The 72,089-nt window shown below is 37.2% G+C and overlaps 1 protein-coding gene and 2 pseudogenes across 1 annotated transcript; 1 reads left to right on the top strand and 2 right to left on the bottom strand.

Annotated features, from left to right (window-relative positions):
* LOC100752377 overlaps positions 1–10,036 on the bottom strand; it is a 16,430-nt pseudogene extending 6,394 nt beyond the window's left edge.
* Positions 10,037–38,305: 28,269 nt separating this feature from the next.
* LOC113834855 lies at positions 38,306–48,202 on the top strand (annotated as a pseudogene).
* Positions 48,203–49,990: 1,788 nt separating this feature from the next.
* LOC100752980 (vomeronasal type-2 receptor 116-like) lies at positions 49,991–68,641 on the bottom strand. The gene is made up of 6 exons (XM_027407937.1): positions 68,436–68,641; positions 56,153–56,432; positions 54,955–55,761; positions 53,479–53,706; positions 52,951–53,074; positions 49,991–50,910 (listed from the first exon to the last, which is right to left on the bottom strand). Exons 1-6 carry the CDS (start codon positions 68,639–68,641, stop codon positions 49,991–49,993), a joined length of 2,565 nt encoding a protein of 854 aa, XP_027263738.1.
* Between the last annotated feature and the right edge of the window lie 3,448 nt (positions 68,642–72,089).

Here is a 72,089-nt window from a genome sequence, read left to right as displayed (position 1 = left end):
CAAAAATATACACAATAGATTATCCCAATATACCAAAAGCAAAAAGTAAAAATGGGAGGGGAATCCACACAAAATACCAACAACAACGACAAATAAAAAAAAAAACAAGAATCAGCAACCAATGGTCATTAATATCCCTCAATATCAATGGTCTAAACTACCATATAAAAAGAAACAGGCTAGCAGAATGGATAAGAACACAGAAACCATCTTTCTGCTGCATCCATGAAACATACCTCAACTCAGAGGCAGAAATTTCCTCACAGTAAAAGGTTGGGAAAAGATTTTCCAATCAAATGGGCCTAAGAAAGAAGCTGGTACAGTTATCCTAATATGTAAAAAAAAAACTAGGCTTCAAACTAAGATGAATGAAAAGAGATGAAGAATGGCATTTTATATTTATCACAGGAAAAATCGATCATGATTAATTCTCTATTCTGAATCTAGGCCCCAAATACAAAGTCACCCAAATTTGTCAAAGAAACACTACTAAAACTAGAGTCACACATTAAAATTCCACATACAGTGGGAGATGTCAACACCACAATATCACCATTGGATAGAACTACCAGACAGAAACTTAAGAAGGAAAGAAAGAAAGAAAGAAAGAAAGAAAGGAGGAAAGAAAGGAAGAAAGAACAGAATTTATGGCCCAGTTGGGTTTAACAGTATGACCCAGTTTGTTTAATCTATAGAACTTTCTACCCAAATACAAAAATAATATACTTTCCTCAGAGCACCATACATAACCTTCTCTAAAATCTGTCACATACTTGGCAACAAAGAAAACCTCAGAAGATACAAAAAAATGAAATAACCCCTGTATCCTATCAGAACAATGGTTTAAAGTTAGAATGCAACAACACAAATTCCAGAAAACCTACAAACACATGGAAATTGAAAATTGCTGAATTGATTCACTACTGGGTCAAGGAAGAAATAAAGAAATTACAGAAACCTAGAATTCAATGTAAATGAAGATACATCATACCCAAAATTATGGGAAACTTGGAAAGCCCTGCTAAGAGGAACGTTCATACTATTTAGTACCCAAGTGAAGAAACTGGAGAATAGTTCCATTAGAGAATCAACAGCATACCTTAAATCTTTAGAACAAAAAGAAGCAAACTCACACAGGAGGAGCAGATGACAGGAAACAATAAAATTGAGGGCTGAAATCAATAAAGTAGGAACAAAGAGAACAACATAAAACATCAATGATTCAAAGAATTGGTTCTTCAGAAAAATCAACCAAATAGAGAAACCTTTATCCAAACTAAGCAAAAGGCAGAGAGAGAACATGAAGTTAACAAAATATGAAATGAAAAGTGGGACATAACATTGGATACTGAGGAAATTTAGAGAATTATCAGGTCATACTTTGAAAACCCATATTCCACACAATTGGAAAATTTAAATGAAATTGACAATTTTCTGTATAAGTATCAATTACCAAAACTAAATCAAGAACGGATAAGCAATATAAATAGATCTACATCCCATAATACAATAGAAGCAATCATCAAAAGTCTCCCAACAAAAAGGTCCTTATTTCAGCACAGAATTCTACCATAAATTCAAGTAACAGCTAATACCAATTCTCCTCAGTGTTCCACAAAATATAACCAGAAGGGTCATTGCCAAACTCTTTTTGATGTGGCTACAATTATGTTGGTACCTAAACCACACAAAGATCCAACTAAGAAAGAGAACTACAGAAAATATCCCTCATCAACATTGATACAAAAATACTCAACAAAATATTGTCAAATTGAATCCAAGAAAACATCAGAAAAGTCATCTACCATGATCAAGTAGGCTTTATCCCAGTGATACAGGTATTGTTCAACATATGAAAATCTGTCAGTGTAATCCACCATTTAAACTAACTGCAAAAGGAAAAACCACATGATTATCTCACTAGATGCTGAAAAAGCCTTTGAAAAAATCCACAACCCCTTCATAATGAATGTTTTAGAGTGATCAGGGATAAGAGAAACATATCTAAACATAACAAAGGCAATGTACAGTAACCTACCAGCCAACATCAAACAAAATGGAAAGAAACTCAAAGTGATTCCTCTAAAAATCAGTAACAATACAAGGTTGCCCATTCTCTATCTCTTCAATATTGTACTTGAAGTTCTAGCTAGAACAATAAGACAACAAAAGAAGATCAAGGGGATACAAACTGGAAAGTAATAACTCAAACTTTGACTATTTGCAGATGATATAATAGTTTACATAACTGACCCATAATATTCTACCAGACAACTCATACAGCTAATAATCATCTTCAGCAAAGTGGCATGATACAAGATTAACACAAAAAATCAGTAGCTCTACTATATATAGATGGTAAATGGGATGAGAAAGAAATCAGTGTTTTCTGTAGTAGAGTTTTTAATCAGTAAGAGTCTCAGATATTTTTCAACCTGTATATAAATTCTGTGTAGGCTAGAAATGATCCTGGTGTTCTTGCATAGAAACCACATTATCTATTATGAAAAGTATATTTTGTCACTACATTGCATTCATTTGGAATACTTATTACCTGCCAAGAGTCAAATTCCAGTCTTTCCCCAGAATACTTTGGCCATGTATCCACTTCTTGTAGCAGCATCTCATGGAGTGCATAGGCCACAGCATGCACAGTATTGTATAGGACATAACCTGTACCACCCACAGACATTTCAAACTTGTGCTTGAGTAACCATATATATAGTTGTTCTTTTGAGTAATTCTTAATTTTCATTAAATCAAATGAATTTGGGGAACAATTAAAATAAATCCACCATAATGTACCAAAAGCAAATGGATTAGTATACTTGGAAGGATCTATTGTCTTGATAAATGTTGTAAAACCAGATAATTCAGAAAAATGAGGTAAAAAAGTAAAGGTGCCATAGAAGGAATTAAGAAGGAATATCTCATTATGTGTGATCAAGTCCCACTCTGAGGTAGTGACCCAGATCCTCTGAACATTAACTAATCTGTAGAGTCTAAAGTTGAGCTGCAGATGAGATTCTTTGTCTCCATAAATGATAACAACTTTTGCTGATGATGTTATGACCTCATTATAAAATATATTTACATTTTTCTGGAATAGTATTTTATCTTCTACAATAATGTGTACAAAGGCCAAGCATACACTGTTTTTATGTGTCTCTCTCCTCAATTCAAAGAGAAACTGCAGTCCTAGGTCATCATCTGAGATGATTGCTCCAACCCTGTTCCATCTGAAATATACCACCAAAGACACCATTGCCAAGGCCAGAGCTGTGTCCTTAGGAGCCATCTGGTAGAGATGTGGAAACTGTTCACTACTGCTCAGAATAGGATGAAATGGCCCATAGTAAAGCTGAATGCCATAAACATAAAAAATAACTTGAAGAAGGCAGAATACATAATGATCCCTCTAAAATAATTGTGCTCATCAAATGCTTGGAATATTATGGCGTGTAGATTTTCATCTCATTAAATCAAACGTGATTTCTTTTAAATACCTTAAAAAGCATAAATGAACTAAGACTGCTTCTAAAACACTTCTAATTTTTCAGTTTATTTTGGGTGTATGTATGCTAAAGTACTACTGTATGTCACAATACATTCTGAGTATAAATACTTTGAATTCTCTGCATTTATATACACTTGTTCTGTCAGCCTTGGTATCTGAATATCAGAATGAAGGAAGCCAATGTTTCTTTAAAACTTATTCACTCATCCTTACCTCTGGTCTATTAGTGATGTATAGGAGTGGTCCAAGCAGTGCAGATGATAACCATATTGGACCTGTAAGTACAATTAAATATCCTCTCTGATTTATTCAGTAGTAGTTAGGAAGAAATTCACCAATTCTTGTGGATAAACTATTCATTCTCCAATCATCCAGTAAATTACATTCAACTTTAACTAGCAGAGAAATGTTTGGTAGAATATCAGGGTCCTTGTTGATATTTTCAAGAGCAAAATAAAGAGACAAAACCAAGTGGATATTCTTTGTAGTCATCCTGAAAAGAGAGCAAAGAGATCATTAGGGAGTGAGCTCCAAACATAATATTAATTCATTGTGATAATGGCAATTTATTTTATTCCTACTTTTTCCATTGCTATGGTGATAAAAGACCTATTATAGTGCAGATTGAGAATATGAGATTTCTGGAATTATGTAAGGATTCACAAGAGGTTTTTTGGTAGAACTCATGTGGGATTCTTTGATTTTGAACTTTCATAGTTTTATTCCTATGCCTGTGAGTATGCTGAGAAGAAGGTCCTAGAGGACATTGATTTATATTCATTACTTTATTCTAGAATTCTAATAAAAGCTTATTAAATATGTAAACATGTAAAATAGAAGGATACAATCTTCTACCCAGATTGTGATACATTTTAACAAAGAAGTTGCTGTTGACAAAGCCATGACTTAGTTATGAATAAAAAGAATGGGTAAACACACATATTCATTTGTTTCACCATCTCTGAGAATCTTTAAATTCATAAATAGATATAGCTTAATTACTTTTACTTTTTCTCTGTAGTTCATGTTCCTTTGTCCTTTTCCATTTCATTTGATGCTGATTAATTTTCAGTGATATGTTATTGATTATTACAATGACTGTATATTATAAGGAATAAACCATCTTCAAATGTGTCCTCAGGTTAATGATGACCCATTTTATTTTTATTTATTCATCTGAACATGCTAATCCTGTCTCTAGATTCTGGTTGCCATGTGTTGATTATCAAAATGTTTTCCTTCTCTAATATCTTTACTTTTTATATCTGAAATTTGAAAATCATCTAAAATTGTGTTAATTACTTGTCTTATTTTTCTGTTTTCCTTTTGAGTATTTCAGCATTTTATCCTCTCATGTGTTTTCTATTGTTTTATGTTGGGGTCCCATATCTGAGTGCTCTAGCCTATTTTCTTTTTCTACAGCTAGTATCCAATTGAATCAACAGTATATTTTTCCTATAACTTTTGGTTATTTTCCTTGAATAAATTTACTGTGAAGTTCATTATTTTGTTTATTTCTTGAACATTTCTATCTGATTTAGAAATAACCACAGATGCATTGTTTATTTACTTACCTTCCATTTCATGTGAATTTTTTCATGTATGATATTTCTAGTTTTATATTTGAAATCTCTAGTTAAAACAATGAAATTACTTTTTCAAGACATTAACATATAAAATTATTAAATCCTGGTATTACAAATAAATTTTTAGAATATATAATTTTTCTTCTTGTGTATTCAAGTCTTCAGTTTCCAAGAACTCCGATTATTCTTTCATTATGGATTCAAAGGTTTCTATATCACACTTTAGATTTTTTAGTAGTTTACATGCTTATTTAAAAATATTTTCCCATGTAAAATCATCAATATTTCTACATTTTCTAATCTTAATGATGACCCATTACTCTTCATTGCTGAGTTTTCATTTTAATCTGTCAACAAGCTGGAGTATGACTGGAAATTGTCTTCCCTTCATTTCAGCATACTGTCTTCTGCTGTGAAGCATGAATGTGATAATGTGTTGCCAATCTTGAACACTCTGTTTATTTTCAAGATCAAATTTTTGTTGTTGCCATTATTTAATATCCTAAAGAAAAATCCTGGCCGGATAATGGTGGCTCATGCCTTTAATCCCAGCACTCTGGAGGCAGAGGCAGGTGGATCTCTGTGAGTTTGAGGCCAGCCTGATCTACAGAGAAAGTTCCAGGATAGTCTCCAAAACAATACAGAGAGCTCCTGTCTCAAAATCAAAGACAACAAAAAAGAAAAATACTATAGTGTCAGGATTTCTATTCATTGTCACTAACAGGATAAGCCTCCTTTGTTATTTTGTTCCAATCTTTTGTTTGTGCAGGTTTCTCTTGCTTTATTCTGTGTCATAAAGTTACTCTTCTAAGAAAACACTTTATGTATAACAGAAATAATCTAGACACAAATCTCATTCATCACAAAAATGGCTAAGTATGCATAAATAGTGGTCATTAATACATTCTTGAAAAGGGAGACTCAATTTTCTTTAATGATATGACACCAGATTGATCATTCATTTCTCAGTGAAATAACACAAGTGCAAAAATTAATCAGAAGTACAAATAATACTTGATATGCTAATAAAAATATTGGTGAAAAACAGGAACAAATTTCATCAAAATCCATTATAATAAACTATTAACCAACTAATAAAAATGGTACCTAGTACAATAGCTTCATAACATTCAAGTTTTATGTGAACTCACAATTTTGGAAATTTAATTTGATGTGACTGCATTTTCATTGATATCCCTGGAAGCAATGCAAAACAATCCAATTAAAAAGTGAGGTACAAAACTAAATAGACAATTCTCAATAGAAGAATCTAAAATGGCTGTAAGTGTTCCACATCCTTAGCCATCAGGGAAATGGAAATCAAAACAACTCAGAGATACCATCTTATACTTGTCAGAATGGCTAAAATAAAAATGCCAATGACAGTTTATGCTGGAGAGGATATGGAGAAAGGGCAATACTTCTCCACTGCTGGTGGTTGTGTGAACTTTACAGCCACTTTGGAAATCAGCATGGCGACTCCTCAAAAAAAAAGGGAATGAGTCTACCACAAGATCCAGCAATTACACTCTATTGGGCATATACCCAATAGAAGCACATTCATACAATAAGGACATCTGTACAACGATGCTCATAACAGCACTATTAGCCAGGAACTGGAAGCAGCCTAGATACCCCTCAACTGAAGAATTGATAAAGAAAATGTGGTACATTTACACAATGGAGTACTATTCAGCAGAAAAAAAAACAATGCAATTTTGAATTTGTAGGAAAATGGTTGGAACTAAAAGAAACCATTGTGAGTGAGATAACCCAATCACAAAAAGAAAAACAGGATATGTTCTGACTCATATGTGGATTTTACACATAGAGTAAAGGATTTCCAGGCTACAATCCACACTGCCAGAAAAGCTAGTAAACAACCAAGATCCTAAGAAAGACATACATGGTCCCCTGGAGAAGAGGAAAGCGTCAAGATACCCTGAGCAAACTGAGAGCACTGGAAGAGGGGGAGGGAGAAGAATGAGAATCAAAGAAGAAGAGGGATGCAGAGGACATGAGGGAGCAGAAAGTTTGAATCAGGTGAAGAATAGACGATAACAAGAATGGAGATACCATAATAGAGGGAGACATTTTAGGTTTACAGAGAAATCAGGCAATAGGGAAATGTTTGGAGATCTACAAAAATGATACCAGCTAACAACCTAAACAACAGAGGAGAGGCTACCTTAAATGCCCTCCCCTGATAATAAGATTGATGACTGAATTATATGCCACCCAATAACCCTCATCCAGCAGCTGGTGGAAGTAGAAGCTGACAGCCACAACTTATCACTGAATTGAAATGGAATCCAGATTCAGAAAAGGACGAGTGAAGTGCAAAGGGGTCCAGACCAGGCTGGTGAAACCCACAGAAACAACTGACCTGAACATCGGGGAACTCTTGCTCCCCTTACTGTTAGCTGGGATACTAGCATGGGACTGATCCAGACCCCAGGAACATGGATTTCATTGAGGAAACCTCGGAAATCTGCGGGACCTCCTGTAGTAGTCCAGTACTTATCCCTAGCATAGGTGTTGACTTTGGGCGCCCATTCCACATAGAGGAATACTCCCTGATCCGAGCCACACGGGGGTGAGCCTAGGCTGTATCTCAAACATATGATAGAGTCTGGTGACATCCTATGAAAGGCTTCAACATCCAGGGGGAGCAGAAAGGATATATGATCGGTAGGGTTTTAGTTGGAGGGGTGGTGGTAGGGGAGGACTTAAGGGATAAGGGAACTGGGATTGTCATGTAAAACAATCTTGTTTCTAATTCAAAATAAAAAAATTAAGAAAAAAGAAAACAAATATTGACTAAGATTGTCACATATTGACATATGATACAGTCAAATATATTTATTACCAATAGTAATCATTGTAATATTAATTCTGGGACTTATTATGAATCAAATTCAAATGGCATGTACCCAAATTGTAGGCAGTCTTTCAAAATTATTGATGTAAAATAAAACATAGAGAATATTAGAGAATAATTCATGTAGTGAAAGTTCTGAAATTGAGGAACAAACACACTAATTTCAACGATTTAACTAATCACAAATATTAAAAGTTCAAAGTTGTTTATCAGCCACTTTTATTGCTGGTTCTCATTATTTCCTTAATTTTCTTGAAAATTTCTCTCTTCTACTGTATGATACCAAGCATCCATTTCTGCTTGAATTTCATTCTTCTATATGTTATTAAAATGAATTCAGCTTTCATCTCAATGACAAAGAACTGTTGTGTTTCTCACAGAGAGTGGAATGCCCATCTTGTATAATACTCATTACCATATATTTAGACTGTTATTTGTGATAATTTGCTTAGTATGCTATAGCAGCCATTGCTATAATTATCCAAATCAAATATAATTAATAAAGTTAGATTATGGTCAAATATACAAATCTACAGTGTGCTGTACATAGTCCTACAATATAAATACACTCTCGATAATTGGGGAAAAGGTAAAGAGAAACAAATGTGAAATCGGTGCCAGAAATCATAGTTATGGACCATAGAATCAAGACATGAAAATATTAAATCAATAGCAAGTAAAGTGGTTATATTTATGACTTCAATAGACTTCTTTATAATTGTGGCATGTGCTTCCCACAACCACTTTCATTCTAGTACTTGACAAGGGAAATATAGTCAATATTTATAGTAACATACTATAGTTGGGTTTTTATTTGGTTTCCAGGTCAAAAAATGACATGAAGATATTGACTATTAAAGCTCACCCTTGGCTTAGACTTGTTTCAACATAGCTACTATCACTTAAAAATTTAAGTGATAATTAATTAAGTATTAAATTACTTCATGCCATGTGGTTGTAGTAGCACATTTCTGTGATACCCATTTTGCTTGCCTTTCATCTCCTGGCATCTCTGTCTTCTTCCCAGCATCCTATCTGTCACTACAGTCCTGCCTAATTATTTGTCATTCAACATTTTATTTCAACCACAGTGTCACATCTTTACATTATACCCTCTTTGACAAGTACACAAAATATCTTCTGCAATTGGACAGCTGGATGTTATAATTGAATAACACATAATGTTACAGAAAAAACCCTACTGTCATTGCCATTAATAAAGAATCTGACTGCACACATGCTCAATAGAAACAAAATTAAATAAAAAGCATTAAATTGGCACAATAAAGGATCTTTATGTTTCTATGCTTGAATTCAGCTGCAAGAGTCATGCAGCACAGCAGGTTTGAAATGATGACATTAACAATACTTGAATAAAATTGCAGTATTCTATTAAGAAATGTACCCTAGTGCAGAGAATAAATATCAAAGACCTCTCTTCATGGTAATTGGGAATTCCATCATGAGGGGAGAAACACTAGCACAATTCTGATAGAGGAATTTACTCAGTCTCAAAGAAATGGACTCACTTTGTGTTATGGTTCTCAGGAATATCATTTGGCAACATGCAATGGGAATTGCAACTTTTAAAGAAATCCCTTTAGAAAAAGTATAGACAGAGTGTATCCCTCAGCTTCCAGCCTGAAATATCTAACTCTAAAACTGAGTCAGATAAACATTAAATCACCTGAAAGAGATAAATAATCAGCATAAAACAGAAAAATTTTGGTTATGTCCTGGACAGTAAGGTAGGGAAACAGAGACAGAAGAGGAGAATGACATTTTGCTTATACATGTGACTTTTTTATTTGCATTGTTGATGATAAATTGAAAACAAATAAATGAAGGATACTTACTTCTTATATAGACTACTGGGTAAAATTTCATTCTTCATGTGACCATGATTTGTATAAATAGAAAACAAATAATCATTATATTTGTCTTGACCCCAGGTATCTATATATTTCGTCTCAGAAAGCACCTGGTACCTGTCAAACTCCAAAATAGAAAGGAAAGCCTCAGGACCAAGAAGAAAAATTTCAAGTAGACCATCTTGATAATGTCACCAAGATGGAAACCAAGGTAAATGTGCACAAAGCAATGTTTCATAGAAAACCACATTTCAAATGTTCCTGTACATGTATCTTTTATTGCTCTAGATTTTAGAAGGGCATTTATGTTTCCCAATATATTTCCCATTATATTTCGTCTCAGCTTATTGTTCTCTGGAGAACTGTGAAGCATTCTCAGGCTTCAGGGAGTGCATCAGAGTTATTATGCTCAGGTGCAAGAAAAAATCATTGATTTGTTTATGTAATTATCTTCATTTCCACATTCCTGTGATTTCATCCACATCAGTGGAGGTGAATGCCCCAGGCTTGATTACTCCCGAGATACCTATGTAACCACCCAACACAAAAAGTCTCTTTTCTTGTCAACATGTGAAATACTTGAGGCATATTGCATTAGCTCCTCCAAACCAAGTTTTAAATATTATTATCAGATGCAACCCATTGTAGACAGAGTTTACTATAGACATACAAGTAGATTTCTAGTCATGTTTATGGTATGGAATGCATTATCACCTATTATCACCTATTTTGTTTCCTAACTTGCACATGACATGCAATTTGACAAACACACATTGATGCACGTATGCACCTGCATGCATGCATACACACACACACACACACACACACACACACACACACACACACACACACACATACACACACACACACAGAGAGGGGGGGGAGTGACCACAGGCAGCACACAGTCTCCAAGAGTTGCAGTGATTAGAGAACACGTCATCACCATGAAATTGTAAATGTCATTTTGTATCTTAATATCAATACAGAAAGTGATATGATTTTTATATTCTATTTATGGCCTTGGCTTTAGTTCCAACTAATTGATATCTTACCTTAATTATTCTTTGAATAATCTGCTACCCCTAATTGACTCCTTATTTTTTAATAACTTCCATGTGACCAAAATTGTACAGAGCTGGGTTTCTTTTCTTTTCTTTATTTATTTCATTGGTTTATTCATTGGCATATACTTTGTTTAATATTTTCCTTTTATTGAAAATAAATCATTTTCTCACAAAATATATCCTGATTATGATTTCCCCACCATCTACTCCTCTAATCTCCTTCCACAAAACCCTGTAACCAGATATGCTCTGTTTCTGTTTCTCATTAGAAAAGAGTCTTTATAGCATTATAATATAAGAAAATGTAACTTAATGAGATCAAAGTAAAACCAACACATAGAAACAAAATATAGAAAAGGAAGAAAAATAGCACATGGGAAGGTACATGAATTAGACATTCACTCATTCAAGGTCACAGAATCTGATAAAACTACTAAATTGTAATCCATAATATATACAAAGGAAAAGTAGCATAAATATAGAGGAAATCAAATAAATAGTTAATAAAAAGAAAGAGAAAATGAATATTATTGCCATGGACTACCCCAGTCAGGTATGTGAGTCCCTGGGATGAGAGTCCTCATAGAATAGGTAGTTAAGGATTCAGTGTTGACAAACAGAAACAAACACAGAATCCGTTTGAATCTCAGTGTATTTTACATTTCTCAAGGTTTTTATAGAGATATTTTAAGGGTTGTTTTTGTTTAACAAACCCAAACTTATGACACTATTGCTACTTGGCACAGTGACACAGAAATCCAAAACATAGAGTCATCCAGGGTTAAACAAAACATAAAATTGTCCATGATTAGTCAAAACATAAGACCATCCTTGACTAACATAGGATCATCGGAGGCTAACCACATATTTCTTAAATCAAATTAATATAATTTTATGGTCAGTTATTGTTTAATATCTATTACCTAGTTCTTGTGATTTTTTGAAGTATTGAGCTATTATAACTCTTTCTTATTAAAAGCTTTCATTACCAGACATTTAAGCCCACTTTCAATGACACATGTACAGCCATATGAACTTTTATTGTTGGGAAAGTTTTTACTATTTGTACTTATGTGAATAATGTGAATGATTTGGAAAGTGCTGGTTTTTCCTGAGATGAGGTCATGGCTAGTAACCCGATCTCAGTAGGTGTTTTCTTATCTATTTCTTTTGTTTAAAATATCATCATAGGATTTTAGAAACATTTTGTTAATGTGAAAAAAAATGAATAGAAGAACAAACAGAATTCGCCATGAGAATCACAGTCCAATATTTTTCTCTGGCTGAGAGTTTCACATCTGTTTCCAGGAGACCTCCTTCTTTTGAAGTTATTACATCTGTCTGTGGAACTGTCACACAGAATCTACTGGAGTTGGTGTGGCATCTCTACCTTTCTTTTTCTTTACTTTTAAATTGAAGCTTGTAGATATCTCTTTTGGCTGTTGAGATGGAGGAAAAGACTAGTCGAAAGAATAGGAAAACAAGGAGAAGAAGAAGAAATATTCCTGAAGCCACAGTGACAATACTAATCCAATGTAGCCAATTAACATGGTTTAAAGACCTCAAACCAGAGCTTATAGACTGAGCCAAATTTTCTAATCCAGTAGATTTCATATATGCATTACTCATAGCAGAGATTTGGGTTTGTAATTGAGCCATATCATGAGCAATATTATTATTTTTCCAAATTTCCAACAAATCACTTTAATTACATTCCAATTATGAATCTCATTATAAGGTAATGGTGTATTGAACATATGTATTGAAAGTTGGTGTGCAATTGGTAGAAAGCTGAAATTTAATATTTTTCACCTCTTGTCCTAGTTTTAAAACAACATCTTCTAGAGCATCAAGTTTTGCTTCTAATTTTTGGTATATAATTTTTTGCCTTGCAAGTATTAAACAGACATTTTTATTTAAATCATTAACAAGGTGTGCAGTTTTCATGTCTCATACTAGGGTTACTATTGAGACTGTAATCGGGGTAAGGATTGCTATTAAAGCACCAGTGCCTAAAGCTACTGGAAAACACTTTGGTCTAATTAATTCATTAACTCCTTTTAGGATTTGTAAGGCTACATTATCAATCCAAGCATCATTTTTTTAAATCTACAGGAAGCACAAAGTAGGGATGTCTTCTTAATAGCAAAATAACTGAATAATCTTTCATTGACATCAGCTCACCACAGTTGGTTAAAGTACATTTGGAACAACTAACTTGATAAAATCATTGTATTTTAATAATTGTTAAATCTGATGCCTGTCTAGCAGTGAGTATGCCACAAGGATAATTTAGACAAGCTCCAATTGCCACCGGATTGCTCCTAGATTCCCTAGGTCTCTTTAAATAAAACATGCTAGTTGCTGCAAAAAGTCTAAGTAATTCTGAAAAACATTTGAAACATTGTATAATGGAGAGTGACTAACATAAATAGGTTCTACTCATCCTGTAGTGTACCATCTGTAAGCAGGCTCATTTGTAAATGTAAGCTCATGTCCATAAGGCTCCATTAAGTGTCCCCTGTAATTATAAAATAGTCCCTCCATAGAATAGTTATATTTTTTCTTGAGTTTTTCCTGAGTTTTTCTTGAGTTTACAGTCCATGGATCATGTACTGAAGCCCATCTGCAAATCCACATTTAAGCCATTTTGGACTTTCATTTTCAAGCAAGGATGCCCATAATCGATCTTTATCCCAATATTCTTGAATACATTATTTCAAGGACATAGTTTCTTTTGATCTAACAATAGTTTCATTAATTCCTATGCCTCAATATCTTTATTGCAACCTCCCACATTAGCCTTCTTTAACCGGGAAGCAGTTTGTTTGGAACCGTTCTGTCTGGAGAATCAGAAAGAAAAGTTCTATAATTAATGGGAAGGCACCCCGGGGAGGATGTTCTCCTTAATGTAACACAAATTGGGTCTGAGTCTGACATTCCCTCATATTTAGTAACAGAGGAAGTCAGATGAGAGGTAGAATCAGGATGTCCTCCTAACAAAGCAGTGTTATTATTCATGACCTTGATATATACCTTATCTCCCCAACCCACAGGATGAAGGAGTGGAGGGTGGGGATATAAACCCAAAATAAGATTGCAGAGACATACTGTACCTGCATAGCAACCACAGCAAGCGTGGCAAGAAATATATTCTCTGCCTATTTTGTTTTCCTGGTACCAGAGACCACTTACTGTGCTCTCTGGGTGAGTTTCTTCAGCGTCCCCAAGTGGGTGATCTGTCCTTGTGATGGATGACAAATCAGGGGGAGGCAAGGAGGCCTGTGGAGGACAGAGAGCAAGCTTCTTCATTCCCCGTATTACTTCTTTCTCCTTTTTTCGTTTTCTTCTTTTCCGGGTTCTCGATTGAGGGTTTTATGGTAGAAGGGTCGAATAAGTCTGTCTGGAATCCAGATTGGGGTTTCTGCATTCTGTGGAAAAACACAAGCATACCCTCTTCATGAGGTGATTAACACTCTGGCCCTTCCCTGGTGCCAATTAAGAGATCCTTCCACATCACTCGTGGAGTAACAGTCTGCTGTAAAGGGGCCCGATGTTTTTGCATAGCAGTTAAACCTTTATCATCTGTATTAAGGGGATTAATGGTAAATAAAGAATGGCTTAATACTTGATGAGATGAATAGTAAAGACCACTAGATATTAATTTTTGAAGTTGTACCTTAAGGTTTTGATGAGTCCTTTCTATGATAGCCTGATCTTGGGGTTGTATGGAATTCCTGTTGTATGTTCTATACCCCATTGAATGAAAACCTTTGCAAAGTTTGAGAAGTACAAGCAGGAGCATTACAGTTTTAATTCTTTTTGGCACATCTAACAAGTAGTAGTATATAATAAGAAGTTGTAGGACATCTTTCACAGCTCCATCAGTTCTTTCACTGGACATAACCACATGAGAGTAGGTTTCTACATTAACATGTACATAAGCCAATTTTTCAAATTGTGGAAAATGAGGTGCATACATTTGCCACAAAACTTGAGGCTTAAGGCCCCTTAGATTAACTCCCATTTTCTTTTTTATATTTAATTTTTACAAAAATATAATTTCATATGACAACCCCTTCTCCCTCTCCCTTTCTCCTCCAAAACACCTCACCAGCAGTCTCCACCCTCCCTTCTCCACTACCCATAGATGATAGGGCCCTCCACAGGGTCTTCCCAAATTCCACAACATCATCCTGTGCTGGACCTAGGCCATCCCCCATGTGTCCAGGCCTAGAGAGCATCCCTTCACCTAGGATGGGCTCTCAAAGTCCCTTTGTGCACCAGGGAAAAATACTGATCCCTTACTTGACGCCCAGGAGGGTGCCGAGGCCTCCTTGTAGACATCCAATTTCAGGGGTCTGGATCAGTCACATGATGGCCTCTCAGACAGCAGACTAGGGGCAAAGTGCTCCCCCTTGTTCAGGTCAGCTCTTTTTGTGGGATTCACCAGCCTGGTCCTGACCCCATTGATCTTCATTTCTCCCTTTCTGCAACTGGGTTCCAGAGTTCAGTTCATTTTATAGCTGTGGGTGTCGGCCTCTGCTTCCATCAGCCACTGGATGAGGGCTCTAAGATGGCATATAAAGTTGTCATCAGTCTTGTTATAGGGGAAGAGCATTTAGGGTAGCCTTTCTGTCATTGCCTAGATTGTCAGTTGTGTCATCCTTGTATATCTCTGGAAATCTCTCTAGTGCCTTATCTCTCTTTGGACCTATAATAGCTCCCTCTGTTATGATATCTCTCATGCTGCTCTCTCTCCTCTATTCTTCCCCCAACTCAACCTTTCTCCTCCTCCATCCCTCTTCTCCCCTCCTATTCTCCTCACATTCTGCCAGGTCCCTCTCCCCTACACTCATGCTCCAAATTAGCTTAGGATATCCTGGCCTTTCCCATTCTCTGGGGTCCATGCATTTTTCTCTTAGAGTCCTTCTTGTTTTCTAGTTCCTTTGGTGAAGAGGATTGTAGGCTAGCAATTCTTTGTTCTATGTCTAAAATTAATATACGATTGAGTACTGGGTTGTGACTGGGTTACCTTACTCAGGATGGTTTCTTCCAGTTCCATCCATTTTCCTGCAAATTTTAAGATCCCATTGCTTTTTTTCCTGCTGAGTAGTACTCCATTGTGTAAATATACCACATTTTCTCTATGCATTCTTCAGTTGAGGAGCATCTAGGTTGCTTCCAGGTTATGGCTATTACAAACAACACTGCTATGAGCATGGTTGAACATATGTCCTTGTTGTATAAACATTCATTCTTTGGGTATATTCCCAGAGAGGAATTGTTGGATCTTGAGGTAGACTGATTCCCATTTTCCTGAGCAAACGCCATACTGATTTCCAGAGTGGTCTTACAAGTTTGCACTCCCACCAGCAATGCAGGAGTGTTCATTATTTTCCACATCCTCTACACAATAGATTGTCACTGGTGTATTTTATTTTAACCATTCTAACCAGTGTAAAATGGTATCTCAGAGTTGTTTTGAATAGCATTTCTCTGATGGCCAAGGATTTTGAGCACTTTATTAGGTATCTTTCAGCCATTTCAGATTCCTCTGTTGAGAATTCTCTGTTGAGTTCTGCACCCAAATTTTTATTTTCATTGTTTGGTTAGCATCTTTCTCAAAATGAAGGTGTTCATAGGTGAATGGGTTAATATCAGGATTTTCAATTTGTTTCCATGGGTCTATCTCTCTATTTTTGGGCCAATACCAAGATGTTTTCAAGACTATGGCTCTATAATAGAGCTTGAAGTCAAGGAGGGTGATACCTCCAGAGGTTCCCTTATTGTATAGGCTTGTTTTGGCTATCCTGGGTTTTTTATTTTTCCATATAAAGTTGAGTATTGTTCTTTCAAGGTCTGTGAAGAACTGTGTTGGGACTTTGATGGGGATTGTGTTGAATCTATAGACTGGTTTTGGGAAGATTGCTATTTTCACAATGAAGATTCTACCTATCCAAGGCATGGTAGATTTTTTTGATTTCTGATATCTTCTTTAATTTCTTTCTTTAACGTCTCAAAGTTTTTTCTGTACAGGTCTTTCACATTTTTGGTTAGCATTACCCTGAGGTATTTTATGTTGTTTGTGGATATTGTGAAGGGTATGTTTCTCTGATTTCTTTCTCATTCTGTTTATCATCTGTATATAGTAGGGCTACTGATTTTTGAGGTAATTTTGTATCCTGCTACTTTGCTGAAGGTGTTTATCAGCTGTAGGACTTCCCTGGTAGAGTTTTTCGGGTCACTTATGTAGACATATCATCTGCAAATAGTGAAAGTCTGACTTCTTCCTTTCCAATTTGTATCCCTTTGATCTCCTTTTGTTGTCTTATTGCTCTAGCTAGGACTTCAAGTACAATTTTGAAGAGATATGGAAAGAGTAGCCAGCCTTGTCTTGTTCCTGATTTTAGAAGATTCACTTTGAGTTCCTCTCCATTTAATTTGATGTTGGCTGTTGGTTTGCTATATATTGCTTTTTATCATATTTAGATATGTTCCTGTTATTCATGTTCTCTCCATGATCTTCATCATGAAGTGATTCTGGATTTTGTCAAGGCTTTTTCAGCATCTAATTATATCATCATGTGGTTTTTCTTTTTCAGTTTGTTTATCTGGTGGATTACATTGATGGGTTTTCATATGTTGTACCATCCTTGCATAACTGGGATGAAGTCTACATGATCATGGTGGATGTTTTTTCTGATGTGTTCTTGGATTCGATTATCCATTATTTTGTTGACTATTTTTCCATCAAAGTTCTTGAGGGATATTGGTCTCTAGTTCTCTGTTTTAATTGTATCTTTGTGTGACTTGGGTATGAAAGTAATTGTAGGCTCATAAAAAGAGTTTGACAATGTCCCCCCTGCTTCTATTGTGTAACATTTTGAGGACTACTGGTATTAGCTGTTCTTTGAATTTCTGGTAGAATTCTGCAGTGAAGCCATCTGGCCCTGGGCATTTTTTGGTTGGAAGGCTTTGGATGACTGCTTCTACTTCATTTGGTGTTATAGTTTGATTTAAACTGCTTATCTGTTCTTGGTTTAATTTTGGTAAATGATACCTATCCAGAAAATGGTCCATTTCCTTTAGATTTCTTCAGATTTTTGAATTTTGTGGAGTACAGGTTTTCAAAGTATGACCTGATGATTCTCTGGGTTTTCTCAGTGTCCATTGTTATACCCCCCCTTTCATTTCTGATTTTCTTAATTAGCATGCTCTCTCTCTCTCTGCCTTTTGGTTAGTTTGGATAGAGGTTTGTCTATCTTGTTGATCTTCTCAAAGAACTAACTCTTTGTTTCATTGATTCTTTGAAATGTTTTCCTAGTTTCTACTTTATTAATTTCAGCCCTCAGTTTATCTCCTGGTGTCTACTCCTCCGTGGTGAGTTTGCTTCTTTTTGTTCTAAAGCTTTCAGTTGTTCTGTTATTTCTCTAGTGTGACTATTCTCCAGTTTCTTCATATGGGCAATTAGTGCTATGACCTTTCATCTTAGCACTGCTTTCAGAGTGTCCCATAAGTTTGGGTATGTTGTATCTACATTCTCATTAAATTCTAGGACGCCTTTAATTTCACATTTTATTTCTTCCTCAACCCAGGAATGGTGCAATTGGGTGTTATTCAATTTCCATGAGATTGTAGGTTTTCTTTGATGTGTATTGCTGTTGAATTCTAATCTTAAACTTTGGTGGTCTGATAAGATTCAGGGGATTATTTCAATATTTTTATCTGTACAATATTTTTTAATTGTATTTGCTATGTTGCGAAGAATTGGTCAATTTTAGAGAAGTTTCCATGTGGGGCTGAGAAGGTTTATTCTTTTTTGTTTGGATAGAATCTTCTATAGATATCTGTTGGATTTATTTTGGTGGTGTCAGAGTGTGTGGATTTCGCCCCCCCCCATTTCTGTCTCGCCCCCTGTTTCTTTTCCTGTATAGTAAAGTTGAATTATCTATTATCTATTATTACCTATGTTTTTGTGAGTATAATTATCTTTGTTGGCTTGGAGTTTTCCTTTCAGAAGTTTCGGTAGGGCTGGATTGTGGATATGTATTGTTTAAGTTTGGTTTTTTCATGGAATATTTTGTTTTCTCCATCTATGCTTGAAAGTGCTTGAAAGCTTTGCTGGGTACAGTAGTCTGGGTTGGCCTCCATGTTCCATTAGTGTTTGTAGGACATCTATCCATGATCTTGTGGCTTTCAAAGTTTTCCATAGAGAAGTCAGGTGTGATTCTGATAGTTCTGCCTTTATATATTACTTGACCTTTTTCCTTTGCTGCTCTTAATATTTTCTCTTTGTTCTGTAAGTTTAGTGTTTTGATCACTATGTGGCAAGGGGAGTGTTTTGTGGTCCAGTCTATTTGGTGTTCTGTAAGCTCCTTGTACTTTCATAGGCATATCATTCTTTAGGTTGGGGAAGTTTTCCTCTATGATTCTGTTGAATAGGTTTTCTGTACCTTTAACCTGTATTTCCTCACCTTCTCCTATACCTATTATTCTTTGATTCGGCCTGTTCACGGTGTCCCATATTTCTTGGATATTTTGTCTTAGAGATTTATTGGCCTTGAGATTTTCTTTGGCCGATGACTGTATATCCTCTAGCAAGTCTTCAACAACTGAGATTCTCTCCTCCATCTCTTGTATTCTATTGGTTATACTCACATCCTCAGATCCTGATTGTTTATCCAGCCTTTGTATTTCCAGCATCCCCTAATTCTGTGTTTTCCTTATTGTTTCTATTTCAACTTTCATTCCTTGAACTGTTTCCAGTGCTTCCTTCACGTGTTTGGTTGTTTTTTTCTTTAGATTCTTTAAGAGAATTATTTATTTCTTGATTTTTTGTTTGTTTTTTCTTCCATTTCTTTTCTTTTTCTTTCTTTTTTTTTTGGTTTTTTGAGACAGGGTTTCTCTTTGTAGCTTTGGAGCCTTTCCTGGTACTCGCTCTGGAGACCAGGCTGGCCTTGAACTCACAGAGATCCACATGCCTCTGCCTCCCTCATGCTGGGATTAAAGGCATGCGCCACCAATGCCTGGCCCTTTTTCTTTTACTTCTTTAAGATATTTTCTTGTTTACTCTTTATGGGTCTCAAGCATCTTCATGAAGTAGGTTTTTATGTCTGTCTCTTTTTCTTCCTCTGTGTGGTTCTTTTCAGTTCTTGCTGGTGTGGAGGCCCTAGATTCTAGTGGTGCCATATTGGTCTTTCTGTTGAATGTGTTTTTCTTCTGACTTCTTCCCATTTCTTCATCCAGTGGGTGCAGGTGGGGCCCACCCCCTTGTGTCTTGGCCCAGAGACTATCCCTCTATGTGGATTGGCCTGCAAAGGTCCACACCTATGTTAGGGATAAGTACTGACCAGCTACAGGAGGTCCTGAAGATATAGAAACCCCACCTGCACCGAGGTTTTTCCTCACTGAAACCAATATTCCTGGGGTCTGGATCAGTAGTCCCATGCTGGTATCCCAGCTATCAATCTGGAGACCAAGAGCTCCCCGATGTTCAGATCAACTGTTTCTGTGGGTTTCACCAGCCTGGTTTGAACCCCTTTGTCCACCATTCATTTTTTTCTCTGCAACTGGATTCCACTTCAGTTCAGTGATTAGTTGTGGGTGTCTGCTTCTACTTGCACCAGCTGCTGGATGAGGCTATAGGATGGCATATAAGACAGTTATCAATATCATTATCAGGGGAGGGCATTTGAGGTAGCCTCTCCTCTGTTGCTTAGAGAGTTAGTGGGTGTCATCGTTGTAGATCTCCAGACCTTTCCCTAGTGTCTGATTTCTCTGTAAACCTAAAATGTCTCCCTCTATAATGGTATCTCCTTTCCTGTTTTCTTCTATCTTCCTCGGACTCAACCTTCCTGCTCCCTCATGTCCTCCTCACCCCTCTTCTGCTCCTCTTCTTATTCTCTTGGCTCCCTCTCCCCTCACCACATACTCCCAAATAGGTCAGTAGATCTTGTTCCTGTCCCCTTCTCCAGGGGACCATGTATGTCTCTCTTAGGGTCCTCCTTGTTTCCTAGATTCTCTAGCAGTGTGGATTTTAGGCTGATAACTCCTTGTTCTATGTCTAAAATCTGTATTTGAGTGAGTACATACAATGCTTGTCTTTTTTTTTTTGACTTGGTACCTCACACACTCTGATGGTTTCTTCTAGTTCCATACATTTGCCTGGGAGTTTCAAGATTCCATTGCTTTTTTCCACTGAGTAGTACTGTGTAAATGTACCACATTTTCTGCATCCATTCTTAGTTGAGGAGCATCTAGGTTGATTCCAGTCTATGGCTATTATAAATAATGCTGCTATGTACATGGTTGAACAGATGTTCTTGTTGTATGAATGTGCTTCTTTTGGGTATATGCTAAGTGTGGAATTGCTGGATCTTGTGGTAGACTGATTCCCATTTTCCTGAAGAACTGGCATACTGATTTCCAAAGTGGTTATACTAGTTTGCACTCCCACCAGAAATGGATGAATATTCCCCTTTGTCTAATCCTCTCCACCATAAACTGTCAGTTGGTGTCTTGCTATAGGTTCCTGGACATTTCCCTTGAACCAGATTTCTCTTTAAACCTGTAATGTCTCCCTCAATTATGGTATCTCTTACACTGCTGTCCTCTATTCTTACCCCAACTCAACCTTCCTGCTCCCACATATCCTCCTCTCCCATTCTTTTCTCCCCTTCTCTTTCTTCTAGTTCCCTCTCCTGTGTCCATTAGCTCCCCATTTCCCCAAGTGATCTTGTCCCCTTCCCCTTCTCCAGGGACAATGTATTTCTCCATTAGGGTCCTCCTTGTTTCCTAGGTTCTCTGGAGGTGTGGATTGCAGGCTGTTAATCCTTTGTTCTATGTCTAAAGACCATATATGAATGAGTACAAACCTCATTTGTCTTTTTTACTGGGTTACCTCACTCAGCATGGTTTCTTCTAGTTCCATCCATTTGACTGTGGATTTCAAGATTCCATTGCTTTTTTTTCTGCTGAGTAGTACTCCATTGTGTAAATGTACCACATTTTCTCTATCCATTCTTCAGTTGAGGGGCTTCTAGGTTGTTTCCAGGTTCTGGCTATTACACATAATGCTGCTATGAATAGAGATGAACAAATGTCCTTGTTGTATGACATTTGTTGTCATACAAATGTCATTGCTGTATGTGCACCTTTTGGGTGTACAATTAAGAGTGGAATTGCTGGATCTTGAGGTAGACTGATTCCCATTTTCCTGAGGAATCTCCATACTGATTTCCAAAAAGACTGTGCAAGTTGGCACTCCCACCCTCTATTAAGTACTATTCCCCTTTCTACAATCTTCTCCATCATAAACTCTCCTTGTAATTTTTGATTTTAGCCATTCTGACAGGATTAAGATGGTGTCTCAGAGTTCTTTTGATTTGTATTTCCCTGATGGCTAAGGATGTTGAGCACTTTCTTAACTGTCTAACAGCCATTTTGGAATCTCTATTGAGAATTCTCTAGTTCTGCACTCCACTTTTTACTTGGATTATTTGATGTTTTGTAAACTTGCTTCTTGTGTTTTGTAAATTTTGGATATCAATTGTGTGGTTGGTGAAGAACTTTTCCCATTCTGTTAGCTGCCATTTTGACTACTTGACGGTGTCCTTTGCCATACAGAAGCTTATTAGTTTCAGGAGGTCCCATTTATTAATGTTCAATCTCAGTGTCTGTGCTACTGCTTTTATATTCATGAAGTGGTCTCCTGTACCAATTCATTCAAGGGTACTTCCAACTTTCTCTTGTAAGAGGTTCAATGTGGCTGATTTATGGTGAGGTCTTTGGTCCATTTGTACTTATGTTTTTGCATGGTGATAGATAAGGATCTCTCTGCAATCTTCTACATGTCAGCATTCAGGTATGCCAGCACCATTTGTTAAAGATGCTTTTTTCCATTGTATAATTTTAGCTTATTTGTAAAATATCAGATATTTTCACATGTGTGTGAGATAATATCAGGGTTTTTCATTCAATCCCACTGGTCTGCCTATCTATTTTTGTGCCAATAACAAGCTGTTTTAAGGGCTATAGCTCTATAATAGAGCTTGAAGTCAGAGGTGGTGATGCCTGCAGAAGTTCCTTTATTGTACAGGTTGTTTTGGCTATGCTGGATCTTTTGTTTCTCCATATAAATCTGAGTATTGTTCTTTCCAAACCTGTGAAAAATAGTGCCAGCATTTTGATGAAGATTGAAGTGAAGGTATAGATTGCTTTTGGCAAGATTGCCATTTTTACTATTTTGGTCCTACCTATCTACAGGTATGGTAGATCTTTCCATTTTGTGGCATCTTCTTTAATTTCCTTTTTAAAGACTCAAAGTTCTTGCTATTCAGGTCTTTCACATGTTTGGTTAGCATTACCTCAAGATATTTTATGTTGTTTGTGTGCTATTGTGAAGGGTGACGTTTCTCTGATTTCTTTCACAGCCCATTTATCATCTGTATACAGTAGGGCTACTGATTTTTTAATGCATCTTGTATCCTGCCACTTTGCTGAAGGTGTTTATCAGATGTGGAGTTATCAAGTAGAGTTTTTCAGGTCACTTATGTTAACTATCATATCATCAGAAAATAGGGAAAGTTTGTTTTCTCACTTTTCAATTTGTATCCCCTTTATCTCCTTTTGCTGTATCCTTGCTCTAGCTAGAACTTCAAGTACACAATTGAAGAGATATAGAGAGAATGTGCAGCCTCCTCATGTTATTGATTTTAGAGGAATCACATTGAGTTTCCCTCCCTTTAGTTTGATGTTGGTTGTTGGTTTTACTTTATATTGCTTTTTTATGTTGAGGTATGTTCCTGTTATCCCTGATCTTTTCAGGACCTTTAACATGAAGGGATTTGGTCAAAGGCTTTTCAGTATCTAGTGAGATGATCACATGGTATTTTTTGCAGTTTGTTTATATGGTATATTACATTGATGGATTTTCATATGTTGAACCATCCCTGCATCCCTGGAATAAAGCCTACTTGATCATGGTGGATGATTTTTTTTTTTGGATGTGTTCTTGGAATCGATTTCCCAGTGTTGTATTGATTAATTTTGCATCAATGATCATGAGGGATATTGATGCATAGTTCTCTTTCTTAGTTGTGTGTTGGTGTGGCTTGGGTACCAAGATAATTGTAGCTTCATAAAAAGTGTATGGCAATGACCCTTCTGCTTCTTTGTGTGGTACACTTTGAGGAATACTGTTATTAGCTGTTCTTTGAATTTCTGGTAGAATTCTGCACTGAAGCCATCTTGCCCTGGGCTTTATTTGGTTGGGAGACTTTTGATGACTGCTTCTATTTCATTAGTGCTTATAGTTCTGTTTAAATGGCTTATCTGTTCTTGATTTAATTTTTGTAAGTGATATCTATCTAGAAAATTGTCCACTTCCTTTCAATTTTCGCGCTTATTGGAGTATAGGTTTTCACAGTATGACCTTAAGGTTCTCTGGATTTCCTCAGTGTCCATTGTTATGCCCTCCTTTTCATTTCTGATTTAGTGAATTTGCATGTTCTCTCTCTGCCTTTTGGTTAGCTTGGATAGAGGTTTGTCTATCTTATTGATTTTCTTGATGAACCAACTCTTTGTTACATTGATTCTTTGTATTGTTTTCCTTGTTTCGACTGTATTGATTTCAGCCCTCAGTTTGATTACTCCCTGGCATCTACTCCTCCATGGTGATTGTGCTTCTATTTGTTCTAGAGTGTTCAGTTTTGCTGTTAATTATCTAGTGTGACTAATCTCCAGTTTCTTCATGTGAACATTTAGTGCTATGAATTTTCCTCTTATTATTGTTTCAAAGTGTCCCATAAGTTTGGGTATGTTGCGTCTTCCTTTTCATTGAAGTCTAGGAAGTATTTAATTTCTTTATTTCTTCCTTGACCCAGGAATGGTACATATGCCTGTTGTTCAATTTCCATGAGTTTGTAGGTCTTCTGTAATTTGTGTTGTTGTGGAATTCTAACTTTAAAACATGGTGGTTTGATAAGATACAGGGTGTTATTCCAACTTTTTTGTACCTGTTGAGGTTTGTTATGCTGCCTAGTATGAGGTTGATTTTAGAGAAGTTCCCATGTGGAGCTGAGAAAAGGCTATGTTCCTTTGTGTTTGGTTGTAATGATCTATAGATATCTCTCAATCCCAATTGGGTCATAAATTCTGTTTGTTCCTTTGTCTCTTTGTCAAGTTTCTGTCTGGTGGCCCTGTGCAGAGTGGAGAGTGAAGTTTTGAAGTCTTCCACTATAGCTATTTTAGGTCTTATGTGTGGTTTGAATTCAGCATTGTTTATTTTCTTTATTAGTTCAAATTAGAAACAAGCTTGCTTCACATATCAATCCCTTATCCTTCCCCTTCCTCTCTTCTACCACCCCAGACCAGCCTACCACCCCATCTACTCTTTGCTCCCCATGAAGAGTAAGGCCCTTCATGGGGATCCCCAAAGTCTGTCATATCATCCTGGGCAGGGTCTAGGCCCTCCCATATGTGTCCAGGCTGAGAGAGCATCTCTCCATGAAGAATGGGATGGCAAAGTCCTTTCTTATGCCAGGGATAAATACTGATCTACTACCAGAGGCCCCATAGAGTGCTGAGGCCTCCTCATTGACATGCACATCCAGGCATCTGATTCAGTCCTGTGCTGGCCTCCGAGACATCAATCTGGGGTCCATGAGCTCCCCCTTGTTCATGTCTGATTCTTTGGTTTTTCCAGCCTGGTCTGGACCTCTTTTCTCTTCACTCCTCCCTCTATGCAGCTGAGTTCCTGAGTTCAGTTCAGTGTTTAGCTGTGGGTGTCTGTCTCTGCTTTCTATCACCAACTGAATGAAGGCTCTAGGATAGCATATAAGGTAGTCATCAATCTTATTGTAGGGGAAGGACACTTAGGGTAGCAGCTCTACTATTGCTTAGATTGCCAGTTGATGTGATTCATGTAGATTATCTGGAAATCTCCCTAGTACCAGATCTCTCCTTGAACCTATAATGTCTCCTTCTGCTAGTATCTCTCACCCTGCTCTCCTTTATTATTCCTTTTTATGTTACTTGGCATTTTTCCTTTGCTTCTCTGAATATTCTTTCTTTTTTCTGTATATTTAATGTTTTAATTATTATGTGGTGAGGGGACTTTTTTTGTGATCTACTCTATCTGGTATTCTGTAAGCTTCTTGTACTTCCATTGTCATGACTTTTTTCTTCTATGATTTTGTTGTATATGCTTTCTGCACCTCTTTTCTTCTATGATTTTGTTCTATATGCTTTCTGCACCTTAAAGTTGAGTTTCTTCACCTTCTTTTACATCTATTAATTTTAGGTTTGCCTTTTCATGCTGTCCCATATTTCCTGGATATTTTCTGTTATGGATTTTTGGACTTAAAATTTTCTCCTAGTGTATCTTCAATGCTTGAGATTCTCTTCCATCTCTTCTATTTTTTTTGGTTATGCTTGCATCTGTAGTTCCTGATCTTTTATTCAGCTTTTCTATTTCCAGCATTCCTTCAGTCAGTGTTTTCTTTATTGTTTCTATTTCATTTTTCAGGCCTTGAAAAATCTGAATTGTTTCCTTCAGATGTTTGTATTTTCTTGGCTTTCCTTAAGAGATTTGTTGATTTCTAGTATTTTTGTTTCTTTTTTCCTCCATTTTTATGGGATTTTCTCATATCCTCTTTGAAGTCTGCTATCATTTTCATGAAGTTATTTTTAAGGTAATTCTTTTTGCTTCATCTGCATTGTGACATTCAGGTCTTGCTGGTATAGGTTCCCTAGATTCTGGTAGTGTCATATTATTTTTTCTGTTATTTAATGTGTTTTTATATTGTCTTCTTCCCATTGCTTCTTCTGGTGAGTGTAGAAGGAATTTTTCCTCTCCTGGTGGGAAGGGACCAAGATTCCCTTCTGGTTGGTTCCAATACTCTGATATCTCTCCTCTTCTCGTGGATGGATACAGGGCTGGTACAGAGTCCTTGTCAGTCTCAGGTTGGGCTGGATCCCACCAAATGGGATCAGTTGCCATTAGCAGTCCCCAAGCAGGACAGAGGAAGGTGGCTGGAAATCAGGATTTCATTTATAAAAATAATTGTTTCTAGAAATGACTTGTTTTCAATCACTTTTCAGGTAACTTTGTCTACACAATTAAACATTTAACATTTTTCATTTTTTCTCATACCTTTGAAATCACCTCTCCTATCCATGTATCTTCATCATTGCCATGAGCTTCAATATTACTTGTTTCTCAGATCCAATATTCTAAAGGTGCTGATTTTGCTTTATAAGGCCTAATTATCCTTTTGCATTGAGTATAGGTATTCTGCAAAACCATTGTTTCAATTAGTATTATTATTTTTCTAGTTACTTTGTCTCATTTCACTCTATTGACTGCTAATCACAGTGTTTGTAAGAAGTCCATGAATGCTTGCTTCCTTTGTGCCCTGTATAAGTTTTGTAAAAGGTTCAATTTTTTTCAATAAAACAAAAGTTGGTTCTTTGAGAAGATCAACAAGATAGACAAACCTCTATCCAAACTAAACAAAGGCAGAGAGAACATGCTAATTAAAAAATCAGAAATAAAAATGGGGATATAACAACAGACACTGAGGAAATCCGGAGAATCATCAGGTCATACTTTGAAAACAACTACTCCATAAAATTCAAAAATATAAAAGAAAGGGACAATTTTCTGGATAGATATAACTTACCAAAATTAAGCCATAGATTGATAAGCAGTAAATAGACCAATAACCCCTAATGAAATAGAAGCAGTCATCAAAAGCCTCCCCAAAAAAGCCAGGGCCAGATGGGTTCACTGCAGAATTCTACCAGAAATTCAAGTAAGAGCTAATGCCAGTATTCCTCAAATTGTTCCACACAATAGAAGCAGAAGGGAAATTGCCAATCTCTTTTTACAAGGTTAAAATGAATTTGATGCCCAAGCCACAGAAAGATACAATTAAAAAATATAACTACAGACCAATATCCCTCATGAACATAGATGCAAACTAATACTCAGCGAAATACTGGCAAATCGAATCCAAGAACACATCAGAGAAATCATCCACCACGATCAAGTAGGCTCCATCCCAGAAATGCAGGGATGGTTCAACCTATGAAAATCCATCAATGTAATCCACCATATAAACAAACTGAAAAAGAAAAACTACATGATCTTTACACTAGATTCTGAAAAAGCCTTCGAAAAAATCTAACATCCAATCATGATAAAGATCTTGGAGAGAACAGGAATAACAGGAACATATCTAAACATAATAAAATACTATACAGCTAAAAACAGCCAAAATCAAACTAAATGGAGTGAAACTCAAAGCAATTTTTCTACAATCAGGAACAAGACAAGCCTGTCCACACTCTCAATATCTCTTCAATATTGTCCTTGAAGTTCTAGCTAAAGCAATGTGACAACAAAAGGAGATCAAGAGGATACAAATTGGAAATGAAGAAGTCAAACTGTTACTATTTGCAGATGCATGATATTCTATGTAAGTGACCCAAAAAAACTCTACCAGGGAACTCCTACAGCTAATAAACACCTTCAGCAGAGTAGTAGGATACAAAATTAACTCAAAATTCAGTACCTTAATTGTATAATAGGATAAAAATAATGAGAAAGAAATCAGAGAAATGTCACCCTTAACAATATCCACAAACAACATAAAATATCTTGGGGTAATGCTAACCAAAAAAGTGAAAGACCTGTACAGTAAGAATTTTGAGCCTTTAAAGAAAGAAATTAAAGAAGATACCAGAAAATGGAAAGATCTCCCATGCTCTTGGATAGATAGAATCAACATAGTAAAAATGTCAGTCTTGCCAAAAGCAATCTACAGATTCAAAACAATCCCCATCATAAATTCCAACACAGTTCTTCACAGACCTTGAAAGAACAATATTCAACTTTATATGGAAAAACAAAAAACCCAGGATAGGGAACACAAACCCTGTACAATAAAGGATCTTCTAGAGTCATCACCATCCCTGACTTCAAGCTCTAATATAGAGTCATAGTTCTGAAAACAGCTTGTTATTGGCAAAAAATACACATATAGATGAATGAAATCAAATTGACAACCCCGATATTAACCCACACACATATGAACACCTGACTTTTGACAAAGAAGCTAAATCTATACAATGGAAAAAAGAAAGCATCTTCAACAAATGGTACTGGCACAACTGGATTTGGATATGCAGACAGTTGCAGATAGATCCCTGTCTATCACCATGCACAAAACTTCAGTCCAAATGGATCAAAGATCTCAACATAATTCCAGTCTAAATGAATTTTCTACAAGAGAAAGTGGGAGATACCCTTGAATGAATTGATACAGGAGATAGCTTCCTGAACATTACACCAGTAGCATAGACACTGACATCAACAATTGATAAATGGAACCTCCTGAAACTGAGAAGCTTCTGTAAGGCACAGAACACAGTAAGACAAAACGACAGCCCAAAGAATGGTAAAAGATCTTCACCAACTGTGGCGTCCACCCTTGACCAGCAAAAATGATGCAACACCGAGGAATCTTCTCACAGTTTATTCGGAAACCTTGATTTACAGGAAGTAGCCCCAAACCCAGGAAGGCGTGGCTTGATATAGCCTACAACTACCAATCACATAACCCCAAGTGGCATGCCAGGATAGGTTGTCTCCAAGCAGAATTAAGAGGATACGTGGCCTTTACCAAATTAGGAGTTATTTACCACAGAGAGCACTTGCCGTCGGGCTGGCAGAAGGCAGAAACCGGTGCCATCTTTTAGGCGCGGTACTCTGCAGCTCCCAAAAGTTCCCACTTTTTGTTTTAATATTATAGGAGTAGCAGTATCTATCTGTTGTCAGATTTCAGTCATCTCTGTCTTAGTTTCAACCCCAGTGTCCCTATCTTACCTGTCAAAGAGTCACTGTGTCGCCCTCACAGGCTCATGTCTTAGGTCGAAGGGAACACATGTATGCTTATTCGCTCAGCAAAAGGGTAGGTCATTGAGCATGACTGATTCAGATACACATCACTCACTCAGCAAGGGCGAGACAGACACCTATTTGTCTGTCAGCATGGATAACCATGCTTGAGGGGATTGTCCTGCTTCCACAGCAGCAAAGGCGTGTACCAACATGGCAGCTTGGGATTTTTGAGACTTCTTGATCCTGCATAGACACCAAAGGCAAACAAAAATGGCTAACAACACCATGGAAAGCATAACCCCCACCCTAGCCCATTCCTTAACTAAAGTAAAGGCTTGCTTAAGAGTAGTTAAGAGGGTATTGACAGTGGGCAGGTACAGGTGTGTAGCATTCATGGCAACAATCTGTTGTGTTAAGGTTTCTGTCAGGTTCTCCAACTGTTGACTCCAATTTCCCTGAAGGTAGGCATTCAGCTGCCAACTTAGGTTGCTGTTCTGCATGAAATTGTTGGCTATCCTGGAGGTGATACATAAAGAAGAAAAGGAAGGAATGCATCCTAAGGAAGTTAAGGTTACTAAATCATCCACTTGCTCCTGCAACAGGTCCACACTTTAGTTCACAGTTAGAATGCCAGCTTTTAAGTGGCCATCAATAGATCTTAAGGTAGTTAATGTTGTGGCCGTTTTTTCCACAATGTCATTGACCATCTCAGCTGTTTGTACCTGAGCAGCCATTGCAACAGCAGCAGTCATAGCCGCTGCTGCAGAAAGGGTTATGGCAGTAACCAACGTTGCAGTTATGCCAAATCCCGTTTGGTTCTGATGATTTCCATGATGGGAAATGTTCCTGTATCCACTTTAACCAGAATAGGAACATACATAGGAACCCTCATCACTACTGCTGTATTAGCAGAACCATTCCAACACTGACTAGCAATACAGGAGACATTAGTTGAATTACATGAGATCACTTCTTTGGTAGCATTAGTAGCGTTAGAGAGCAGAAAGAAAAAGGGAGCTTTTAAACATACTGGGCAAGCTGGAACAGTGAAATTATCCAAAATTTTATGTATTGATAGATTCTTAAGAGAAGGTCCCTTCTCATCCCTAGTACCAGAAACATTAAGAAGTCTTATGGTGAGATTCTGGAGAACCGCAAAAGGTTCAAGGGAAGTAAATGCTCCACGCTCGTTAGATAGTACCCATTGAAACCATGGCCAGTTATTTTTACTGCCTGTTTTCTGATTAGATCCCTGAGTCAAATTATACCAATATTTGCCAAGAGGGGGGTAAATTCAAAACCAGGAGCTATCTGTTTAAGTTTATGGTCAGGGCTCTGGCAAGGTGTCCAATGAGGAGGATACCCTGGATTGGGTGTACAATACGGCAACACCTGACAAGCAGTGGAATTGAATTGATCATAACGTGAATTAGAAGGTCGAAGCCCTTCCATGAGCATTAGAAGTGTAGTAATATTTACATCCGTGGTCCCATTCGTACCAGTGCCAGAGCCAGAACTAATGCCTGTACTAACCTGGGTCAGGGCTTCGGTGAGCATAGCACTCGATATCTGGTTATGAGTAAGGGGGTCAAGCCAATTGCCAACAGAACCATTTTTCATCTAAATGCATGGGTTAGAACTATTAATGAGGGAAAAGCATAATGCTCCATGGAGAGAAATATTAGTGGCTGAAAACTGGACAGTGTTAGGGTCTAAATTTACACAAGGCCGAACCAAATCACAACTAGTAGAGAAGAAAACAGGCAAAACTTTAGATGTGCTATGAACAGGCAAGGGAATTGGCCACGCTTTCGCTATGGCCCACAGGATTTGTTCTCTGGCCTGGATTAGCCACGGAGTTGTCAAGGTCAGCAGTAAGATCAATATCGGAGGCTTCATCTTGTTTGTTGCACCGCCTTGTTAGTCTCTCTGGAATCCACACCGGGTCTTGTTGATCCTGGGGAAAAACACAAACAGAACCTCTTGCCCATGCTAAAACTGGGTCGGGTCCATGCCATAGACCCGTAATTACATCTTTCTATTTGACGTTTCCCTTCCAGGCGGGGACCTGGTTCTGATGCCTATCTGCATCAGACAGACCCTGAGAGTCCAAATTTAAAAAATTTAGAGTAAAGAGAGCCAAGGATAGTTGTTCCTTTGGTGCTCTACCATGGCCTATTCCCCCTTTTTGTTTTAATAAACATTCTTTCAATGTGCGATGAGCTCTTTCAACTATTCCTTATCCTTGGGGATTATAAGTTAGGCCATGGTTTAATTGGACCTCCATCTGCTTACAGAAGGAGGTAAAAGATTGAGCTGTGTAAACAGGGCCATTATCAGTTTTTAATTGCTGAGGTTTTCCCCAGGCAGCCCACGCCTCAAGGCAATGTCCAATGACATTGTGTGCCTTTTCCCCACTCATAGGTGTGGCATGGATGATGCCTGAACAGGTATCCACAGACACATGGATGTATTTAAGAGTTCCAAATCCTGAAAAATGGGTTATGTCCATTTGCCAAATTTTCAAGGGCAGTAGCCCTCTGGGCTTGACCCACATGCTAGGGGGGTGCAAAAAAGGTTATACACTGTTGACAATTCAATACTATCTGTCTAGCCTCCACTCGGGATAGCTGAAACTTTTGCTGCAAAGTTTTTGCAGATACATGGAATTGTTTGTGAAATTGCTGTGTCTGCTCCACAGGGGAAGCAAAAAATACATATTCCCCTCTAGTACAGTGATCTAAGATCTCATTGCCTTTTGATAGAGGTCCAGGCAAGTTGGTATGAGCCCTAATATGTTGTATAAAAAATTTCTGATCGAGATGCCAGATCAACTTTTGCAACTCCTGTAAGAGTATGCAAATTGTACTATTAGGTTTGATAGGTCCTGCAACCTCCAGGGCCTTTACAGCATTCACAACATATGACGAGTCAGAAATCAGATTAAAGGAGAATGAGCAATTTCTAAACACTTCAAGGACAATTTTACATTCAGTAATCTGGGGGTAGCCAGGCTGATATTGAAATTGCACTGGATCCTGATGCTCTATCATATAGGCTCCACAGCCCATCTTGGATCCATCAGTGAAAATGTTTGGGGATCCAGCAATAGGAGCAGCTGCAGTCATTTTAGGAAAAATGACCGGATATTCTTTAAAAAATGACATTACATGATAATGTTTTGGATAATGATTATCTATTTCTCCTGAAAACCCATTATTTACCAGCCCTGCAATTAGCCGCACCTTGATCATTGGCAAATTCAATTTGGAAAGCTCTCCAATCTAAATATTGTCCTGGTGATAAACAAGCTCTTACCAAATTCACCCAGTCGCCAGGTGTCATACAGAAGCGATTGAGTGCTTCTACCTGAGCAACTGTAAAAGATGCCGTCACCCCATAGGTGTGTACCGACTCTGCCAGAGCCTTGACTATTTTAAAGTCGAGCTGCTCATGATGTCTCTGTTGGTTACCATCCATGAAAACTGGATAAGCCAGTGGTCGAGCAATCTGAAACTCAGTTCGAACAGTGTGCCACACTTCCAGACAGAAGGTGGAGCAACCAGGAGCTCTTCCTCTTGTGAGCAGTAGGGGGAGGAGCAGTAGGGCGGTGCCCTTGCTTTACAGTCACCATTTTAGGGTGCTGTTTTTCTGGTACTTTTAAGGAATGTTTTTCCATGAGCTCAATAATCTCTCCCTCCTCATCCTCCGTGAGGTCCTCATCCTCATATATATTCTGCTCTGATTCTGAATCCTCTCCTGGTTCTTTTAATTTCTTCCTCAACTCTCCTAGAGAAGGATAGACTCTCTTCTTATTCCCTTTCCTTTTTTCCTTTCCAGCCTCACTTTCTGACTGTTCTGATCTTTCTTCTTGAAGCATTTCAAGGGCAGCTTGTCCATTAGCTATAGCTTTCTTATTTCCCTCTTGATCCTCTAGACAGCTGCGTACTAGTCGCCATACCGGCCGAACACAAAGCTTCAACGTTCCTTGTTCCCAGGCAAAATCTAGGTCTTTCCCTAATTTATCCCAACTAGCCACCTTTTAGTTAACTTTAAATTTTTAGAATGAAGCAGCTCTTGAAGAGCCAGAAAAATTGGATGTGACTGTGATGATCCCATTGTGCTTTTGTTTTAGTTTGTGTGCTCCGGAGGTGTGCAAGTCGTCTAACACCACCAAAAAACAAAAGCCCACACTGCAATGTTAAAGAGCAGCCAAATCACCACTATAATAGTGGGGTCCATTCACTTTACTCTCACTCTGCAAGTTAAAGCAGGAGCGAGGCCTTTTACTTTCGGTTCACTTCAGCTGCGAACAGTCTTACTCCTATCCGGAAACCTTATTGCCTCTTTACCGAGGTCCTTATTGCTCCTTACCAGAGACCTTATAGCCTCTTTACCGATGGCCTTATTGCTCCTTCCTGGAGGCCTTGTTGCCGCATTCACCGAGGACCTTATTGTCCCACTTACCTGGGGAACTTACCGGCGCCGCCCCTAGTGTGAGAAGTTCTGATTCCCCTACAGGCCACCACTTGTCACTTCCACCCTTGACCAGCAAGAATGACACAACACCGAGGAATCTTCTTCTCACAGTTTATTCGGAAACCTTGATTTACAGGAAGTAGCCCCGAACCCAGGAAGGCGGGGCTTGATATAGCCTACAACTACCAATCACCTAACCCCAAGTGGCATGCCAGGATAGGTTGTCTCCAAGCAGAATTAAGAGGATAGTGCCCTTTACCAAATTAGGAGTTGTTTTACCACAGAGGGCACTCGCCGTCGGGCTGGCGGAAGGCAGAAACTGGCGCCATCTTTTAGGCGCGGTACTCTGCAGCTCCCAACAACCAACCCCACATCAGACAGAGAGCTGATTTCCAAAATCTAAAGTGAACTCCAGAAGCTAGCCACCAAAACACCAATCAATGAGATTAAAAATTATGGTGAAGAACTAAATAGAGAATTCTCAATAGAGGAATCTGAAATGGCTGAAAGACACTTAAGAAAGTGTTCAAAATCCTTGGCCATCAGAGAAATGCAAATCAAAGCAACTCTGAGATACCATCTTACATCAGCCAGAATGCCTAAAATCAAAAACACCAATGATAATCTACGCTGGAGAAGATGTGGAGAAAAAGGAACACTCCTCCATTGCTGGTGGGAGTGCAAACTTTTAAGACCACTTTGGAAGTCAGTATGGCATTTGCTCAGAAAAATGGGAATCAGTCTAACTCAAGATCCAGCAATTCCTATCTTGGGCACATACCCAAATAAAGCACATTTATACCACAAGGACATATGTTCAACTGTTCAACCATGTTCATAACAGCATTGTTTGTAATAGCCAGAAACTGGAAACACCTAGATGCCCCTCAACTGAAGAATGGATAAAAAAAATTGTGGTACATTTACACAATCGAATACTATTCAGCCAAAAAAAAAAATGGAAACTTGAAATTTACAAGCAAATGGATGGAACTAGAAGAAACCATCCTGTGTGAGGTAAACCAGTCACAAAAACAAACATGGTATGTACTCACACATATTTTAATTTTAGACATAGAGCAAAGGATTACCAGCCTACAATCCTCTTCACAAAAGAAACTAGGAAACATACAGACTCTAAGAGAAAAATGCAAGGACCTCAGAGAATGGGAAGGGGTACAATCTCCTGAGCTAATTGGGAGCATGAGGATAGGGAAGAGGGAGCTGGCAGAATGAAAGTAGGAGAAGAGGAGGGGAGAGGAAGACATGTTGGAGTAGAAAATTTGAGTTAGGGGAAGAATAGAGGAGAGCAGGATGAGAGATACCACAACAGAGAGAGCTATTATATGTCTGAGGAGAGATCTGGCAAAAGGGTGATTTCCAGAGATCTAGAAGAATGACACCAACTGACCATCTAGGCAATGGTGGAGATGCTACCCTAAATGCCCTTTCCCTATAATGAGACTGATGAATAATTTATATGCCACCCTAGAGTTCTCATCAGGTGGCTAATGGAAGCATAGAGAGACACACACAGCTACACACTGAACTGAACTCTGGAACCCAGTTGCAGGGAGGGAGGAATGAAGATCAAAGTGGTCGGGACCAGGCTGGTGAATCCCACAGAAGCAGCTGATCTCCAAAAGGAGGAGCACACGAATCCCAGACTGTTGTCTGGGATACCAGCACGGAACTGATCCAGACTCCTGAACCTGGATGTCAATGAGGAGACCTCAGCACTCTATGGGGCCCCTGCTGGTGAATTAGTATTTTTCCCTGGTGTAAGAAGGGACTTTGAGAGCACATTCCACGTGAAGCGATGTGCTCTCGGCCTGGACACATGGGGGAGGGCCTAGGCCAGGCCCAGGATGATGTGGTGGACTTTGCGGAGCCCTGTAGAGGGCCTTAACCTCCTTGGGGAGGAGAGGGAGGAGAGGGTGAGGGTTGCTGAGGTGTTGGAGGGATATGAGGGACAGGGAGAAGGGATTGACATCTGAAGCAAGCTTGTTCCTAATTTGATCTAAAAAATAAAATATAATCGTTAAAAATAAAAAAGAAAGAAAACTGTGTTCCTCAAAATTAAAAATCTGAAGGAAATGCACAATTTCATGGAATGATTTTATTTACCAAAATTAAATCAAGGACAGATAAGCAATTTAAATATATCTATAACCCCTACTGAAATAGAAGTACTCATCAAATGTTTCCCAACCAAAGAAAGCCCATGGCCTGATGGCTTCAGTGTAGAAGTCTAACAGAAATTCAAGGAAAAGTTAATAACAATTCTCCTCAAAGTGTTCCACCTGATAGAAACAGAAGGGTCATTGCTCAACTCTTTTATGGGGCTTTAAAAACCTTAGTACCCAAGCCACACAAAGACACAACTAGAAAGAGAATTATAGACCAGTATCTCTCATTAATATTGATGCAAAAATACACAATAAAATACTGGCAAATCGAATCCAAGAACGCATCTGAGAAATCATCCACCATGATCAATTAGGCTTCATCCCAGTGATGATAGGATGGTTCAACATATGAAAATCCATCAATGTAATCAGCCATATGAAAATCCATCAATGTAATCAATCATATAAACAGACTAAGAAAGAAAAACTACATAATCATCTCACTAGATGCTGCAAAAGCCTTTGACAAAATCCAAACCCATTCATGATAAAGGTCTTGGAAAGATCAGGGATAACAAGTACATTCCTAAACATAATAAAGCCAATATACAGTAAACCAACTGCCAACATCAAACTAAATGGAGAGAAAATTAACATGATTCCCCTAAAATCATGGAAAATACAAGGCTGTCCACTCTCTCCATATCTTTTCAATATTGTCCTTAAAGTTCTAGCAAGAGCAATAAGACAACAAAAGGAGATGAACGGGATACAAATTGGAAAGGAAGAGGTCACACTTTCACTATTTGAGGATGATATGGAAGGCTACATAAGTGAACCAAAAAACTCTACCAGTGAACTCTTACAGCTGAAAAACACCTTCAGCAAAGTGGCAGCATAGAAAATTAACTGAAAAAACAATTAGTAGCCCTACCATATACAGATGATGAATGTGCTGAGAAAGAAATCAGAGAAACAACACCTTTTACAATTGCAACAAACAACATAAAATACTTGGGCTAAAATAAATCAAACAAGTGAAAGAACTGCATCATAAGAATTTTGAGTCTTTAAAGAAAGAATTTGAAAAAGATATCAGAAAATGGAAGTATCTCCCATGTTCTTGGATAGGTATGATCAACATAATAAAAATGGCAATCTTGCCAAAAGCAATCTACAAATTCAGTGCATCAAAATCCCAGCACAATTCTTCACAGACATTGAAAGAATAATTCTCAACTTTATATGGAGAAACGAAGACCCAGGATAGCCAAAACAACCCTGTACAATAAAGGAACTTCTCGGGGAATCACCATCCCTGACTTCAAGCTCTTCAAGCTGTACTCCTGAAAACAGCTTGGTATTGGCACCAAAATAGACAGGTAGACCAATGGAATCATGTTGAAAAATCTGATAATAACCCACACGGGTATGAACACCTGGTTTTTGACAAAGAAGCTAAAGTTATACAATGGAATAAACAAAGTATGTTCAACAAATCATGCTGGCATAGCTGGATGCTGCATGTAGAAGACTGCAGATAGATCCTGCCTATCGCCATGCACAAAACTTAAGTCCAAATGGATCAAGATCCTCAACATAATCCAGCCACACTGAACATATAAGAAGAGAAATCGGGGAGTGGAGCCAGGAATTGCCAGGTGGAGCAGATGCCCAAGCCAGGTTAGACATGGAGTGCACCTACACAGCTCTGGGCACCTCATTGCACTGCTTACCTCTGTGTAGATCTGAACCTCAGTCTGACATGCAGCCAGGACCCACTTGCCACTGCTGCCTCCACCTCACCCATGGGGACCTGGAGACTTTAAAATGAGTTTGGGGTTTCGGGAGCAGGGAAACCACGGATCTCAGTTCCTGGCCCTGGCCTCGCTGTGTCATTGATGAACAATCAAGTGGACCGCATCACCCACCTCAACTACAGCGAGTTGCCCACTGGAGACCCGTCTGGGATTGAGAAGGAGGAGCTGCGGGTCGGGGTTCTCTGCTTCTCGGATGAGGAAGAGGACCTGGACGAACTCGGGCAGCTGGACAAGTTTGATGTGAAGGGCCCCCCAGGTTGCAGCCCCTGCCCAGAGAGCCCCAGCTGCCACCATCACCACCTGCTGCACCAGCTCATCCTCAAAGAGACTCAGTTCTCCGCCTTCCGGGGCCAGGAACGCATCTTTTCCAAAGCAACCAGAGGCCCTCAGGGCGCTGACTTGAGTGTCTATGCAGTCATCACGCTGCCTGCGATCTGCTAGCCAGAGGACCTGCTGGAGCTGCTGTGGTTACAGCTTGCGACCAACAAGCCCTGGCCCGCCCCGCACTGGGCCATCTGTGTGAGCGGGGTGGAGGGAGTGGGGGTGTAGATCATCAGCCTGCACCAAGGCGAGATCTGCCAGGACAGCCTGTACCAGGCCGGCACAGCCAACCTGGGACCGGTGGTGAATAGATGGTACCGCTACTGCCCACTGGTGGCCGAGCTGGTGGTGCAGAATGCCTGCAGCCACCTGGGCCTCAAGAGCGAGGAGATCTGCTGGACTAACTTGGAGAGCTTTGCCACCTGGTTCTGCTTTGGAAAGCACGAGTTCAAGGCTGGGGGAGGTCCCCGCAGGCACGCAAACTCCGCAGCAGCAGCAGCAGTATTATCTCAAGGTGCATCTGGAGGAAAACAAAGTCCACACGGCCAGCTTCCACAGCCTGGAGCACCTCATTTGCGAGAAGCACAGCATAGATGCCAGTGGCCGCCTGCGAGTGCTGCAGGAGCTTGAGGACTTCATGGACAGCAGCCCTCCACACCTGTTCTTATGCTCTGAGCTCCTTTCCTGTCCCCTCAGTTCTGCACCCCACCCATTTTTGCAGCATGGAACTGAGAGCTCTCTAAAGATCACAAGATGTCTGTGTCGGGTCTTTATCGCCATTGGGTTGTTAGGAGTTTCCAAGTCCATGCTCCCCCACTTAGGCCAAACCTTGTGGTTTCCATGGTTTGGGGCTAAGATATGCTAGGCTAAGACACACCACTTCTCCCAGTCTGCAAGGGGATTCTAGTTCACCTCAGCGATTACATGGGGGTGTCTGCCTCTGCTTCCATCAGCTACTGCATGAACGCACTAGGAAGTCATAAACTACACAGTGGGGAACCAATCCCAGTGGTTTAGCCCATCCAGAGACTTCCAGTATCATGTTCCTGCCTGAACCCACGGGAGGAGGTAAGTTTGGGCCTGTAGCCAGCCTGTCTTCCAGTGCTCTGTTCAGAGCCTCCTTAGGCCTGGGGACTGTGCACAGGGGAAACCTTCCAATAGGAACAGCCAATCCAGGGTCTGCCAATGTCCGGTACTAGTCCCACTTCCACCCATGGGAAGAGGAGAGCCATGGGAGTATTGGGCCTGCTTGAACCCACATAAATGGAACCTTGGACCAGTACCCACCAGGAGAGCAAGAAACTCCACCTATACCCACTTGAAGAAGGGATGGGAAGAAGACAATATAAAACCATATTCAACAACAGAAAAAACAATATGACGCCACCAGTGTCTAAGGGACTCTATACCAGCAAGATCTGAATACCCCAACACAGATGAAGCAGAAGAGAATGACCATAAATACACTTCATGAAAATGATAAAGACCCTCAAGGAGGATATGAGAAAATCCCTTAAAGAAATGGAAGAAAATACACACCAACAATTACAAGAAATCAGCATGTCTCCATTTTCAATGAATTGTGTAGTTGTTTTCTTCAGCAATGGGCCATTGCTATCAGTGTGTGAAGTACAAATTTTGATGATGTAATGGGTTGTTATTTGTTTGCTGTTCATCTAATACAATTAGATGTAACCCAATAATGGGATTGGAAGTTTTGTTATGTCCAGTTGGAGTTTGTCTCCCCCATTACTGGATGATTTCATTTAGATTAACTGCATGCATTTCTCTATTTTAGGAAGCTCTTATTTTATGAGATTTCTATATAGCACTCAAATGGCTTCAAGTTTAGTTGTCTCTCTGTGTATTCCTTCCCAATTCCATACTCTGTGCCCACTTGTCATTTGATCTTCCCATTCAAGCTCCTGCATTCATCTGTACCTATATAGTCTCTATCAATTTTCTAGGAAAATGTATTTGACCTTCCTCATCCTTTATTTTGTAAATTAACCCCTCTATGTCAATGGTATCTAGCTTTCTTAAAATTGACACAAAATTTAATATACACAGATAAGCTAATACATAACATAGTTGTCCTTTGTTTCTTGGCTACCTACTGAAAACAATTTTCCATTTATCTGTGAATTTTGTAATGTTTTTATTTAAAAGGCTGAGTAATGGTATATTGTACAAATGTATCACATTTTATTTATTAAAATAATTGTTATGGGCCAACTAGGTTACTCCCAACTTCTGCCTATTGTAAAAGAGCAGTAATGAGCATGGTTGAGCCAGTGTCACAGTTGCAGGATGAAGCAACTTTTGGACATAAGCTCAAAAGTGCTATAACTGGATCTTGAGGTAGACCAATTGCTAACTTCCTGAGGAGCTACCAATGTGCTTTCTCTAGTGTCTATACAAGTTTACACTCCAACATATAATGAATGGGGGTTTTCTTTACTGTAAATTCTCACCAGTGTGAGATTTCACTTGTTTTACTGAAATTAGCCATTCTCACTGAAATAAATGGAAATCTCAAAGCACTTTTTATTGCATTCTCCTGATGACTAAGTGTGTCCAACATACATTTAAGAGTTTCTCCTCAATTTGAGTTTCCTAGACTGCCCAGGCCCCCTAACTGGCACCCACATTCAGAAGGCTTGGTTTGGTCTAATGCTGGTTCTCAAGCTTTAAGACTGAGGTCCGGATACTCGCACTTGGTCAGGTCAACTGTTTTTGTGGGTTTCCCCAGCATGGTGTTGACCTCTTTTCTCATTCCTATACCCTCTCTGCATCTGGAATCTAGGAATATGGCTCAGTACTTAGCTGTCGGTGTCTGCTTCTACTTCTATCAGCTACTGGATGAAGGCTCTAAGAAGACATTTAAGGTAGTCATCACTCTCATTATAAGGGAAGGGAATTTAAGGTATCCTTTCCGCTATTGATTAGATTCTTACTTTGTGTCATCCTTGTGGATCTCTGGACACTTTCCTAGTCCCAGATTTCTCTTCAAAACTATAATGCCCCCTCTATTTATGCTATCTCTTTTCTTGCTCTCCTCTATTCTTCCCCTGACTCAGTCTTCCTGAACCCTTATGTTCTCCTCCTAATCTTTCTTTCTCTGTTTTCTACCTCCCTCCTCTCTCCCCCACATGCTACAAATTTTCTCAAGAGCTATTGTCCCTTTCTCCTTGTCCAGAGTATCCAGAGTACCATATATGTCTCTTTTATGGTATTCCTTGTTTCCTAGCTTCTATGGAGGTGTGTATTGTAGGCTGGTAATACTTTGCTCTCTCTATATATGAGTGAGTACATAACATGGTTGTATTTTTGTGACTGGGTTAGCTCACTCAGGATGTTTTCTTCCAGATCCATTTCCTTAACTATGAATTTCAAGATTTCATTGTTTAATAAGATGACAAATATGTATCCTTGATAATTATGTTTTTGATTCAAATATTTGGTCAGCAGTCATCTTCACTTGCACTATGTCAAGTCTCACCTAGCAGAGCTTGTACCCCTCTTTACTTATATTATAGATATTATCTTTTCTCATATTCCTTTGAGTTTCCACAATTTTACTCATTACCCTTATGAATAATATATCACATCTATACATCAGCATGATCTAAATGTATGAGACTTCAAATTCCATCACATTTTTAGTCCAGTCTCTTCTATTCTGTAAAGTTCCAAAGCTAGACCCATAGGCCTTCCACATATTTATCTAATACATACACACATTGTCTAACATGTCTCAGAAATTGGCATCTCCCAAATGGAGATCCCCATAAATAGGGATTCATTAATAGTCTTTCCTATCACCATGTCCTTTCAAGGAAGCTAAGAACAATCCTTAAAATTCTAATATAGCTTAAGTTTTACGTATTAAAGACATATTCTTGCCATCTCTGCAAATTCTTGTAAATGCCCATAAAACACTTCCTAACCCAATCCTATCTCAAATATTCAATGATAATTTATGAGTATGACCCAATTCTTGAGGGGTATTAATGGTAATGGGCTGTGAAGAGAAACCATTACCACAGAAGCTCTTATGAGAAAAATATTTAATTGAGGTTCTCTTACAGTTCAGAGGTTAGTTCATTGTTTTCAGGTTGGGAAGCAGGGTGGCGTGAAGGTAGACATGGTGCTACAAACTTGACTGAGAATTCTACATCTCGATTGGCAGAGAGCAAGAAGAGTGAGTGAGTGAGTGAGTGAATTGAGCTGTCTTGAATTTCTGAAATCTCAAATCTCACCCCAAAGGGCAAATTTCCACCAAGACCATGACTCCTAATAGTGTCCTTGTGCCACTCCCTATGTACATATACAGATGATTTTCTTTCAAACCACCAAAACTATATTCAAGTTCTTAATCTAACATCTTTTTAGAATGATAGACACAAACACTTCCTGGTATCCGTTTAGATTTTACTGTTCTTTCTTTTCTCTTTTTTTTCTTTTGGCAATATTAGAATCTATTGAATAAAATATCCACATGTAACAGTTTCATAGGCAACAATTCATAACATAATCTCAATTTCCTTGATAGATGTCCGTGGGCACATGTTCCTTTTTATTTTAGTTCAAATAGGGAACAAGCTTGTTTCACATGTCAATCCCTTCTCCATCTCTCTCCCCTCACCATCATCCATCCTACCCCAACTCGACCTATCCCAACCCATCCACCCTCCACTCCCCAGACAGGATAGGGCCCTCAACAGGGGCTCCTCAAAGTCCACCACATCATCCTGGGCTGAGCCTAGGCCCTTCCCCATGTGACCAGGGCAAGAGTGCATCCCTTCATGTGGGATGGCTCTCAAAGTATCTTCTTACACCAGGGAAAAATACTAATCCACTACCAGTGGCCTCCTAGAGTGCAGAGGCCTCCTCATTGACATCCATGTTCAGGGGTCTGGGTCAGTCCTGTACTGGCCTCCCAGACAGCATCTGTGGTTGATGTGTTCCCCCTTGTTCAGGCCAGCTCTTTCTGTGGGTTTCTCCAACCTGTTACTGACCCCTTAGATCTTCATTCCTCCCTCTCTGCAACTAAGTTCCAGAGTTCAGTTCAGTGTGTATCTGTGGATATATGCCTCTGCTTCCATGAGCTACTGGATGAGGGCTTTTGGATAACATAAAAATTAGTTATCAATCTCATTTTAGGGAAAGGGCATTTAGGTTATCCTCCCCACCATTGCCTGGATCGTCAGTTCGTGTCATCCTTGTAGATCTCTAGAAGTCTTCCTAGTGACAGATCTCTCCTCAGAGCTATAATGGCTCCCTCTAATATGGTATCTCTCATCCTGCTCTCTTCCCTCTATTCATCCCCCAACTCAAAATGGAGGCATTTCCTCCTCTCCTCTCTTCTTCTCCTGCTCTCATTCTGGCAGCTCCCCCTACCCAACCCTCATGCTCCCAATTAGCTCAGGAATTCCTGTGCCTTCCCATTCCTGGGGTCCATGCACTTATCCCATAGAGTACTTCATGTTTCCTAATTTCTTTGGTCAAGAGGATTGTAGGGTGGTGATAATTTGCTCTATGTCTAAAATTCATATATGACTGAGTACATACCATGTTTGTCTTTTTGTGACTGGGTTACCTCACTCAGGATGGTTTCTTCTAGTACCATCCAATTGCCTGCGAATTTCAAGATTCCATTGTTTTTTTTCTGCTGAGTAGTACTCCATTGTATAAATGTACCACATTTTCTCTATCCATTCTTCAGTTGAGGGGCATCTAGGTTGCTTCCAGGTTCTGGCTATTACAAACAATGCTGCTATGAACATGGTTGAACATATGTCCTTATTGTATAAATAAGTGCATTATTTGGGTACATACCAAAGAGAAGAATTGCTGGATCTTGAGGTAGATTGATTCCCATTGTTCTGAGCAACAGCCATACTGATTTCCAGAATGTTCTTACAAGTTTGCACTCCCACCAGGAATGGAGGAGTGTTCCTTTTTCTCCACATCATCCCCAGCATAGATTGTCATTTGTATTTTTTATTTTATCCATTCTGACAGGTGTGAGGTGGTATCTCAGAGTTGTTTTGAGTTGCCTTTCTCTGATGTCCAAGGATTTTGATCACTTTCTTAAGTGTCTTTCGGCCATTTCAGATTCCTCTGTTGAGAATTCTCTATTTAGTTATGTACCCCACTTTTTAATTTCATTGTTTGGTGTTTTGGTGGCTAGCTTCTTCAGTTCGTTGTACATTTTGGAAATCAGCCTTCTGTCCAATGTGGGGTTGGTGAAGATATTTTCCTATTCTGTGGGCTGTCGTTTTGTCTTACTGACTATGTCCTTTGCCTTACAGAAGCTTCTCAGTTTCAGGAGGTCCCATTTATTAATTGAAAATCTCAATATCTGTGCTACTGGTGTAATGTTCAGGAAGCGGTCTCCTGTGCCTATTCATTCAAGGGTATCTCCCACTTTCTCTTCTAGAAGATTCAGTATGGCTGGGTGTATGGTGAGATCTTTGATCCATTTGCTCTTAAGTTTTGTGCATGGTGACAGATATGGATCTATCTGCAATTTTCGGCATGTCCGAATCCAGTTGTGCCAGCAACATTTGTTGAAGATGCTATCTTTCTTCCATTGTAAAGATTTAGCATTTTTCTCAAAAATAAGGTGTTCATAGGTGTGTGGGTTAATATCTAGGTTTTCAATTCAATTCCTTTGGTCTATCTGTCTATTTTTGTGCCAAGATATTTTCAGAACTATGGCTCTAGAGTAGAGCTTGAAGTCAGGGATGGTGATGCCACCAAAAGATCCTTTAGTGTACAGAGTTGTTTTGGCTATCCTGAGTCTTTTGTTTTTCCATATAAAGTTGAGTATTGCTCTGTCAATGTCTGTGAAGAACTGTGTTGGGATTTTGATGGAGATTGCATTGACTCTGTAGATTACATTTGCCAAGATTGCCATTTTGACTATGTTGATTCTACCTATCCAAGAGCATGGGAGATCTTTCTATTTTCTGGTATCTTCTTTAATTTCTTTCTTTAAGGACTCAAAGTTCTTACAGTACAGGTCCTTCACTTTTTTGGTTAGTGATACCCCAAGATATTTTATGCTGCTTGTGGATATTGTGAAGGGTGATGATTCTCTGATTTCTTTCTCATTGCATTTTTCATCTGTATAAAATAGGACGACTATTTTTGTGTTAATTTTGTATCCTGCTACTTTGCTGAAGGTGTTTATCAGCTGTAGGCATTTCCTGGTATAGTTTATCAGGTCACTTATGTAGACTATCATATTATCTGCAAACAGTGAAAGTTTGACTTCTTCCTTTCCAATTTATGTCCCTTTGAACTCCTTTTGTTGTCTTATTGCTCTAGCTAGAACTTCAAGTACAATATTCACGAGATATGGAGAGAGTGGACAGCCTTGTCTTGTTCCTGATTTTAGAGGAATTGCTTTGAGTTTCTCTCCATTTATTTTGATGTTGGCTGTTGGTTGGTGTATATTGCTTTTATCATGTTTAGATATGTTCCTGTTATTCCTGTTCTCTCCAAGATCTTTATCACGAAGGGATGTTGGATTTTGTCAAAGGTTTTTTCAGTATCTAGTGAGATAATCTTTTTTTTAAATAATGAAGAAAAATATAATAACACAAAAACTATCATGTGGGCTTTGGACAATACACACATAAGAAGAACCTAAGAGAAGGCACAGGATTCAGTGTCCCACTTGTTCAAACTCTGGAAATTCCATTAAAATTCTAAACTTGAAGCCATCATATATTAAAATAGAGGACCCTTTGAAGACTTATGCAGGCTCTGAAACACATGTTCTTTTATTCTCATCTTATTTACTGACATTGTGTGAGATCATACATTACATATCACCAAGAACCATGTGTGTGTGACAGAAAATGTTCAAGAAGGCCACAATAGAGTTGAGAAAGTCAAAGAAGCCTTACTATTGATGTAGGCAGATGGTTGATACAGATGCACAATGTGACTGCAGTAGAGAGTGGCCGGAGGTACAGAACCAATCTACAGGGATGCTACATTTATATGGATCTTTTATTGGATTAAGATGCAGAGTCAGTGCATAAGACAATGGAAGCTATTGAGGCCAGACACAGGACCTGGTTCTGACAGACAAAAGAATCTACAGACATATATTTACAGCAAATAATTGAAATAGGCTATGTCTGATAGGTGGTAGTTGTATATACCTTTAATCCAATAACTTTGGAGGCAGAGGCAAGTGGATCTCTGTGAGTTCAAGACCAGCCTGGACTACAGACCTAGTTCAAGGACAGCTAGGACTGTTACATGGAGAAAGACAATCTTGAAAAAAATGGGAAAAAATAAAAAAACAAGAAATAGGCTATGTCAGCAGTTGAGATCAAGCTAAGCAGAAGTCTCTGAAACAGGTGGCAGTCCTCATTCTGTCAGTGATTTCATACACACCAGGTAATCAGACAATAGACCAGTGGTAGCTGTTGCCACCAATGTTAGGTGTGTCCTTTGCTGAAGGATCAATAGAAATATATTGTACCCTTCTTTTGTCTAATGTGGTCCACGAATGATCAAGTCTGGGTTTTTGTTTGTTTGCTTGTTGTGTTTGTTGAGGTGGAGATGGTTTTAATGTGTGCATACATTTATATACTCCTGAGCAAATTGGATAACTTCATGGGGTAGTACCTTTACTATAAGACAAAGTCATTTATTAATGTGTGAATTATGGCTATAACAGTACAGGTGGTATTATTTAAGTTTCTAACAAGTGCGTTTGCAGTCAAAGTGGAGCCATATGTTGCCTATTAAATTGAATCACCTGGCAAAAAGTATAGGCCTAAGCCAATGTGCTATACAACACAAAAATCTTACAGCAGGACACATCCTGTTCAAAACAAGTGGTCATTGAGAGACAGTGTTCAAAGTACAACATCTGCTACCTGTGAGTCAGAAAAGGAATATGCATGCTTCTCAAGCTTTTACATCTTACAAATGCTACTTGCAACTTTGCATTCTATCACATGGGGTTTAAACTTTTGGAAGAAGCATTCACACTCTTTTTGCCTTTCCCAATTTTCATTCAATACACAGATTTTTGAAGGCACTCTGTACCTGTTTCAAGTTTAAGCCTGATGGAAAATACTCTCTCTCTCTCTCTCTCTCTCTCTCTCTCTCTCTCTCTCTCTCTCTCTCTCTGTGTGTGTGTGTGTGTGTCTGTTCTCTCTCTGTGTTTCTCTCTCCATGTTTCTCTCTCTCTCTCTCTCTCTCTCTCTCTCTCTCTCTCTCTCAACTAACTATGTAACTCTTCTTTCCAAATATGTTTTCATTCTATACAGGAAAATAAATTCTAAGTTTATTGGTTAACAATAAAATTGGAAGCTCCAGGTGAGTATTTCCATGGAGGTAAGCATCTTATGACTCTTATTAGAACTTCATAATGTACTATCTTTACCTTCATGCCTACTCATACTTTCAGATCTTATTCGCCTTCAAATGACAGGGTCTATAGAATCAGACCAGCTAATAGATCAAGTACCGCATCTCATCTTAGGAATTCCAGCAAAGCAACCACATTTTATAACAGAACTTATTCAAAAACCATCTTCACCAAATTTTACACTAAAAGTATTTATCTCATTTACAAAGATGATCCGTTAATTAATAGTCCATGCAATATTTTTGAAATTTTATTTCAGTTTTATTTTAATTTTTCATACAATATATTTTATCATGTACTTTTTGCTCCATCAACTACTCCTTGGTTTTCCATATCTTGATACCCACTTACCTTCATGTTTTATGGATTGTGGTTTAGATACCCAGTGATACTCAAGAGAAGACTGATTTACCCTTAACAGCAAGTGTCTATTGTAAATAGCTTATTGGTGATATATGGGAGCTTGTGTCCACTTACAATTATCCCTGGTGTAATATTTTTATGGCTTGATCTTGTGCAGATCTTATTCATATTGTCACAGCATTTTTCTTTTCATAAGTGTATTTGACATTTTTAGTTGGCAAGTCTTTGTTTCTTCAGTTGGCTCTTATAATGTTGCTGTCTTCTTCTGCATTGATCATTGATCCTTGAGGGCAGTGGTTGATAAAGGTCAATGTTTCAGTCTGAATACTCCAAAATATTTCACATTCAACATATTTAGATAACACTTAAGATGTTTCATTTTATTAATTGCTTCCATAAACACAGTGTAACATGATCCTATCTATATCCTGTTTCTGCAAAATAATTCCATATAACTTTTCAACATCCCTAGCCCATGAGTTTTTGGCTATGGTGTTTGACAACAGAGTGTTACCATTTAGTGATACATTGTTTGTGGTTATGGGGCCATGCCCTATAGCATATAGTTTCTGTGAGCTGTCACATCCTCAAAACCGAATAATCATTCCTCCCCTAGGAACGATACACTACCAATAGCTTGTGAGATTGGAGTTAAATCTTACAAAGACCTATTCAATCTAAATGAGGAGTTTGCTGGTTAGATCATTTACGGGAATTTTTTAGATATCACAGATGTAATAAACCAACTTTTCAAGAAGGCATCAGATCATAGTGCACCCTTTCATTATCAGGCTTTTAATTTTGCTTTTATTTTCTTCTCTAATATTTCATTAGAATTTTCATAAGGGGTTTTACATAGATGTCTCATTTAGGACTATGCTATCACTCTTGTTCTCAGTGTTTTGCAGTATTTCATTATTCTATACGATATAGACTTCTACATGTATAACCTTCTCTGAGGTGGTTTGAGTACAGGATATGCTTCTGTCTGCCAATATAATCATTTAGAATAAAAAGAGACAACATGATCACATGGAAATATAAAATCAGTATTTAAATTTATATCCTAGAAACTTTCCAGCTATGCTTTTATAATGAATATTCTTACACAAGGAGTGGAATACTCATGTGTGCTATATACCTCAAATCAACAAGAAAGGAATTGGTTACCTTATAGCTTCATCATGCAAATCTATTTAAATCAATGTTACATGAACTTAAGATAATAAATTTAATAATTATTAGTGTTGCATAGCTTTCTTTGCAGTCCCAGATAAACATAAATGTTTTCCCAAATTAACAAGCAACTATATACTCTCCTCATACAGATGTATAATATGCAATTCAATGATACCCAATTGCTACATGAAAATGACAACAGAAGAGGAAATTCTTAAAACTAAGTACTAATTTAATCTATCCAATGATTATGGTGAAGACAATATATTAGGTAAATCCAGTATTACAGAAGAAGAAATGGCTGATTCCAAGGTTTTCTTGAATAAAAACTGAGGTCTAGGTGACATGTTAGAACTTAACATTTAGGTTATTTTCTATTATGGTGCATAGAAACAAATCTTATACTTGAGTTGCTATTTGGTGAGTATAACCAGCTATGTGGTCTTCTGCACCTAATATTGTTAAATTCAATAACCATTTTTAACTTTAGCGTGTGTGTTCCTGATCTTGCAAAAAGAATTTTTCTCAGGTTTTAACAAAATAACATAGCATTTTGGAGCAAAGATGCAAAGAAGCAACCCTGCACTGGAGGCCAAGATGCAGAAGACCTCCACAACAACTGTAGCCTTGCCCTTGGTGCTATGGTAGACAGGGAGAAAGGTGATCCAGACACTACAGAATACCACTGTACTAATTGTGAGGAGCTTGGCTTCATTGAATGTGTCAGGCAAATTCCTGGCCAAGAAAGCTATAGTAAAACTTGCTAGGGCAATAAAACCCAAATATCCTAAGACCAAGTAAAAGGCTATAACTGAACCTTTGTTGCAAACAATCAGAATTCGGCCAAATTCAATGTGTACATCAATATCAACAAATGGAGGAGAAGTTCCCACCCAGATTCCACAAAGAATCAGTTGGATCATGGTACATATAGGAATGATCAAGTTAGATGCCCCTGATATTAGTAGCCACCTCATTTTTTTACCTGGAGCAGTGACCTTGAATGCCAGTACTACAGTGATTGTCTTGGCCAAGACAGTAGAGACAGCAACAGTAAACACAACTGCAAATATGGTCGGCTGCATAATGCATGTGGCCACTTGTGGTTGTCCAATGAAAAGCAAGCAACAGAGAAAACAGGAGATGAGTGACATTAGCAGGCAGTAGCTGAGATTTCTGTTATTGGCCTTGACAATAGGAGTGTCTTGGTTTCTCATAAAAACACCAAATATAGCAGCTGTGAGAGCAGAAAAGCAAAGAGCCAAGCAGGCCAATATCATACCTATGGGGTCTTTATAAGACAGGTATGTCACAATTTTTGATAGGCAATGAGTTCCTTCCATGTTGGCATATTGTTCATCTGGACACTTCAAACAATAATCCATGTCTGGTTCAGGAAAATATATATCATCAGACTTAATATTTATCTCTTATTTAAGAATATATCTATGTACCATAAATTAAAAATATTTTATCAGTGCTTCAGACTACATTAGCCTACACTTTTCTTCTTCATACATAGTATTTCAGTGTGGTTGCTTATAAGAATTATGAGTAAGCACACATACTTGCTTATAATTCTTACATATTCAAAATATTTTCAGTAAGTTGAATGAAAAGTGTAGGTAGTAAGCCCACATATATTAGTTGCCATGAGAAAATATGTTTGGAGTATATAGTTCATAGAATCATTTTTATTATTCACATTTTTATATCCTGTACAGTAAACTAATATAAATTCAGACACTTACATATATGTTATTGTTTGGTGATAAGCAATAAGATAAGATTCAGAAATGCATGTTTTCATGAAGTTCCTTACACATACACACTTGATTCAATCCACATCTAGCTTTAAAAATTTCCTCTAATCAAGCCAAAGAGAGCAGAGGATTTATTAACCAATTGCCTCACAAGCCAACACATTAAAAATATCACCCAGTTTTATGCTTCAATGTATAAATTTGGGTATCGCAGAATAGCTACCAATATTAAATCATCTATAATATTTTACATTCAATGATGACAAGGTTGTATTTTTAATTAAGAAAACATCAAAAGCAAGATAACTCTGCATCTCTCCAGAACATATATGTGATACATAATATGGAATGAATGAGAAATGACCCTCCATGTATGTTTTTATTATTTTCATCATAACATAGGCAGGTTTATTTCTATCTCATTGTGTCAACTGATCAGACTGAAAAATGAGACATCTTTCCAGCACTGCATCATTTCATCCAGGAAAGTACATTGTTTCAATCATTTCCAAATTCTCCTAATTTTATATAGGGCTTCATAAAAACTGGCAGGCAAAATGACTGTTTTTTAAAATTTTGTTTTTAATGGTTTTACAATTATTCAGCATTTTAAATATGGTATATTTTCAAACTTTTCTTTATATCTATAAAGGAGTAAGCAGAACTTAAAATGTTTCTTTATGGAATTGTATTTTTAACCAATACTACAACTATAATTGTTACTTGCAATTTGTATTTGATATTTCTGCCATAGTTTCATCTGAATATCCATGAATTATAACACATTTTCTCCACAGTGTGCCATGGAAATATTTTATTTACTTGTGTTATTGACTGTGTTATCTAATCACAAGTAGTGAAATTTTAGTACAATTTTTTGTGTGTATCAGTTCTACACCTTTATCAAATTTCCAATTTTCCCATGTCTAAACCATTACTCCCCAGTTACACACTTGTCTGAGGATGAAATAAAACTATGTTCATACTTTTTGATATTCTATTGTTTCAACAGAAGATATTTCCATACATTAATTGCTTGGTACTCTAAAATTAAGTTCACTTTCACAGTTTCCAGTGGAATTTGGCCTCAATGAAGATATTGCCACATACTTAACTGCAAATGTTCCATGTGTATACTAATTTCCTAACATTATAATGAAAGCATGAATTCATATTTCTATATGTTGGTTTCAGCAGTGAAGTAGAACACTTGAAAGTATAACCTGCTGAGTGACAACATAATATTCCATAGGACACATTATAGAACACATATTTCTCAAAAAGAATGCAGCATCCTGGAGTGTCTATATCTTGTCACAAAGCTCCTGAATTCAAAAATAAAGGTTTGATGTTTTCATCTCTTGGGAAAGCCAAAAAAATTGATGCAATGTATTCCCAAATCCTGAATTCTAAGCTGAGGGTCAATGATATAGTTTAGTAGTCTAAATCAGTTTCCAGGACAAACTATGTTGTGCAGTGCTATCGCATGGTGTCAAAACTACAGATTGAGATACAGATATCAGTGTATGTTATTACAATGAGCAGTATTTTATTTAAGTGTAGGGATGACTTTTAACATTTCCAATAAAGACCTCTGTGTGAATTATACAATACCGGGAGAAATTAAATAACCCAGTGAGGTTTCTAGTAAAGTATATACTTACCTGACATATTGGAAATTTCATTCTCTGAACAGGGGATACAATCAAAGCAACAGATAGACTTTCCATCTTGAAGAGATTTTCTAAATCCTGGACTGCAAGGTGTACTGCATATTGAGGGTGGAGTCTGAGAAAAACCATATGTGCATTGGCAATAAATGGTTTTAGTTTATTGAACAAGAGTTACAGTGGCTTAAAACATGATGCTATTTTAAAAATTCCTTTTAAAAACACAAATTAAATTAAAATGCAATTATTTCATTGAACTTTGATATATTTATTCTGATTTTATTTTGATTTGTGTTTTATGAAATATATATTTTATATATGTATATGAATACATATGTATACACATATTAGTCTATAAAACTTGTAGAAAAATATCAAATCATGAAAGGAAATTTAGGTTCATGGAGAGTTAGTCAATAATGCTTAAACATTAAAATGCTTATCCCATGAAGAAAAAGAAATCTATGAAAAGATTCAGGTTCTTATGTTATATGTGGAGTATTACAGTTAAATCCAACAAACCTGTCTAATATCTGTAGCCCACTCTATCATTTCATCAGATACAAGCAATTGTTGTGGATGTGGCAAGTATTGGGTAAACTTGCCTATTTTCACCTTAAGTCCGTACATTTGTATAAAATTCCCAGTATAGAAAATGTCATACTCTATATCCAGGTTGGCTTTCTTATTCATGTTCACTATGTCTCCAGCAGGATTTACAAACTGGGCATTCCTCAGGAAAGAGACAACCTAAAACACATTAATTAATTCATTTTGAATTATGCCTATACATCAGGACAGGAAATATGGGGTATAGATTTCCTCTGATTTTTAAATTGTCTCTATAATATGCAATGCTCAACTTAGTAAAAGGAGATATAAGCTCATATAGCAATAAAATATAAAGTTTCAGATATATCAGTTTTTCATTAGTGTTATTGCCTAACACACACTATGCTTGAAAGACAATAGCTTTTCACCACCCTTTCTGCTATCAATATTATCTCAAGCAACTATAATTGATTTCCTTCATATGTGGATGAATGACTTGATTTCAATTAGGAACTATTTGTTATATTGATAAACAACAGTTTCACCACTTAAATGTTAACTAGTCACTTTCTTCATTCTGTTAAATAATTTTGTGAGAAATAACAAAAATAATATAATGCATGAAATTAAATTAATAAAAAGGTCTTCCCGAGAAATCCCAAAGTATTATTTTCAGCTATTAAATATTTATATATGGTAGTCATACTCTGGATAATATTATTAGGTTAAATTGTCAAATGCTGAATATCTCTGTAAGGGTTTGTATTGCACTGAAGAGACACAATGACCAAGGTAGCTCTTATAAAGTAAAATATTCAATTGAAGCTAGCTTACAGTTCAGAGCTTTAATCCCTTATCATAATGGCTGGTGGCATGCAGGCAGACATGATACTGGAAAAGGAGCTGAGAATTCTATTTCTTGAACCACAGGCAACAGAGATTGAGACTGAGTGCCAAACTGCATATGTTGAGCGTAGGAGACCTCAAACCCTCAAAGTGACACACATCCACTAACAAGACCAAAATTACTGCAACAAAGCCACACTTCCAAATAGTGTCACTCTCTATGAAGGCCATTTTCTCTTAAACCACCATACTGACATTGTTCCAGTGTTGCCTGGATCATAATTCATACCACTAATGTGCTTTGCATTACTGTTATGACAGAATAGAAAAAGCAAGAAGTTTGGCAAAAATGTTCCTAGATACTTGGTTTTGAATCCATTGTTCATTTTAAGAGAGACTCATTTCAAAGCCTCTTTATTAAGTATCATTTTCTTCAAGTTGTTTTTCTTTGTTAATATCCAACATCTTTACTATAGGCTATTTCTTTCTTTCCTGAGTAGTCATGAACAATTTTCTTATCTGTACCAGATAGCTATCAAGTATACATCTTTAGCTAAGGTGATAGTATCTTTGGGGATGTGTTTAAATAAGACAAATTACCTGCAAGGAGTCAAATTCAAGTCCCTTCCCAGTAGTCTCAGACTGTGTATCTACTTGATGCAAAAGTAACTCATGGAGTGAATGAGCCACAGCATACACAGCATTATATAGTTTGTAACTAGTGTCACTCATGGACATTTCAAACTGGTACCTGGATAACCATTCCAGTAGCATTTTTCCTGAACATTTCTTCAGTTTCTTGCAATTAGTTGATGACAAAGAACAATTAAAATATATCCACCATAATTTAGCAAGAGAAATACTATTAGTGTAGTTTGAAGGGTGTACTGTCTGCATAAATTTTTTAAAGCCAGCTATCTCAGAATAATGATGTGAAAAGCTGAGAGTCCCATGGAAGGAGTTGAAGAGGAATTCTCCTTTACTTGTAATCATATCCCATTGAGAAGTAGTGACCCAGATTCTCCGAATGTCTACAAACTGCCATAGTCTTAGGTTCATTTGTAGAAGAGAATCTTTGTCTCCATAAATTATAACAACTTTGGCTGAAGACATCATGATCTGATTATAATACATACTAACTCTTTTAAAGAATAATTTTATGTCATATGTGATAATAGTCACAAAGGCTAAACAGATGTCATGTCTTTGCATCTCTTTTCTCAATTCAGAGGAGAATTGAAGTCCTAGATCATCATCTGAAATGATCAGTCCAACCCAGTTCCAGCTGAAATAGACAGCCAGAGACACCATGGCAACAGATACAGATGTGTCCTTGATATCCATCTGGTATAAAGAAGGAAAGTGTTCATGGTTACTCAGGAGAGGATGAAACGGCCCATAGTAAAGCTGCAGGACACACAAAAAGTAAAGTCAACTTTATGAAGATGAAGTACACAAATCTCAGTCCTTATGTAAGTTTCACAAAATCTGTCATTGTTGGGAAGTTAAATTATTCATCATATTAAATATTTGTTAAAAATAATTCTTTATGATTTCTCTTAATAAAAAGAAATACATTCATTCTTCCAACAAAACATATCACATTCCCACTCTCTCTGTGTTCTATTTCCCATAGGGTTCTCTAATGTACACTTTAAAGACTCTGAATGTTTATGCTTTGAACTTTATAGATAAAAATAGACAGAAATTCAATTGCTACCTTGCAATCTGCCAAGCAACTAAGAAAACCCAAATGAAAATCAACAGTGTTTCATGAAATCCAAACTACCCCACTTACCTCTGGAAGCCTGGAGATGTACAGGAGTGGTCCAAGCATGGCAGCTGGTAACCACATTGGTCCAGTAAGTACCACTAAATATCGTTTCTGTTTTCTGCAGTGGTAGTTAGGAAAATAATCACCTCTTTTTGAGGATAAACTGATTTTTCTCCGATCAGCCAATAGTTTACATTCAACTTTAACTAGCAGGGAAATATTGGGTAAAATATGAGGGTCCCTATTGATTTCCTCAATGGCAAAATAAAGAGATAAAATCAAGTGAATGTTCTTAGTTGTCAACCTGAAACAACAGAGCACAATGAACATTAAAGGTTATGTTTTAAATGTGATAATCTTGAATCTGTTTTAATCTGGACTATATACTGAACCCTTTGTGGTTTTGTTTCTTTGTCTTTTGCTAATTTTGTATGTTTGCTATTGTGACACAAGTCCTGCTAATGTGGCACATGACAACATGTGGATTTTTATAATGGCTTGGGGTTGATCTTTCTCAAATGGAATTTTGTCATCTGGAGTTTTTCTGCAGTTTACTATCTGTGAACATGTTGAGTAGTTTGTAGAACATAAAGCAGGTTGTGTTTAAACAAATATCTGTTCCTGCCATAATCTTGGAATTCTTTTGCAAAATACATGTGAAAAATAAGGGAATTTTGTCTTTTCCTAGATTCATGGTGATGTTGTCAACAGAAACAGAGCTGCCAACAGCCATGAAATGGTTATGAGCATGAGGAATGGGAAGTCAAATTTATTTCATAAGCAGCTGCTAGAATGCTTATGGATTCACAGATGTTACAAATATAATTTTTATTTACCCTTATTTCACTCCAGGCACTTTTCTCTTTTTCTTTATGCACTTGAGGTCATTCTATTTTATTTGATATGGGACAGACTATGTCAATTTGGATTGCTGTTGATGTTCTAATCACTTAACTAGTTTTCATAGCACTTGGCCCTGGTTTATGTTGGTTATTTGTGAAGTTAACCTTTGTTCCTGCTGCAGTATATTATCTTTTAATGTCTTTTTTAAATCTAAACATTTAAGGGGATAAAATTTTTTATGTAACTTTCTTATACAGAGGATGTTAATAATCTTATTTTAAAAGATTTTGCATCATTCCAGTCATTTTGAATATAGTATGTTGTTTGGCCACCACTCTTGCATTTCTGTGTTGCTTTCTCATTACACAACTTATCCAAGTAACTAGAAACAGACTGTGTATATGGTATTATATTAAGTGAACTAATTCTGTTGTCTATAATTTCACAAATCTCATGTGATGCTGAATTGTAGTATTCTTTTATTTCTAACAATTTTCTCATTCTTTCAGAAGTAAATAAAGATCTGTCCTGTTTTCTCGTTCCTTGCCAATCTGTGATGGAGAAAATGTGTGTTCTTTTCAGTTTTGAATTTGAGTTCTTCATTTAAATCAATGATGTTATTGTTGTCAAAGTTAGTATTTCAATTCATATGTACCATTGTTTCAAAAGATTCTTTGAAATTGATGTTTGTTTCCCTTTTGTAATTGTATCTTGATTTTTTGTGAATCTTTGTTATTCATTAAATTTTAATGCTCCTATATTTCACTAATTTCTGGATACTTTTCAATTCAAATGAAATTACATAAATTTTTCTATCTTTTTTCTCCATGTGTATCATTCAGAGTTACTCCCATTTTACTACTCTATGTTCAGGCAACTGTAAAGTTGACAGCCTTAATATTTTGTTGTCCTTGCTATGCACAAATATTTATGAATATGGAATTTGTTTTATTATTTTGGGTCTTTTTGTTATTCTGCTATGCTGAGATGGTTTTTATTACATGTGTTTATGGTTCCCAAGCTTACCATTTTGCACTAGATTGAAAATAGAGGTTCATCTCTCAGAAAAGCTAAATTGCCTTCTCTAAGCAGTCATTATTTTTCTGTAGTTCATGATATAGTGATGGGAGACCACAAATTTTGCAACTTATAGGTAAATATGTCTGTCAATATTTTTTTTTTATTTTGGTTTTTCGAGACAGGGTTTCTCTGTGGCTTTGGAGGCTGTCCTGGAACTAGCTCTTGTAGACCAGGCTGGTTTCGAACTCACAGAGATCCGCCTGCCTCTGCCACCCAAGTGCTGGGATTAAAGGCGTGCATGACCACCGCCTGGTTATGTCTGTCAATATTGATACTGTTCTTTACTTTCTTATGCAGACAATTCTAGGAGAAACAGTTTTGTAGCAACTGCTGAGTATTCTGGATTTTATAATCTTTCATCTCCTCCTCTGTAATGTTTCATGATATTTGGATTCCGATACTGTGTTGTAAATATATCTGTTGTCCTGTCAGTCCTCATGGTTAATTGATCTTTGAACATATCCAGTTGTGGTTTTCTATGATGGTGTCCACTTTCTGTAGAAAGAAGCTTCTTTATGATATGTTATAGCTATACCTTTTCTCTGGGTATAAGAATAAGATTTAAATTATAAATAAGAATTACACTTTTTAACAAAGTGATAGTAGTGGACTCTTTTATATGATTCATAATCTCACTTGTTAGTATTCAGGCATTTGTAATGTCCTGCCCTTGGGATTCTGACAGAATACATGCTCAGCTGCAGGTACTAAGAGCACCACCTGTGCACATTCCCTATCTTTACTCTTTTAAAAGGGCCCTGCCAATATCCTTTTCTTTCTTCCTTCCTTCCTTCCTTCCTTCCTTCCTTCCTTCCTTCTTTCTTTCTTTCTTTCTTTCTTTCTTTCTTTCTTTCTTTCTTTCTTTTTCTTTCTCTCTCTCTCTCTCTCTCTCTCTCTCTCTCTCTCTCTCTCTCTCTTCCTTTCTCTCTTCATCTCTGCCTATTTCTCTGTCTCTTGCCTCACTGCCTCTCTTTTTCTTTTGTTACCCTTATCTACAGAGGCTGGTACCCTTCTCCTTCTCACCTTTTTCCTATTCCTTTCAGTGACTGCTTCTATTTCCTTAGGGGTTTCAGGTCTACTTAAGTTGTTTATCTGATCTTGATTTAACTTTGGTAACTGATATCTAAGATAAAGTTAACCATTTTTTCAATTTTCTGATTTCATAGAGTACAAGTATTTGAAGTATGATCGAATGGTTCTTTGATTTTACTAGGTGAGTGTTAATATGTTCCCCTTTTCATTTCTGAATTTGTTAATTTGCATATTATCTCTCTGCCTTTTTGTTAGTTTGGATGGTGGTTTGTCTATCTACATGATTTTCTCAAAGAGCCAACTCTTTGCTTCACTGATTCTTTGTATATCTCTTTGTTTTTTTTATTGATTTCAGCCATTACTTTGATTATTTCCTGCCTTCTACTCCTTTTAGATGTATTTGCTTCTCTTCTGTTCTAGAGTATTCTGGTGCTCACTTAAGTTGCTAGTATATTTCTCCAAATTTTTAATGAATGTACTTAGTTCTATGAGCTTTCCTCTAGCTTTAATTTTCTTGTGTTCCATGAGTTTGAGTATGTTGTTCATTTATTTTCATTGTATTTTAGGAAGTATTTCATGCCTTTCTTTATTTCTTTCTTGACATGGTAGTAATTTCATAGAGGTTTTTCTCAGGTTCCATAGATTTGTGGGATTTTTTTTTGATCCTGTTGTTGAAGTCCAGCCTTATTTTGTGGGGTCTTATATGATGGAGGAGGTTATTACTATTTTCCTTTAATCTTTTTAGACATGCTTTGTGACTGAGTATATGGTCAATTTTGGAGAAAGATATGTAAGGTGCTAAGAAGTTATATTATTTTGTTTTTGAGCAAATTATTCTCTAGATATCTGTTAGGACCCATTTTGTTTATGAAGTTTGTTAGCTCCAATGTTTATGGAGTTTGTTTTTCTGTTTAGTTTTTGTCTGAATGAACCATCCATCTGTGAGAGTAGGATATTGATGTCTCCTGCTATTAATGTGTGAGGCTCAATTTGTGGTTTAAGCTTCTGTAATCTTTCTTTTCCTGATAAGGGACCAATATACAAATATACATATATATATATATATATATATATATATATATATATATATATATATGAGGCATAAACAAAGCAAACCATCCCAGTTTTAAAAAATAATTTACAGACTTAAACAGAAAACCTATTGAAGGAATCTGAAATGACTGGAAAACACAGAAATATTCAACATCCTTAGTCATCAAGGGAATACAAAGCAAAACTATTTTAAGATTCCATCTTACATTTACTAGAATAGCTAAGATCAAAAATACAACTGGAGCTCATCTAGCCTTTTCTTGGTGGCACACCCTTTGATTCTGAGTATTCAAACAGAGGCAAGTGTTTCTCTGTGAGTTCAAGGACAACATGGTTTACAGAGTAAGTTTCAGGACAGCCAGAGTTATACAGAGAGCCACTGCCTTTAAAAAAGAAAGCAAAATAAAAGCAAAACAAAAATAATAAAAAGACGACAACAACAAAAAACCCACAAGAAACCAAATGACAGCTCATGATGTAGAGTTGAGGAGCAAAATGAACACTCCCCTATTGCTGGTTGTATCACAAAATTATACAGCCACTGTGAAAAGCAATATGGTGGTTCCTTAGAAACTTTGGAATCAAGCAACAACACACTTGGCCATATATCCATAGGACATACAATGCTACCACAAAGACATGCTCAGCTGAGGTTCATAGTGGCTTTGTAGCTAGAAATTGGAAAAAACCTAGATGTCTTTCAGCTGAACATCAGATAACGAAAATGTAGTATATTTATACAATGGAGTATATAAATTAGGGTATCTATTACTGTGAAGATACTCCATGACCATGGCAACTTGTATAAAGGAAAACCTTTAATTGATGTGGCAGGGAACAATTTCAGAGTATTAGTCCATTATCAATAGGAAGTAGTGTGGCATGAATGCAGACATGTTTCTGGCTACATCTTGATCAGAAGGCAAGAGGAAATGGACTGAGACACTGGGATGTATTTCATGCATAGGAAACCCTGAAGCCCACCCCAGCAGTGATGCACTTCCTCCATCAAAGTCATATCTACTTCAAAAAAGCACACCTCCTAATAGTGCCACTCCCTATGAGCTTGTGGGAGACAATCACATCAAATTACCACATTCTACTCCCTGAGCCCCATAAATTTTTAATAGTATCATAATGTAAATGCATTTCTTTCAACTTCAAAAGTCCCTGCAGTCTATCAAAGTCTCAACAGTATTTGTAATTCCAAAGTCTCTTCTGAGATTTATACATTCCCTTTGCTGTGTTCCCATTATAAAATCAACTTGTGTCTTGGGATTTCTATTTCTGTGAAGAGACACCATGACCATGGAAACTCTTGTAAGGAAAAATATTTAATTGGAGTGGCTCAATTATAGTTCAGAGGCTCAATACAATATCATCTTGGTGGGACATGGCAGCATTCAGTCACACATGGTGCTGGAGAAGTAGCAAAAACTCTTACATCTCGGAGGCAACAGGAAGTGGTCTGGAAGATTGGGCAGTATCTTGAGCATATAATAGACTTCAAAATCCACTTGAGAATGACACACTTCCTTTATTAAGACTATACCTATTCCAACAAAGTGACATCTCCTAATAGTGACACTCACTTTGGGGTTCATTTTCTTTCTACCAACCACATTCCACTCCCTGACCCCCAAAGTCTTTTAGCCATATCATAGTGTAAAATGCCTTCAGTCCAAGTTAAAATGTTCCCATAGACAAGAAGAAGCCCAAATTTATTTAAAACTCTATAGTTTAAAGTCTTTTCTGAGATTCATGCAATTTCTCAACTGAAATCACCTATAAGTTCCAAATAAAATAACAATTCACATACTTCCCTTGGAAAATGACAAAAGATATATATTATCATTCCAAAATGTAAGGAAGGGGCATATCAAGGAAATACTGAGACAAAGCAAGTCCAAAACCCACAGGGAAAAATCCAAACTCTGCATAATGTCAAAGCTCTGTGTACATCTACAACTCCTTTCAGCTTTATTTAGTGCAACAAACTTCTTTCTCTTGGGATGGTTCCATTCACTATTAGCAGCCTTCCTCAGCAAGTATCACATTACTCTAGTGTCTCTATCATCTTGGCATCTCCAAGGCTATCCAGGCCTCAAAATCACAGCTTCATGCAATGTTAATGCAAGGGAATCCCTTAGAGACCTAGAGACATATGCCTGTCTCAGCAGTTATCCTTAATCAGGGGGAAAATTCCATAGGCTTTTTCTTCTGTCTTTAACTACAGAACCATATGGACAAGTTCTGCTGCTTGCTGGGTCTGGAACATGGCCCTTTAATTCAATTATATCTTCAACTGCTTTAAGTCTTTCAGTGACTCAGCTTGCCTTTCCTGAAACTTGCTCCATAGTTGAGTTGAAGGCTGGCTTCAACTCAGAGATCTGATAGCCTCTGGTTTCCAAGTGCTGGAATGAAAGGCATGCATCACCACACCATGCTCTAAGCTTTTCACAAGTTGGAAATTTATCCCTGAGGTCACCACTTCCTTTATTTTATATTTTAATCCTTTTATCTCCTTGAACACATAATTTAGTTCTAATCCACTTACTGGTGCCTTTTGTATATGTATATTTTGTATTTTTATTTGCTCTGCTTGCCCTTTTTTGTAAAAAATTTTCATCAGAGTTAACACTAATAACCACATGGCAGTGTCTATACTAGGCTCTTTTAAGATTTCCTCCCAAAGAAATCTGTTCAAAAATCTTTATTTTAGCCTCAGACAGACTTATAAAGGCAAAAAGAAGCAATGTTCTTCACCAAAATATCACAAGAATAATCTCTAGGCTACATATTGATATTTTTCTCCTTGGTCAAACACTTGAGCCAGCACAACACATTTATGATAACTCTTAGCACCCCTTTCTTCCTTCCATGTTCCTACTGGGTCTGAGTTGCCTCAATCAGGATGATATTCTATAGTTCCATATATTTACTTGCAGATCTCATGTTGTCATTTTCTAACAGCTGAGTCATACTCCATTGTTACATTTTTAATGTAATTGGCTCCTGTACACTCATAGGGAGTGGCACTATTAGGAGGTATGGCTTTGTTGGGGTAAGTATGGCCAACTAAGCAGTGCTTAAATCATTCACTTTGTTCCCAACCAAATCTCTAAAAGTCCATATTTCTCTAACAAAAACATGTTTTGCCTATCATAACATTACCCCTTTCCCTGGTACCAAATTATGTCTTAGTTAGGGTTTCTATTGATGTGAACAGACAACATGACCATAGCAAATCTTACCAAGGAAAACATTTAACTGAGGTGGCAGCTTACAGTTTCGGAGGTTTAGTCCATTATCATCATGGTGGTGCACATGGGAGCATGCGGCAGGCATGGCGCTAGCCACATCTTGATGAGTATGAAACAGGAAGTGGAATGAGACACTGGATGGTATCTTGAATAGAAGAAACCAGAAACTCTGTCCCCACAGTGACACACCTCCTCCAAAAATGTCATACCTAGTACAACAAAGCCATGCCTCCTAATAGTGTCATGCTTACAAAAAGACAAACATGGTATGCACTCACTCATATATGGATTTTACACGTAGAGCAAAGGATTACCAGCCTACAATCCACACCACTAGAGAAATTAGGCAACCAGGAGGACTCTAAGAGAGAAATGCATCGTCCCCCAGAGAAGAGGAAAGGGACAAGATCTCCTGAGCAAATTGGCAGCATGGGGGAGGGGAAAGGGAGCCAGGAGAATGAGAAATGGAGAAGAGGAGGACTGAGTTGGACATAAAGGAGCAGGAAGTATTGTGTAGGGGGAAGAATAGAGGGCAAAATAAGAGATACCATAAGACAGGGAGCCAGTAAAGGTTTAAAGAGAAATCAGGCACTAAGGAAATGTCCAGAGATCTACAAGAATGACACCAACTAACCATCTAAGCAATAGTGGAGAGGCTACCTTAAATGCTTGGCCCTGATAATGAGATTGATGACTAACTTATATGCCATACTAGAGCCTTCATCCAGCATCTGATGGAAGTAGAAGCAGACACCCACAACTAAACACTGAACTGAACTGCAGAGAAAGAGCAGTGATGAACAAAATGGACAAGATCAGGCTGGTGAAATCTACAGATACATCTGGCTGAACAAGTGGGAGCTCTTTGCCCCCAGACTGATCACTAGGAAACCAGCATGAAAGTGATCCATATCCCATGAATATGGGGGTCAGTGAGGAGGCTGTGGAAATATACGGGGCCTCTTGTGGTAGATCAGTGAGTATCCCTAGCTTAGGAATGGACTTTGGGAGCTCGTTTCACATATAGTGATACTCATTCAGCCTAGACACACATGGGAGGGCCTAGGCCTTATCCCAAAGAATATGACAGACAATCTTGTTTCTAATTTAAATAAAAATGGAGAAAAATTAATAAAAATGAAAAAGGGGTTGTATTGATTCTGTTCATCCATTTGGTTTCACTATGTATCTACATGAAAGAGGAATTGCCAAAAATCATTTATATCATTTTTGTGATAATCAAGAGAAAAAGTACTGTGAAAATTGGGATTGGACACTTCTAATGGAGAGTACACATTGACAATAATTGGAAACTCTTGATAACCCAGACTCTGCTAACTTCAATTCCAGTCAAGTGTGTGAGCATTTGAGCAGATCTCATATCCAAACTATAGCAATAATGGAAATGAAAAGAAAATATACATAATATTCCCTTTCTTTCTTCCAGCAAACAAATCTTATGCTTAAACACACAACTAAAGCCACAAAGATAATTCCTTTGCTCAGCTACAGAAATTATGATTAGGTAATGTAAAAGTCCTAAAGACAAGGTGAAAGCATTTTGTCTCGGTCTACTGATAAGGTGCTTATGAGATGGAGAAGAGTTTTAATTTTTCTAATGGATAGCCCATCCCAGTAGATGAAAAAATAGCATTCTTTTTTATTTGCAATTTTCACAGGTTATATCACACAGCACGTTTAGTTTAAATATATCCTATTTCAATGATGCAGAGCCTTACAAGATAACCCCTAGTTTTTTCTATTTTCCTACCAATAATACAGCTCACTTCTGCAGTTTTTCTGAAGTTGTAACATGTCTATCCTTGCTGTAGCTTGTATGACTTAATACAAGCCTTCTCAACACCTGATTATTTTCTCCAACTATAATTTATTAAAAGAAGGGCATCAGAGGAGTTGTGTATATAAAATCTAGTTTGTTAAATTACACACCAAGAAATCATCCCTAAATTAAGAAGCATAGTTATATTGTGAGAAATTGGGAAAACAGTTAATATTTCTGACAGATTGCATTTGATGATACGCTACAGATACTGGTCTAGTATATTTACTTCATTATTCATTTAAAGATAGAAGCAAATGCATATAGAAAAAGTTTTCTTTAATAGTGCAGTTTCTCACAAAATACATTTCAGAGGTCATGCAGAGCTTACAGCAAAGCAAGGGCAAGAACTGGGATATGTCTACATACCCATATGCACTGAAATGCCATATGATGCTTGATAGTTGAATGTGATGAAGTATGATGAAATTTTTATTCTCCTTTAAAATTCATGACCTTCCTTCCTGAAACATTTTATACTCAAGAATTTTTGAGATGAACAAGAATCACAGGAATACTTTTTCAGTGCTACAGAACCAAATAATTCTAAACCAATTTTAAATATTGCATCTGTAAAAATTGTAAAATAGATGGTCCCTTAAAAAGAAATTAATGTATAGTCTTATTGTAATATGATGTGGATAACGACTATCATTCCAAACACAATATAATAAATTTTGAATACTAAATATTGCAGTTTGCTTATGTACAGCAAATGGAGAAAAATTTGAATCAAAGGAAGTAAGTTTCTATAGCACAGCTCTAAAACATCATTAAATATATCACTAGCAACTCATGAAGAAGAATATCTACACATAGCATGATATATCACACAAAGGACATTCATTAGATATGATTAGTATGTTTTATTTAATTTAATTATAGTTATCCTCTAGAAGGTCAATAATTTCTCCTTGAATATGTAGTTCTATTTCCATTCTATTAAAAAAAACATATAAATTGATTTACATCCTAAGATTTTACTCCACAAACTCATTTTTCTTATTAACTATATATACTATCATGTTCCTAATTATGACAGAAAAATATTACTGATAAAATAGTATTAAATTGAGAAACAGCCAATTCTTCTGTGTAATTATATAAACACAAACTTATCTTTACTTCAGACACATATTTTATGATACTTTATGAAATAGACACTTAACAGTGAGATAAATATACAGCCCTATATTAAATATATATATATATATATATATATATATATATATGTATGTATATAGAATAGAAGGAAAATTATCAGAAATACAGCATATTTCCTGTACACTTGAGACATTTATGGTAGTATTGTAGTACTGTCTCATAATTAGTATTGACAAGATATACAATGTATTTGTGTAAAGGCAAAGACAGAAATAGCTCTCTTTATTTAATAGAAATAAAATTGTTTCTTTGGATCTCTCTTATTTTGTGCTTCATAATTTTGTGAGCCTGAATAGAGAAAGTACCTGTAATTTCAATTTTGTGTTTTACAGAAATACAATTTTCAGTGCTCTTATCAAGAAATATACATTGCTGAAGTACATTGGTCCACCAGTTGATAGCTCAGCATTTATGAAAACAGGGACTACATATTTTATCAGATTGACTCCCTGGAAGGCAATTTTCTCTCTAATGTTCAAGTGGTCATATGATCTTTAGGGACATGACAGCTGCAAGCCTCATCATTGATGAAGGATGCACTTCTCTACTTCACTTCCCATTAGATAATTTTCGTATATGTCAGATCTTAGATTTCTGAATCATCTCCTCATTATCCAACTTTGCTCTGTATATCCTATTTTGAATTTAACAAATATGGTGATATGATAATTTTCCCACTACTTCTTCATTCTCTAGCATTTCAAATGAAATTTTTGACATATTTGCAATCAAATGATTTTATGCACTTTATCATTGCTTTCATTTCTGAGAATGTTTTCCCCATTATTCTACATTTTACATTGCTCTACCCTACTTTGAAGTTCATCATTGGTATACTATTAAAAATGAAACACAGCTATGTCTCAAACTATGAAGTCCGCTGTACTCTACCCCACACATATAACAGTGGCCTATATTCAGGAGTCATCATACGAAAAGTTCTACAGCATTATTTTCAATGACAATTCCCTTCCCAATTGCAAATGTCAAATGCTTCAGAACATTCATTAATAAAGAAAAATATCATCAAATATAAATATCAGATTGTGATGTGTGCATATCCTCATAATATACGCTTTGTATATATAGGGTAGTTTTAAAAAGAGAACTAAATGTGCAATAGGTAACATAGATGAAAATTAGACAGGGAAAATACATGAAAATTCAAAATAAGCAAGTGGGAAATTTTCAGATTTGTAACTTTCATACTCATCATATGTGAGCATGTATCATAGTCAACACCATTAATTATGGCAGGTGAAAGGGGAGTTAGGAGGTCACTGCTTGTAGTGCCATCCCATCTCCTCAAAGGTGAACAAATGTTCTACAGCAATTCCTTAAAAAGGATCCATGAACTTATGACCTAGAACTCTGAATCCTGTCATTGTTAACACAAGAAAAATGTGGCTCAGTATTTGAAAGACAATGGAAAGGAAAAAAGAGCACAAAGCTCTCAATATAACCAGACATTTTATTATCATCCTCAACTTCACACAACAGTCACAGAACAGAACAGTAATTAAGGTATAACATGTCAAATATTTGCACAAAACCCAAAGTATGTTCTAAAGATAGGTAGCCATAAGTCATGTTGGATATACCATTATACTCTTGCTGAGGTACTGTGTATTCTGTGATGATAGATGAAACACTATCAGACCACAGAAATTCTACTTTACTGCAGCTCCATGAAATGAATAAAATGCTGTGTTTGAGTGCTTGTTTTCAGGGAAAATCATGACGGATCTTGAAGTGAGAATTGTCACTACAAAGGTTATCACGTTAGGAAAATGGTTAAAAAAAAGTTCATCTATTTCAGCTGCTATTCTGTAAAATATGATGTGAGAAGGATGGATAACCAAATATCTGATACCAGTAAAAACAGTAAAATTATTACCGGTAAGACACAAAGATTTGCTAATGTTCTATGTATTGAGATAGTGCAAAACAGACAGAAGACACAATAGTAGCAGATATTGTACTCATTATTTATCATGGTACCTAATCAAGAGTAAATATATGAAGTACTTACTGCTTGTCTAGATTTCCACTGAAATGATCATTCTTCATGTGTCCTCCCACAGTGTAAATGGAAAAGAAGCAATCAAGTTCCTTATCTCCATCCTGGTTTTCCTTGTCTTTTATTCTCAAAAAACACTTAGGATCAGTGAGAGTGCAAAAAAGGAAGGAAAACCTAAGGACCAAGAAGACAAAAGTCAAAGAGAACATATTTATCATGTCAGCAAAGCTATGAGTCTGGGCAAAAGTGCAGGAGGAAGAATCAGGTGGAAAGCCATGTATCAATTATACATGTGTGGCTCCACTTGTCTTTCTTTTTATTACTGTAGCATCTTCTAATGAGTGTACTTATGAGTGTCAATACTTTTCTTCTCAGACTTTTGTTCTACTCTGGAGGATTATTAAACAATCTCTGGCCTGGGGCTCTGCATCTGAGTTCCTATGTTGTGGTGACAAGGAGAAATTTTGTTTATGGTTATTCTTCTCTACACTCCTCATGTATCCATCTGTGTCAGTGGACATGAAGGGCCTAAACATGACTCATTCAGCCAAAATTGCTAACCTGCCCAGTTCCCAAAATCTTTTCTCTAATCTCCATTTGACATGGTTGAGTAGGCTTAATTTACACATTCCAAAGCAAATTTGAAGTGGGAGTGAGAAACAACCCATCATGACATAGTTTAATAAACTATCTCATATATTTTCATGGATCTTGATGATAGGGAGTCCTATCACTACATATTTGATATCCAAAGACCAAAAGAACATGCCCTGTGAGACTCACATACACCTGAGTACATGCTTATTGAACAAAATTCCCTTGAACTATAAGTGCTGTATAAAGAACCAATAATGATTCTCAATCCATAAGGATCCCAGAATCAACACAGAAAGTCAATTGCTATTTAGCATTTACAAACACAACTAGAAGCTAGTCCCCACTCATGACTGTGTTCTGATTAGCTATTGCATCATCCCAACATTGGTTTTATACATTTTTATTACTTACAGCTGAATCATGTGCTAGTTAATTATTGCCTCTACAATTAAATAATGACTCTTGCTTCTCCAGGGTTTCATTGAGAAACTGTGATTGTTACATGCAGAATATGAACTGCCAAGCGCAGAGTGGACAGAATGGTTTTGTATGAAGCTGCTCTGCATATAGATATGAGATACATGAGATTCTTTTTTGTGGTAATAGAGCTTTTATTTATTTTTTTACACACTAATAACAATTCACCCCTCTCCCTCTCCCCCCACTCCTCTAACTTTCTCTAACCCACCCTCTTTTTCTCTTTGGAGTGGGTAAGGTTCCTGTGACAAGTCAATTGCCACATTGAGGCAGTGCAGTCCCTCCCACCTGTGTCTAGGTTGAGTAAAGTATCTCGCCATAGGAAATGGGCTCCCAAAAGTCAGTTCATGCAATGGGGATCTTGGTCCCACTGCAATTGTCCCCCACACACTGGCCAAACCACCCACTGTCACCTGCACTCAGGGAGTCTAGTTCAGTCTCATGCAGGTTCCCCAGCTGTCAGTTCAGTGTCAGTGATCTCCACCTAGTGGGGGTCAGTTGATTCTGTGGGTTTCCCCATCCTAGTCTTGACTACATTACTCATATTATCACTCTCCCTCTCTGCAACTAGACTCTGGGAGCTCGACCAATTGGTTAGTTTGTATCTCTGCAGATAGATGTGATTTTGTAGTAAGGTGAAGTAGTTGATTTGTTAACCACTGATATGCATCAGAATTCAAAATAACAAACAGAAATCTTGGCTATACTTCTGATTGGGAATATTAATTTAAATTAATGCCAAAATTCTTAAGTGATTATTTAAGTAATAATTACTTAAATAATTACTTAAATAATCATCTTCTGTGATTATTTCATCTTGAAAGTCTAATGATGTATATACATAGATATTAGTTAGGAGAATTGGTCACTATCAGGAGGAAAATGTTCTCTCTCTGAAGACAAAATATAAAAATCCAGTGTAGTGTTAGTGCTTGTTTATATAACTAATTGTTACATTGATTGTGAGTCCTTTTTGGAATGCAATTTCATTGTTTTCCTTCCGTGATTGATATTTGTGTGTTTGTAGCTTCGTGTGTGTGTGTGTGTGTGTGTGTGTGTGTGTGTGTGTGTGTGTGTTAGTCTATTTCTTCTGTCATATTGCATTTGTCTCTGTGTGTTTTCTTACTGAGATTCTGGGGATCCACTACATGATATTACAATACAATGCTTTTGTATGTATAGAATACATTGTCTGGTGTGTTTTTTATGCTCCCCTTAGTGTTTTAGAGTTAGATTTCTGTTTTATATGTGTACTGTGTTTAGAAATTCCTGTTTATAGTAAATTCCTAACATCTTTAGATGTATACTGGTACTCCCACCAATTTTTTAAAGTATTGAGTAATATATATATATATATATATTATATTCCATATAATACAGTATCCTTTTATTTTGTTCTGTAATGCTTTGTTTCAGTTTTCTACTGTTATACTTTCTCTGTTTCTTAGATGGTCCTTGAACTCTTACCCTGTTCATTCCATATTCCAAGTGCTGGAAATAACAATTAGGATCATTAATGCTAATGAGAGCATTAGTTTTCAATGTCATGGTCTTTTTCTTCCTTCTTAGGTTCATGTTTAGGACTTTTGTATTTAAATATAATTGCAAATGAGTTTTTCTTTTCTTTTTTTCCACACCCCATTACATTTCATACACAGCATTCTTGATAACTCAGAAACTGCAGATTCTCTCTCTCTTTCTCTCTCTCTCTCTCTCTCTATATATATATATATATATATATGTATATAGATATTTTAAATTGCAAACAAGTTTGTTTTACATACCAATCCCTGTTCCCTCTCCCTCCCCTCCTCCCATGTCCCCCATTAACTCCCTACTTATCCAATACTATTTCTGCTCCCCAGGGAGGGTGAGGTCTTCCATTCAGGGTCTCAGGGTCTGTCATACCTTTGGGATAGGGACTAAGGTCTCCCCTGTGTGTCTAGGCTGAGGGAGAATCCCTCTATGTGCAATGGGATCCCAAAGTCTACTCCTATGCTAGGGATAAGTACTGATATATTACAAGAGGCCCCGTATATTTCTGAAGCCTCCGCACTGACCCCCCCCCCCATTTATGGGGTCTGGATAAGTTCCATGCTGGTTTCCCAGTGATCAGTCTGGGGGCCAAAAGCTCCCTTTTGTTCAGGTCAGCTGTTTATGTGGGTTTCACTAGCGTGGTCTTGACCTCTTTGCTTATTATTTCTCTGCAGTTGGATTCCAGTTCAATTCAGTTTTTAGCTTCTACTTCCATCAGCTGCTGGATGAAGGCTCTAGGATGGTATATAACTTAGTCATCAATCTCATTATTGGGAGAGGGCATTTCAGGTAGGCTCTCTACTGTTGCTTAGATGGTTACTTGGTATCTGGTATCATCTTTGTAGATCTCTAGACATTTCTGTAGTGCCTGTTTTTCTTTAAACCTATTTTGGCTCCCTCTTAATAGCCAGAAACTGGAAGCAACCTAGATGCCCCTCAACTGAAGAATGCATACAGAAAATGTGGTACATTTACACAATGGAGTACTACTCAGCAGAAAAATAATGGAATATTGAAATTTGCAAGCAAATGGATGAAACTAGAAGAAACTGGGCA

The sequence above is a fragment of the Cricetulus griseus genome, chromosome 3 (assembly GCF_003668045.3).
Source record: "Cricetulus griseus strain 17A/GY chromosome 3, alternate assembly CriGri-PICRH-1.0, whole genome shotgun sequence".
NCBI classification, from domain to species: Eukaryota; Metazoa; Chordata; class Mammalia; order Rodentia; family Cricetidae; genus Cricetulus; species Cricetulus griseus.
The sequence above is the reverse complement of the archived record's forward strand: the minus strand, read 5'-3'. Positions and strand labels throughout refer to the sequence as shown.

Excerpts from the sequence above, each read along its gene's own strand:
- LOC100752980 (XM_027407937.1), bottom strand. The coding sequence starts at position 68,641 with ATGATAAATATGTTCTCTTTGACTTTTGTCTTCTTGGTCCTTAGGTTT. Across the intron at positions 55,762-56,152 it reads ACATCTCCAGGCTTCCAGAG|CTTTACTATGGGCCGTTTCA; the intron begins GTAAGTGGGGTA and ends TGTGTCCTGCAG. Across the intron at positions 50,911-52,950 it reads TGAAATTTCCAATATGTCAG|ACATGGATTATTGTTTGAAG; the intron begins GTAAGTATATAC and ends TTCCTGAACCAG.